At 44.1% G+C, this 67734-nt stretch overlaps 11 protein-coding genes across 12 annotated transcripts in view; 6 read left to right on the top strand and 5 right to left on the bottom strand.

The window, feature by feature from the left end:
* LOC306796805 (cytidine deaminase) overlaps positions 1-756 on the bottom strand; it is a gene marked incomplete at its 5' end in the record, with an annotated part of 1808 nt that extends 1052 nt beyond the window's left edge. The window contains 2 exon segments of the mRNA XM_079295873.1: positions 525-641; positions 750-756. Coding sequence (XP_079151999.1) covers positions 525-641; positions 750-756 — 124 coding nt within the window.
* An 861-nt stretch (positions 757-1617) lies between these two features.
* On the top strand, positions 1618-7701 carry tm4sf5 (transmembrane 4 L six family member 5; the record flags this gene model as incomplete). The annotated part of the gene is made up of 6 exons (XM_079295872.1): positions 1618-1654; positions 3043-3218; positions 4361-4441; positions 5159-5298; positions 6543-6735; positions 7566-7701. The coding sequence occupies 6 exons, from the start codon at positions 1618-1620 to the stop codon at positions 7581-7583; spliced, it is 645 nt and encodes a 214-aa protein (XP_079151998.1). The 3' UTR covers positions 7584-7701.
* Positions 7702-12928: 5227 nt separating this feature from the next.
* LOC306796694 (uncharacterized protein) lies at positions 12929-18737 on the top strand. Its single transcript, XM_079295758.1, has 3 exons — positions 12929-13090; positions 17053-17148; positions 17255-18737. The coding sequence occupies exons 2-3, from the start codon at positions 17064-17066 to the stop codon at positions 17425-17427; spliced, it is 258 nt and encodes an 85-aa protein (XP_079151884.1). The 5' UTR covers positions 12929-13090; positions 17053-17063; the 3' UTR covers positions 17428-18737.
* A 110-nt stretch (positions 18738-18847) lies between these two features.
* mettl3 (methyltransferase like 3) lies at positions 18848-23723 on the bottom strand. Its single transcript, XM_079295757.1, has 11 exons — positions 23554-23723; positions 22358-22545; positions 21818-22270; positions 21498-21673; positions 20485-20698; positions 20180-20367; positions 19844-19882; positions 19648-19756; positions 19421-19486; positions 19217-19329; positions 18848-19120 (listed from the first exon to the last, which is right to left on the bottom strand). The coding sequence occupies exons 1-11, from the start codon at positions 23654-23656 to the stop codon at positions 19018-19020; spliced, it is 1752 nt and encodes a 583-aa protein (XP_079151883.1). The 5' UTR covers positions 23657-23723; the 3' UTR covers positions 18848-19017.
* A 348-nt stretch (positions 23724-24071) lies between these two features.
* ttc5 (tetratricopeptide repeat domain 5) lies at positions 24072-27543 on the top strand. Its single transcript, XM_079295168.1, has 9 exons — positions 24072-24230; positions 25184-25316; positions 25414-25625; positions 25763-25913; positions 26029-26120; positions 26215-26418; positions 26603-26817; positions 26908-27052; positions 27134-27543. The coding sequence occupies exons 1-9, from the start codon at positions 24168-24170 to the stop codon at positions 27251-27253; spliced, it is 1335 nt and encodes a 444-aa protein (XP_079151294.1). The 5' UTR covers positions 24072-24167; the 3' UTR covers positions 27254-27543.
* A 718-nt stretch (positions 27544-28261) lies between these two features.
* On the bottom strand, positions 28262-29765 carry ccnb1ip1 (cyclin B1 interacting protein 1; the record flags this gene model as incomplete). Its single annotated transcript, XM_079295950.1, has 4 exons — positions 28262-28428; positions 28909-29083; positions 29210-29356; positions 29469-29765. The coding sequence occupies 4 exons, from the start codon at positions 29763-29765 to the stop codon at positions 28262-28264; spliced, it is 786 nt and encodes a 261-aa protein (XP_079152076.1).
* A 2479-nt stretch (positions 29766-32244) lies between these two features.
* LOC306796802 (uncharacterized protein) lies at positions 32245-37672 on the top strand (the record flags this gene model as incomplete). The annotated part of the gene is made up of 3 exons (XM_079295870.1): positions 32245-32320; positions 34072-37310; positions 37454-37672. 3 exons carry the CDS (start codon positions 32245-32247, stop codon positions 37670-37672), a joined length of 3534 nt encoding a protein of 1177 aa, XP_079151996.1.
* Positions 37673-40936: 3264 nt separating this feature from the next.
* slc7a7 (solute carrier family 7 member 7) lies at positions 40937-52013 on the top strand. Of its 2 annotated transcripts, XM_079296008.1 has the most exons (11): positions 40937-41077; positions 41661-41707; positions 42799-43442; positions 45612-45737; positions 45884-46028; positions 46513-46636; positions 49711-49814; positions 49916-50012; positions 50106-50255; positions 50377-50560; positions 51232-52013. In XM_079296008.1, exons 3-11 carry the CDS (start codon positions 42950-42952, stop codon positions 51297-51299), a joined length of 1491 nt encoding a protein of 496 aa, XP_079152134.1. In that variant the 5' UTR covers positions 40937-41077; positions 41661-41707; positions 42799-42949; the 3' UTR covers positions 51300-52013. The 2 variants fall into 2 exon arrangements, with proteins under 2 accessions (XP_079152134.1, XP_079152135.1); XM_079296009.1 differs by lacking the exon at positions 41661-41707 and having other exon boundaries at positions 40958-41077.
* A 33-nt stretch (positions 52014-52046) lies between these two features.
* oxa1l (OXA1L mitochondrial inner membrane protein) lies at positions 52047-57058 on the bottom strand. The gene is made up of 11 exons (XM_079296007.1): positions 56947-57058; positions 55731-55865; positions 54911-55018; positions 54526-54820; positions 54249-54392; positions 54060-54145; positions 53761-53925; positions 53436-53540; positions 52996-53158; positions 52808-52888; positions 52047-52286 (listed from the first exon to the last, which is right to left on the bottom strand). Exons 1-11 carry the CDS (start codon positions 57055-57057, stop codon positions 52165-52167), a joined length of 1515 nt encoding a protein of 504 aa, XP_079152133.1. The 5' UTR covers position 57058; the 3' UTR covers positions 52047-52164.
* A 1606-nt stretch (positions 57059-58664) lies between these two features.
* On the bottom strand, positions 58665-61928 carry LOC306796801 (uncharacterized protein; the record flags this gene model as incomplete). Its single annotated transcript, XM_079295869.1, has 9 exons — positions 61862-61928; positions 61654-61779; positions 61337-61432; positions 61069-61200; positions 60866-60994; positions 60705-60742; positions 60309-60349; positions 59098-60216; positions 58665-58693 (listed from the first exon to the last, which is right to left on the bottom strand). The coding sequence occupies exons 3-9, from the start codon at positions 61376-61378 to the stop codon at positions 58665-58667; spliced, it is 1530 nt and encodes a 509-aa protein (XP_079151995.1). The 5' UTR covers positions 61379-61432; positions 61654-61779; positions 61862-61928.
* A 3463-nt stretch (positions 61929-65391) lies between these two features.
* Positions 65392-67119, top strand: LOC306796960 (E3 ubiquitin-protein ligase). Its single transcript, XM_079296060.1, has 4 exons — positions 65392-65523; positions 65717-65817; positions 66109-66282; positions 66400-67119. The coding sequence occupies exons 1-4, from the start codon at positions 65439-65441 to the stop codon at positions 66850-66852; spliced, it is 813 nt and encodes a 270-aa protein (XP_079152186.1). The 5' UTR covers positions 65392-65438; the 3' UTR covers positions 66853-67119.
* Positions 67120-67734: the final 615 nt, after the last annotated feature.

The following is a 67734-nucleotide window of genomic DNA, read 5'->3' as shown; positions in this document are numbered from 1 at the left end:
TTTGTTTTTATATTTTGAACCTTTACTTTATCCCGCTCTTTCTTCTTCTTTTCTTGAAGTACTTTACAATTTATGTTGAGAATGTTTTATGAATAAATGAATATGCTTGATGTAAAAGTAAAAACAAATACTCATCATGCATCATACTCACTATGCATTGTTGTATGTTATGTTACTGCATTATTACTGATGCATTTGTGCACCTGCAGCATTTTTAATACAGAAGCTGGTTGAGGTATTTTCAACCATTCCATAAGCGTCGGGTTAATGTCTAATTTACTGAATGACAATGCATTGCAATTCACCTCAGAGTTGTAGGCTACTGTGAGATAAGATAAGGAGCAGAAGTACAACAACAAAAGCACCACAATTAAAAAAAATACAATATTCAATTAACTAGAAGTAAACATTGTATTTAAAACAGTATTAGAGTAAATGTGCATCGTATCTTCCACTGCTGGACTTCCGGTGAGTTAAATGGGAGCACTCTTAAGAGGAGAGAAGACACCTGTTGGGGTTGTTACCTGTGATTATAGCGCCATCTGCTGTCAATATGGCGGCACCGACGGGGAACCGGCTGTACGGACAGTATGCCATGTCCCGGGCCTGCAGACACTTTGACACGAGCTCGTTGACTTTATCTGAGCACAACAGTGACCACCGGGATTTAACAACACAAGGCGAGTTTGCATTTATGATGAGCCGAATAATGTTTTAAGTGTAAACGGCAAGCTTTGTTGAATACTTGCCTGTCATTGCAGATGAAGAGTGTTCTCAGTTTGTGGTCGGCAGTGCTGGACTAAAGTTAAGTCACCTTTTTACAGGTGGGGGGAAAAAAGCCAGTTCTGTTAATGATTTTAAATCTAATTTGATTGAACCCACCAGGTTTCGTCGACAGGGAGCAAGAACCGCTGCGCGCGCTTTGTTTACCTCCACGTTATTGGCTGGTGGAATAGCGCGTCATCGATCAGTTTGTCTACTGGACCATAGACTGGACTCTCATAGACGTGACCCACATGTGACACGGCGTTTGTCAGACTTTCTCGCGAGAAAAAAAGGAATTATCGAACTAACGGTTACTGTTTCCATACTCAATCCAAAAGTGAAAATGGGGGTGACAGTTTCTGCTGAAAATATCACACCATCTCATGATTTGTTGAAATCATGTTGGATGTTTTTTCTTTTTTTTTTTTTTTTTTAAATCAAAGCATTTACACAACTCTCTGTAAGTGAATGTAGGAAGTGTGCACAACTCATTGAAACCCAAGTACAGGCATATAACCCCGAGATGATTGAAATGCAGTGCAGATCAATATTGCTCAGAAGATAACCAATTCTTGAATAAAATACAACTTATGAAACATTTTGAAATCCCCTCATTTAAAGAGGCCATGCTTATTCTTAAAGTGATAGCACGCATTGCTAAAATGTACCACAGACACCTGGCATACCTGACACAGAATGCATTTACAGCCAGAGCATATTAAATGGATGCAATACAAGAACACACTTGCCTGCCATTGCAGGTGAAGAGGCTTTGTCTCCCTGAACGCTTCGTCAAATGGCTCAACTGGTGCACTGTACGCACTTACAGGAATAAGCTGATGCTTCTATACCATGGTCAGCACTGAACAGGACCAACCTGTTAGTACATGTGAGGAATGTCATGTCACGGAAGTGAAAATTAAATTATTCCTTTATTATTGATTCTGATGATGACTGACTGATGATCTAAAGCTGATAACATTTATAACAACTGATCAAATGTGTTCATAATCAGATTGTTAAGAGGCCCAATGCAACGCCTCCATCCTCTCACTGAGAAAACAGTGAAACGCCTCAATGGACTTTATTTCAGTGCGGCTCTGCTGGAAGATACCTGCCCAGTTTGGTTGTAGTGACTTGATTAAATAATTGTTTTTTGGAATATGCACCATGTAAGCAGCATATACCTGAAATAATAAAGGTATTAAAACATGACTGAAAGGGATAAAGATCGGCAATCATGGCCCTTATCCTTTTATGTTACACTTGAGTGGTGCAGAGGATCAGATAAAGGCGAGTCTTAAGCCTTTAGGGCCCCTGAGAGTTTGAGGCCCTATACTTTGCTCGGCTGGTAATCAAGTCTTGGTTCAGTCGTGTACCCGTAAATAACCCTGTGTGTTGCTGCTGTGTGAAGCATTAAAAAAATACAATAAATAACACAAAACAAAATAACTTGGAGAACTGGCTTCTAAATTCTCCAAAGGAGCGGACATCTAAAACATTCATTTGAGCTTTTATGTGCTCATATCTGTGATGTTTAAATGAACCACACACACACACACACACACACACACGCTTATTCATTTAAACCTCATACCAGTTGGTCAGCTGTTGTGTCTCTGGTTGGCATGGCTAGGCCAAGCCCGCTCTCTTGTTTGCTGGAGGCAAACAGAACAAACAGACTGATAACGTCACAAGCAGTGTACCAAAGGGCGCCGAGCCCCCTGAACACACACAGGTACCCCTCTCCTTCCTGTGCTCTTTAGTTTGTTTCGGTTTAATGTTTGGCCCGCGTTTCACCTGTTTGTAGACCTCAGCCATCATCATATGTTTTGCATGTAATGTAACTATATCTGACAAATAAATGTAGCAGGAAGTAGAAAATATAAACATAAAATGGGACATTTTTTATTGCAAATACCTTCAAATTGTACCTGAGTTCATGTAATTTGTTCTTTATCTGTTTGGACTTTGACATCTTGCTTGCATTTGACATTTGTCTGTTCTTCCTGAGACTCATGAGAAGATACACAGGTCTGAAATCAGATTGCACCGATGCCACACCAATACTTGGCCTTTGTTCCCTCTCTCCTTCCTGTTATAACTCTCACTGGCTGTGTTTGACTTTCACAGTGTGACAGTGGGGAGCTTCTCACATCGCCTCCCGTATTAGTTTCGCCCGCTTTCCCTCTGACTTTGGAGGAAAAAGAACACTTGAAGTGAGAGTAGGAAAAAGAGAGGGAGCGGACAGGAAAATTTAAAAAAGAAGGTAAAAAGCATGTGTTTGTACGGGGAAGTGTGCCCGCCTGGTGGGCCTGATCCTGCTGCCTTCAGCGTTCATCTGCATGATCGCCAACCTGCTGCTGTTCTTCCCCAACGGGGTGCGACTGGAAACTGATCAGATCTCCCTCCAGGTCTGGCTCATGGGGGGGCTCATCGGAGGAGGCCTCTTTGTGAGTAAAGGATTATGATCACGGTTATGTTTTATTGGATTTTATGGTCGTTAACTCGGCTCTGTGTAAACCTGTAAAGTCTCATGGCGGTTGTATGAGTATCATTGCTTTGAGGGGATCTTTTATTCGAAGTATACGTTTTGTCACTTTATTTCATAATTTATCGTTTTGCTTTTATTCGCCGTAATTTGATTTATTTTTGTTTGTTTCTTATTTTTCACAATTGCCTTACCTTTGACTCTCGTTGGACGATAATCAGTTGATCCCCAAATACTTCCCAGTAAATGTATAATACTGGTATATTGAAAAAGGCACCGTAAATATATTTAATTAAACCCAACATACGCCAGGTTTTACTTTTATAATCCTTAAAACAGATTAAGTAACAAAGTACATCAACTCAGGTACAATTCTAAGGTATTTGCACTTCAGTACATCCATTAATGTCACGTTATACTCCAATACTTCATTTATTTATCATATACGATTACTTTACACACAAAACATACGATGAATTGTCACGGATGAAATCACCCAACATGTATAAAGAATGATCTCCTCAAGATTAAAATGCTACATACACTTTACAAATACTGTCATACAAATATTGTCTGCATGGTGTACTTTTACTTGTAGTATATGTACACTCTGATGTACATGTTATACTAGAACTTTCAGGTAAACTTTGACACCATTTAGAGATGAAAACATCGTCGCCACTGAAACAAGCACACAGCAGATCTGATTACGCGACTTTCCACCAACATTATCTCCACGTTGACAAGGGCAATAAATGAATCATGAATATTTTATATCATCAATGGAAACCTTTGGGTCTTGTAGGAAGGACACGTCTTTATAGTCAGGATATTACTGTTGGGAACAAGGACCAGGAAGTTGGATTTGGTTCCTTAAAAAAAACTTGATTCAAGTTTTGCAAATATTAGCTTTAGGAGATAAGAGAACACACACAGACACACACACACACACACACACACACATATATAACTGTATTCATATATATATAGCTGTTAATGTGTAGCTCTACAGTATTATGCTTTTGAGAAACTCTTGCCTTTGAAATACTTGAATACTTGTGCCTGAATGTCTTGCTGGATGAATGTTTTCTGTGTTCTTTTTAGATGCTGTGCCCGAGCTGCTCAGCTATCAGGGCCGGGGGCAAAGGTTGCTGCGGAAATGGCTGCTGTGGCAATCGTTGCCGGGTGAGCATATATGCCACAATGAAAGATTTACATTTGATATGCCGGTGTGGGGACCGGACTGATAACGATGGGTGATGTCACATCAAATACTGATGTATTACCTGTACTTCATCAGTAATTCACCATATGGACAGCTCCATCATGTTATTGCACGATGAAATTCACTGCACTGTGAATTACCATTCAAAGTCAATACTTTTTTGGTAATTACGTTTGACAGAAGTAGGGCTGTAAACAGTATCAATTTATTAACTAGAATGCTTATTGTGGAGGCATTTTCAGTGAAAATAAATGGTGTAATCCAACTTAATTTGTGTATTTTAACTGTAATTTTGCACTCCCCATTGTTGTTTAAATCATTTTTACATTAGTTTTTGTTCAGTGTGAAAGTTCCTCTTCGACCTTAAAATCAGTAGTTTGATGAAAAACAAAATCCTCACTCAAGACCCACTGACTTGCTTTTCCAGAGGCCTTCAACCACATTCCACTGTCTTCCACTGTGGATGGGATTTGACTTAGTGATGATGGAGATAGCTCAATATATATCCGAGCCATCTCTGTGTTAACTGAGCTAAATCTGTGTATGATGAGGAAGACCACAAAATGCAGTCAAAAGCCCCGAACAAGACATTTCTAGACATTTTTAGCCTACTTTAGACAAGAAAACAAATGACAGACGAGAACATAAATCACAACATGTTCCTATCTCTCCTTTAGATGCTGAACTCTGTGTTCTCCTCTGCGTTTGGCCTGGTTGGAGCGATCTACTGCACCAGCGTGGCCTCTGCTGGTCTGGCTATCGGACCCAAGTGTTGTGTCGATGGCCAATGGAAATACCCCTTTGAAGACCTCGGCACGTGAGTGTTCCTCCCACCATCACACATTTAAATGTGCATTTTCTAGACACTGAATCTCTGCTTTCCATCAGTCATTATCTGTGTCAGTGCAGCAGAGGAGTTTCAGTTCTTCATTATAAATACAACAAACGCAATATTATTTAGAATCCAGCAGGTGGCAGACCGGACCATCGCTTTCTGTGCAACCGCTCCTCTTTCTTAGTCTTTTCATTGTCTTCTTGTCAAACGTGAAAAACAACAATGGAAAAAAATCTTGATCATGTTAAGCAAAATATTATGCTTCTTGGCTTTTACAGTTGAGGGACAGACAATGTAGAAGATAACACTGAAGATAACACGAGCATTAATATGCATTGTGGTTTCCCTCCCTTTAACCACCGGTGCCCTTTAAACTGCTGTCATCATGGCGAGCAATAGCCTACATATTAACAGCATGCTCATATTTGTTAGTGGTTGTTCCGATCACCCGATGAGGTGACTCAGTGTTACCTGACTAAGCTCGTAAAATGCTTCAATGCTTCGCCTCAGATTGTCCTTCCATCAGCAAAACCTCAATTTCCCTTTTTTTTTGCAGATTCTGGTTTTCTATGAGCTTCTGCTATGAAGTCCTTTTATCTGTCTGTTATTTAATATTTTAGATTAATCGATAATAGAAAATAGTTGGTTGGGCAGCAGCGTATCAGTTTGAATGATATTGGACTTCTTTCTTCTTAAAATATCCATAATCTGACAAAACAATCTCTATTTTAAACGTGTTATTGTAGAAGTTTGAAGCTTAGCTTAGCATAAAGACTGGAAACAGCTAGCCTTGTTCAGTCCAAAGTAACAAATGCCCGTCATAATACGTCCTCTTTACACTTTGGTTTTTGCATGAGTTAACTAGCATGTTAATCAGTGAGCTGATATGCAGATTCTGGACAGAGGAAAGCTGTTTCACCCCGTTTACAATCATTCTGTAACAAGTGAACGTCACTTTTCTCCCAACAAAACCACTCTTTATTTTCAACCAGAACTTCTCTCTTAATTCCTCGCCTTCCTATTTTTCCGTGTGCTTTCTTTCTCCACTCCTCACTTGTTCCATTCACCTTCTCACGGACACATTTTTCCTCAACTCAGTCATCACACCTTTTCCTCCTGCATCCCAAACTCGGCCTGCCTCACGCATTTTCCCATTAGTGCTGTGTGTGTGTGTGTGTGTGTGTCTTGGACAGTGCTTACGCTCTCCTGCTCTTCTCCCCTCGCAGTGGTAATGTCAGCTACCTCGTAAACCAGACCATGTGGGCAATCTGCGAGTATCCCCACAACGCAGTGATGTGGCACGTCGTTCTGTTCTCCATGCTGCTGGCCGTGGGGGTGGTGCAGCTGGTGCTCTGCGGCATCCAGGTGGTCAACGGCTGCTTGGGATGCATCTGCGGGGACTGTCGCGAAAGCAAAGATGTAGGTGAACAAGTCCTGAAACTCCAAACATGAAAGAAAGTGCACTGAGTCAGGAGAGGATGCATACAACGCTTTGTAATGACATCATGAGTGTTGAACAGTACTTCAGAGTCCAGGAGGTCATGAAAGCTACACAGAAGGATCTGCAGCGGCCACAATAGGGGGAAGCAATACAATGTGAAACAATTTGATCAAACCAGAGTGCTGCTCGGAGTTAGACAGCTCGCATAGCTTGCTGAATGAATAAGTGGTGTTTTGATCTCTATCAGGTCTGCCACTGATGGGAAACAGGAAAGAGAACATGTGATGTAGTTTAGATCCCGTGTTGATAAAGTGTGCGGTTCTTACACTTTTATATGCAGTGCAGAAGCTGTTTCCTCTCGTTTCCTGCGTTCGTGCTAAGCTAAGCGGCGGTTGGCTGTAGCTTATGTATCGTACAAACACAAGAGTGGTTTCAATCCTCTCATCTTGCTCTTAACGGGAAAGCGAGTAAACGTATTTCCCGAAATAGTGAACTTTTCTTTGAAAGGAATTGGATTTTTTCAAACAACAAAGTCGGGATAACTTTCCCCCCCAGTCTTTGTGCTAAGCTAACCTACTCATATGACTCTTGGCGAGACTGATTTAGCCCTTTCAAGATAAAACAGTTGAAAGGTTCACTAAAAATAAAGTATACGGTGACTGATCCAGGAATACGTAAACTGGCAGCTTGGCAGGAAAACTTGGAAACGTTGAATTTTGCACACGCTCATTTTCTACACAGGTTGAGCATTAAACAGGGTTGCACATTTAATGAGGACGCTAAAAAGATGTTTTCTGTCCCGTTGCAGGATGAAAGCGGACTGTGAACGTGAAGAAGACGGCCTGGTTGTAACCCACCGTCACAAGGGCCGGGACGCATTTAATACTTTGAGATGAAACAGGTTGGGCTTTTCTTTTGAGACTCTTCTGTCTCCCACCAAGGCTGCGTCTTATGGCTGTTATAATTAAATCAAAGCCGTACTCCATTTAGTTTGAATTGTATTCCAGCTGATGGTCTGACCTATTTTTGGTTGAATTGGTCATTAAAGTAATGACTGAATATAGAAGTAATTTCCAAACTGAAGACTCCACACTGAACATATATACCGTATGGATCAAAGCCGAATTGTAAATAACTATCTGCCTTTGTTTAAAGTGCCTCTACTTGGGTTTCACTGCATATCAGGTGACTGTGACACAGGATATATCAGTTCTCTGTGACTACCAACATTAAAAACTTGTTTTCCTCATCAGTTTTTATGTGAGCTTTGCTTCAGGTTTTTTTTTCATGCTGTGCTCCCCCCCCCCCCCCCTCTGATAAATACAGCAACCTGTGCACCAACTATGTAACTCTATAACTTCTGCAGAACCACAGTTAGTATCTCTGTCAATTACTCACCTCATGCTGTGCCCACGTCGCCAGACAGCCAGCTCGAACAGGATCACTGTGCTCTGAGACGATGTCAAAGGTCAGAATGCCCCTTGTGGACGTTGCGAACACTGCAGCTGCGTAAACGGTACACAGTCTGGACGGGCAAGCGGCTGTTAGTGCAGGTTAAGCTCATAATCTGTCGCTGTCATGGAGCTGCTTCGTGGTAATTGTTACCTAACTTTTAAGTTGAAAGCCTGTGGCAGAGCTGCACACTGGTAAATATAGACGCCAATCAACCCAAAGCTGAGGCCATGTCTCCTTGGCAGGGCAGATAAAAGAGATGAGATGTGCAGCCAGGTGATTAACAATTATGCCCGTCAGCTTTTCTGTGTACTTTGGCAACCAAACCGTACAATTTCTCGCAAATTTCAAGTTCCTGTGTGCACATACTTCCAGGACAGAGAGGGGGGGGGGGGGGGGATTGTGTAGCAGTGGAAATAAGGGCTATGCCCAACAATGAGACCATGTTAGCTCACTGATTGGCATGGTGTTGAGCAGCTCTCTTATATAATGCACAGCACAAAGCGAGGAAGGAGCATAAGCGAGAAGGATTTGGTATGAAAGAATGGCGGGACAAAGGGAGGAAAACGGGAAGGGGGGCCCCGTTCTCAGCCACTTCTCATGCAAACCGTGGCCACTCGAAGACTCCGGAGAGGAAAAGAAAGTGCTGCTTAATGACGCAGTGGACAAATACTGATGAAGGTCCATGCATGAGCTGAGGGAGACTTGAGAAACCAGAGAGAGGCTCCTCAAGAGGGAATAACAACCAAAAAAAATACGGTTATTCAAGCGCTAAATTCCGCCTTGTGCACTTGTTAGGACCCTGTGGTGAGGCCATTATTTAGAAATGTGCCCAAAATTGAGCTCCTCCTCTCTGTTTTTCAGGCTTGACTGACAAAACAAAAGAGGAGACAGACGGGGGGGGGAAAAAACAGGGGGCCATGAAGCAGAAGTGGCCGGTATGGGGCGGACTAGCGAGCAGGAAAACAGCACCAATCAGTCTGTGAAAGATACGAAAACAACTTTGAATTGAACACACAACCCTACAATGCCTTTTCACATCTGTGGAACTCACCTCAGCACAACAACAACAACCGCGGCCTCATTTAAAAGCAACAGTCATGGTGGCAAGACTCACACACTTAAGCGATAACTCAGCAGAGTCCACCACCCAATAATTATCCAGCCACAGTACGAATGACCGAAGCACAGCCACAAAGTACAGTCAGGCACACTCAGCAGGTTTTGCAAGCTTATTTACCCCTCTGTCCGAAATCAATCAATTTGAATCAAAAGCTACATTTTCATCTTTTACTTAACTTTCCGTTTATTCAATTTGACTTTAACGTCCCTGTAAAAGCATCTCGGTGTTGCTTTTACATGTCATGCATCAATACATTGACTTAATTTCTCATTAAAGAATAAAAAGGAGGCTGGAGCCAACCTCAGCCAGTCAGCCGTGGTCCCGGCTCCACAGAGGCATGCCAGCGTCAACAGAAAATAAACAACATCGGTGTGGGAATGTCCGGACCTCTGAGGGGGGGAGGGAGGGAGCAAGAACCAGGGAGCTGGGGACCAGTAAACACTCACACTGTGGGAGGAGCACACTGGTTTGAGCCTGCAATGACTTGATTTTTGTTTGTTTGCAATCGAATCACCTTATCTTGAAATACCATATCAGGGCAAAGGAGTTACTGGGTGGCTGGAGAGACTTGAGGCATCTTAGCATATGTCCTGCGTATATTGTTTTCAGCAAGATATGAACCATATAGATGAAAATGAATCGAATTAGCATGCACAGCATCTCATGAACTGCTGCGCACTGCACTCATAAATCTTTCTGACGTCCAGATCATTAAAAACTCTGATGATCTAAACCAGCGGGCTTTCAACCTGGGAGTCTGGACCCTGTAAGGGAAATGATTATGAAGATCATATCTGCCTTTATTTAACAGCCGACAATATGAAAGTGCCAGTAAATGAAGGTCGAGAAACCTTTGCACCCTGGGCTGCACTTTTTGAAGGAGACTCGTCATCACCCTCCTGTTTTTCGAAGTTGTGGCACTTTACGTGAATATCTCCATTTGTGAGACTTCACGACATGTTTGAATGGACGTCTTTCACCTCAGACTCATTTTAGGTCACGGTCGGGCGACCTTTGACCCTCGCGTGTCTCTCGTTGGATCCGTTTCTGTCTGCACGTCGGCAGTGCCGCTATTCCCGTCTCTCGGCTCCAGTGGAGCAATGGCAGCGAGGGATTCAATCGCCAAAACAAATTCACACAGGATGATGTCAGTATAACGACAATATCGCTCTCCACTCGCCATCCAGTTTGTCCCCCCGGATGACATCACGATGGCACTTGAGGCCAATGGGAGAGTCGGGAGTGGTTCGCTTCCTGATATCCTCCTCCACACAGGGAGTTACTGTGTTGCCTCATCATCATACTCCGCTGGCAGGCTATAGCGGGGGGGGCACTTGTCACCTTACAAGGAGAGGAACACCGCGGAGGCACCACTTCACTCTCTGTGACAGCAACCTCAGTGCAAGTTTGGAATCTGCCGCACATAAAAGAAAAAGGGCCGTCGATTCAACACGCTTTCCTAATCCCCAGTTTTCAGTTTACCAAATGCTCGTCTGGGACGTTAAAAGACATTTTAATCACTCTGAAGTCGGTCAAAAAACAAAATCCTAATTGTAACAGAATATTCATTCGTATATATATAATATTCAACAGTCAGAGCAAATGAATCTTGTTTTATGTTTAATTTAAAAGCTACAACTCTGCTTCAACTGCTTGAGTCCAAGTCTGCCGCTCTGCTGTCAATCATCCGCACAGAGTCGAGTTAAAATTAGAGACAACGTCCCACCAAACCACGTCTGTCCTTCACCCACATCCGCAGGTGTGAATGTGTGCACGTGAGCGAGCTCATGTGTCTCTGTCACCACGCGGGGTGAGATTTATTAGCTGCCGTGAAACACGCAACTTGCTTTTTGGCCTTCGGACATGAAACAAGCCACAATTAGAATGAATTATTACGCAATATAAATAATTGACTTGAACGACTGTTTGTGTCCTGTTGCACCGTCCAACAGGACACAATCTGTGCAGGCTTTCGGTCTGATCAGATTACATCCTTTGAATGTTCATCTACTAGGAAACAATGTGAAAAACGACTGTTCCACGTAGTCACAGAACAGAATCCGCTTCAGAAGTGTTCCTGCTGCTACACAGGCTGTTTCCAGGGTGATTTCTAGCCAGCCGGCGCAGACTCACTCAGAGCTCATCTGGGTAAATTTCCACTCTGACGAATACCGTCCAATCAGTGAGCTGCCCTCAGTAAGCCTTAAACCTTGAACCAGAAAGCCAACAAGCAGCAATAAACCATCCAATGGGCCAAGAACTCTCCTCTGACTATCAATCTGTCTTTACAGAGAGGGTTATGTGGGAATCTTCTTGTTCAGAACTGTTTTCCAAAGTCTGATTTTAATTTCATCTCCAGGTTTTGCCTCCTGTCAACATGAGAAGTTCTTTGGTTTCCAGCCAAAGAACATGGAGATCACTGCCAGGCCTGGCTCTGGGTGCGACTTCAGCATAGTCTCATTCTATTCAGAACATTTTAAGGCGAAGCCAATTGTGTTTGCACGTACTATGCATTGCACGTACAATCATATATCAGCCAGCATGACTCTGGTGTGCTGGGTAGTTGCTGGAGGAAGCTACACATGGCCCCAACTTTATTCTTAATAATTTACTTCGAACTAAAATGTTTTTTTTTACGCCTTTTGTTACTTTTTTTTTTCCGGGTCATGTTATGTCTCAAAACATTTAGCAGGTTTCCAGGAAATCTGATAAACACGAGCCATGTGACGACACCGACGTGTTGATTCAGATCTTAGATTTCGATTCCGTGCACCGCAGGTATACGTTTGCAGTGAGAGGGAAATATACATACATCTCACTCTAAAGGTAGAGGAAGGGATTTCCTCCACAGCTCAGGGTCTCACTTTCTTCAATGCTCAAACACCGCTGTCTCATAGCTGCATGTTTACAGAAATAAGCATAAAAATGACACATACAGACATGCATAACTTTGAGTTTAAGCCACTAATAACACAGTGTGGTGCAATAAGATTTGCTGATTTAAAAGTAGGCCCACACATAAATTGAATGGTATATGCCCATAATAATGGTGATCACAATAATTGTTAAAACTCTTATTCAACATCTTACAAAACTAAAAAAAAGAAAATGGCAGACTCCTTAAAAAGAGTTTGAATATGAAAATACATTTAAAAACAGCTGAGAAACACAGCTGATGATGACCTCTGACCTCATTCCATGGATGAGGTCAAATCCCCTTGATTCACGATCTAAGTGAGGGATTTTGACCTGTTGAAGGAGTGGCTATTCATACACCGAGCTATTTATGATCACATTTGGTGCGTTATCTGTATCAACAAATATGTGAACGAGGTTGAGGCAAAACACAGCAAGGCATGCAGGAGGAAGTGTGTGCAGCGTGTGTATGTGTGTGTGTGTGTGTGTGTGCGTTATGTGGGATGATGGGCGAGAGGCAGCAAACGAGGAAAGGAGAGTCAGAGGGAGGGAGAGCGGACGGGAGGAGGCGGAGGGAGGGTGAGAGAAAGTGGGCGTGTCCTCCTCGCCCTCGCCATGCTCCGGGGATTAGCTATTTAAAGTTCCGTTGCTCCGCGCCACGGAAGCCTTTTTCCATGCAGCCAACGGGGACGCAACAGTGTACCCGGGCAGCGCTCCGAGGACGTGCGTTTTAACGAGGGAGGCCACAGATGAAGTAAAGAGGAAGAAACCGTGTTGGGAATGATCTAAATCATCCGTCTTCCGCTGCCCGTCTTCACGTTTCTACTTGTTTATTTCACCAGGTGGGTCATTTTACTCATTTGAACCGCAAATGAAAAGGTATTCCTACGCTGGGTGCACATCCGCGCGTCTCGGGCAGGAGGTGTGTCAGCGGAGGACTCCTGTTCATGAAGAAGCCACTCTGGCACACACACACGCAGCATTCTGCGCACTTGTCGAACTTTATTCTGCACGCCTGAACACGCCATACTGTGCTCGTTAACGAGCCACTGTGACCGTTTAATTGGCATCTCTCATTTATACGCAAGTTAAAAAAGTATCGTATCTGCAGGTTTGACTTCACACTCGCATGATAGTTTCCACTTGTGTCCCTTCAACTGTTTACCCACCTTTTAATAGCTCGACGAGGGAGCCAGAGGTGAGATGAGCGGTGAATGCTAAGATTAGCCTGTCTCGCGCAGCTTTTCATTCAACCTTTCCAACCGCGCGCGCACACAGAGGCTTCCACCTCCTGCACGCGCATCTGAAATTGTAAACTGAAGGTGTGTGTTTGGGGGACGTATGGGAGGTGTGTTTACTCTTTTAAGCCTTCCTTTGTCTTCATAGTGAATAACAAATAATTACAACGAAACTTTACGTCAACAATACAGGCTACAGGCTTTGTGTCGGTCACATTAGTAGTTCCATGCAGATATTAAGGTTTAAATTGAGCTTGCCATACCAATTATTTTAAGAGGAATGTTAAAAGAAAATCATTAACTGTGGCAATAATTACAAATCTGCCCGTCTCACCACTGCAGCAACTTTCATACAGTCCCTAAAGGTTTTGCATTCAAAATTCTCCTTTTACAGTGTTGTACTATATTACTTAATAATGTGATTGATGCAGTAACCTGTAAACTGCATGTTATGTATTAAGTGCAGCTAATTTGAACTGCTGTATATTGTAATCGGTTTGATATCGAACAACAAATTCAAGCATGCGTTTCATCAGCAACAGTTTATCAGTAAAGGAACTAGAACTGTCAAATAAATGTAGTAGAGTAAAAAACAACATAACATTTGCCCCTAAAGTGTAGCAAAGTAATAGTAAGTAGCATAAAATGGAATTGGCCTACAAGTACGGTAACATTTTATTAAAGCACTATTTGAATAATTTCCTCTGAGCTCTATAGAAACACTTTAAAAGCGGCTTTATCCTCTGGCTGTGATGAATAGTAATGAAAGCGGATTGTATGCTGCTATTAATGGACACACACACACACTTATGCAAGTATACGTGCACAGAGTCTGTGCGTCATGCAGCCTGGCAGGCCTGTGTGAGGCTTTGTGTTGCAGGCCGTGACTTTAAAAAATATTTTTGGAGCAGTAGCACGATTGTTATCACATTACTGTAAGCATATGTGCTCTGCTGCTTTAACGTTGTTTACAGAGCCGATAAGAAGCTAAGTGGTTCAGTTTGCTTGAAGAGAGAAAAGTTAAAAAATGGAGAATACAGGGGATCATGCTCTGCAAAGTAGCTCGAGCCGTTTGCCTCTCCCTGCAAACACACGCATGCACTCAAAAATATGAACTTGCAAATGTTTTTTCTGGAAGGATTTCGCAATTTCCAGCACCATTACTGAGCCGCCACTGATTGAGCAACTACAAACCGCATTATTCAGGTTATGCACGCTGCTCACATCAACTGCCTGCAGGCTGGAGCCTCCAGAGGAACGCATGAAGAGAGAAAGAGGTCGAGGCACGACTTCATACTTCTCTTTCTCACTCAGATCTTCATTCTTGACCCACGTCCTTTCTATTTCTTCCACTTCCTCTTCTTTTCCTCTTCCTCTCCGTGGTCAATGTGTCTCTGTGGGTACTTGGGCGTGTATGCAGTAGTTTGCCATCTGAGGTTGTTTTTCTCCTCCAGGCTCCTAAGCTGCTGCCAGACACCCACAGCCAATCATGATCTGGGCCCAAAATTCCTCACCACTCACCAGGGCCTCAATATTGTGTGTGTGGAACTGCTTCCCACGCTTGCAATATTGTTGATTCTCAAAGAATCTATAGCATGGCTGTAGGAGGAAACTAGAATGATTAAACTCGGGGAAAACATCGTCGGCCAGTACTCTCCCTTTCTCTTCCCTTCACAATGTGAGCTGTTCTGTGAGGTCTCGTTTCACAGGCAGGACCTCTACATTGAGCTCAGCAGAATGGATTCACTGTGTCCGTAAAATGGGATAGGATTTCACAGCCACACCTGAGAGAAAATTAGACAGGAGGTGCATTAGCTGGTTAAGAAATGGGGGGGAAAAAAAGTAGCTTTTTCTGTGTGAATTTATCCAAAAGTGTGAAATAAGAGATGAGTTTTTCACTTATTTCCCAAAAGTCTCTCCTCTGCAGCCTGTCTGGCAGCCACAGCAGCTGTGTGACTATGTGTGAGCTGTCACGTCTCCACGAAGCCGGGGGGGGGGGGGGGGAGAAAGATGTTCTCCTGTATGTTGCAATCACTGTTTGACAACAGATATCCAAATCTTTCTGTCTGTGATCAATGAACAATGGGGCTAAATGCTTTGTCACACAAGTGGACTTTCTCATCAGACTGAAGTAGGCGTTTTTTTTCAGACTGAGTCTCTTTGTGGTAATTTTAAGCCGTTTTGTGGCCGTTCTGCATCTCTGTATGGTCGTCTTCATGTCTCTCACCGGTTGATTACGGTAGTCTCTTTGTAAGACTTTTGCTTCTCTTTGTGGTTGTTTCGCATCTCATCATTTATTTGTCTTTTTGTAAACCTTTTTGCCTCCATATGTGGTTGTTTTGCATATCTTTGTAATAGTCTGTCATAGTTTTGCGGTCATTTTGCGTCTTTTAATGTGTCTTGGTGGTTGATTAAAGTCCTTTTAGTAATCATTTTGTATCATGTATTTGGATGTTTTTATTCATTTTGCATCTCTTTATTTGTAAAAGACATTTTTGTAATAGTTTTGCATCTCTGTATGTTTTGCGTCTTTGTCGCTTTGCATCTCTCCGTGGTCATTTTGAGTCTTTGTGGTCATTTTAAGTCTGAGTTTTTGATTTGAGTCTTTTGTAACGATTTTACTTTGATCCTCTAAAGGTTATGAATAAGTTTAGGTCATTTGCAGCAGACTCATTAAAGCTACACAACTTTTAACCTAAAACACGATTACAATATAAACTTTCGGGATGAATCACCTCCCTACGCTCCATTTCACCTGACTCATTCCCTAACCCGATTAAGACCAAAATAAATACCTTTCCCCCCCTCGCTCTCAGTAAATACAGCTGAGTGCTGGCGTGTGGTCCCGGCTTTATCGCATCATTCAGAGGTGCCACAGATAAGAGGGACAATCCTCTGGGAAACTGAATTTGACTGATTTTGTTGCTCAATGAATCAGTTCTACCTGCGGCTTTAGATCAGCGATTGGGTCTATATTCAGACCAGGTCTAGGTCTCGTAACCCCTCATTGAAAGGCACACTTGCTGGGAGGGAAAAGTCCAGAAACAAAAGCTTTTAAAGTTCTTAAAATGAAAACAATAACTTGCACACATCACACGACCTCTATGTAATCCGTCTGGTTGTCAGGAGACGGCTTAATATGCGTCTGGCACATTGACGTCCTGTTCCGGGATTAGGCGGCGTTGACGAGGTAAACACTGACCGATTGGTTGCTGGGTCACGGTGCTGTTGCGTAACACCGGTCGGCTTGCGTTAGGAACATCATGTCGCTGAAGCGCAGGATCATAATTCCATTAAGCTGTGACCTGGTGATGAGACGAGGAGCTGTCAGCAGGCACTCAGACACGCTCTCCTTGTCATCAAGGCAGCTTGAATGGAAGCTATCGGAGACGTGAGCTTCCTGCAAAACAGTCTGTTTACCGGATTCTTCACTCCCAATTTGAGTTTTTCACTTGCATTGTAGGATGGGTTTACCTCTGTTCAAAAGCTTGTGCGTTGCCATACTTTTAGGTTTTTATGCTGCTTCTCTTAAACGTAAGTCTCTGTTCACTGCCCTCTCTCTACAGACATCGCTGCCATGGGTGTGAAGATGCTGCAGTGTTTTCCCTTCTACAGACGCTGTAAAGAGCGCTGCAAGAGCAGACAGTGCCCCCCAGCGGCAGGTGAGGAGCAGCTACACATTCAATTGTAGACCAATTTAAAAACAGCTGTTTCGTGACAGTACGTCCTCATAACGCCCCGACTCTCTGTCCATCTCCCGCCTCTCAGTTCCCATTGAGGAGATGAAGCCCCGCCTGTGCTCCACCACGTCCTGTGGTAGCGACAGCGAAGGAGCAGGAGGCCTGAGTCGCGGCTCCCAGATCTACTTCGCCACCAAGGCCAGGCTGTCGTTTAGACACCAGCTGGACAGCAACATCAACGCAGTGGACGCCACCTACTGAGGACGACGGGAGGGCCGCAGAGACGATAAACGGATTCCTGTACCTTCGATTTTCTGCCGCCCATTCGCTCTCGGACGCTGTGGCGCGAACCATAGCCGAGCAAGAGCACCTGTGGTCCCCTTTAGATGGGATCAACAGCAGTGTGCAATCAAACCCCTCATTGCTCGCTGCCCACAAAGAACTCTCGATGATTAAGACTCAACGAGGGACCGGGGAAAAAAGACTGAAACAGACGTGGTTTTCAATCTCTGTGCATTAAGGTTTTCTGTGGATCCGCTGCCCAAACAGTCACAATACTGACGGGCGGAAAGACAACTGACTTGTTTACAGCATTCACTACCAAAAAGTGCATCACTTTTTTTTCTATTTTCGTTGGCCAACTTTGTGGGAAAAATCCACTGTTGAGATAACTGTGTGTTTCACAAAGCGAGATGAGTTAACCTTTGAAGTATGTGGATGAATATCTGTAGCTGGACCGCATCATTAGCCACCATCATGAGTAGGGCTGGGTACTTTATACTAAACCATAATAACCCAATAACAAGTAGTATCGGAACTTCTCCAGTCAAACGATACCCGCATCAATTCCTTTTTGTACTGAAGAAAGCGCTCTTCGATTCAACACATGCAAGTGGAGCGCGGTGTGTTTCACCGAGTTGGCAGTTACGCGTGCTGAGATGCCGCCACAACTCTTCAAAGGAGGCTGAATCACACTGCCCAGATAATACTTCATTGTACAGTAATTTCTGATAAATATTTTGATATATACGTGTGAAAATCATTTGGATTTTGGTATCGTTATCACTTTAATGGTACCGGCGTGTTTTGAAGGACACCCAGCTGTAATCACGAGGGACATATTACGAAACCCATTGTTGACATTTCTTATAACCAGGAATGTACTCTGTTACGAAACCCCTGTACACTATCAGAGGAGGGAGCACAGCAGATGTGTTTGCCTCTAGGTAGTTCCTCTTTTGAAAGCATGACGCAAACTTTGCAAAAGTTATATTTCTATTGGGTTTTTTTGTCCGTTCTGTCTGGCTTCAGCTCACTCCGGCTAATTTCTTGTCTTTAATATTTTATAACAAAAAAAAAAACCTGGTTTCATTTGATATTAAAATGTTTTACTTTTTAACAGCTGAACTGGTTTCTGTATTTGCCTGAAACATGACTGTAAAGATCTGATCCCGAATGACTGTGAAAAACCTGCTGAAACAATCAATGTTTGCCCTTTGATGCAAAACCCCTGATAAGTTATTCAAATCTACAATACGTCAACACAAAAAGTCTCTTTATTCTTGACTAACAAAATAACTAAAAATGTACATAAAAACGTCTCCTGTGTTTGTTGATGAATGTGAAGTTTCTCAGAATTAGATTTGGGGATTACACACTAATGTACAGAAACGACAAACAATACTTCCTCACGCATTTATCATTTCTTCACCAAGACACAGACAATGTATCTTGTTCACAACATTTATTTAAGAAATGAGTTCACTGGTATAAAAAAAAAAAAAAGTCTATAGACAAACTTCTTCCAAACCTGTGACCAATGATTTAAGCCATCACTGCGTGTGTTTGGGGTCAGGGTTTGGAGATGACGCCATCTGGATAGCGGTTCTTAAATCGAGCCACGACATCAGGATCCAAGAGATGAATGCCATCAAGCTGGTTCCCAAGAGTTACCCTGGAAGTGGAAAAATAAAAAGGTCCATCAGCACATGTAACATATGCAGAAGAGCTTCTTGGCCTTTAAATTAAATGAAAGCCTGATGTGTGTTACCAGTTGGGCTGGACGTTGTGCGGTCGACCGAAAAGCTCGATCTTCCTGGTGCCGGGCGAGAGTCTCTCTATCATGCCGTAGATCTCATCTGGTTTGTGACTGGTGGAGCGGACCTGGACGAGAGTTTGAAATGTAATGAAGAGATGGAATCTTCTTCATGCTGTAGAAATCATAAATACACGACCAAATTTAAAAAAGAGTTACCTCGGCCACAATGACGTCGCAGTCCAAACCGCGGTTGAATCCCTGAGGGTTTCCCTTTACGCCCACCTGAGGAGAAACATGGTACGCGTTACATTTCAGGCAGTTTCAGACAATTTTGAAAGCCACATTTACAAAGAATGAGCAGTCATGTAAGGGCAGTTTCATGCCGGCTCACTCAGTATATAACAGACTGTTACGTACATACGTACATACATGGACAGACATACCAGACAGTGCTCCTTCCCGTGGTTCAGCCAATGGCCGGTCCTTCCCGTGCGGATGATTCTCTGCAGCTGGTTGGTTTTCACCCAAATGATTTCATCGGCTCGATCATAGCTGAAAATAAATACATAGATTAAAAAAAAAGGAGTCCTAACAAAGTGGTGGCTCGATGCTCGCGGATGCACAGAAGGAGAGACTCACCCCCAAAGACTGAGACACTCTCTGCCCAGCTCCATGGCCCTGCAAGAGAGGAAGAGAAGACACAACTATGTCTGGATGTGCAGAACTAGGTCCCTGCCTCCTCTTATCAATGTATCAACATGCAGGTTCAACCTGTAGAACAAGCGTGTGTGGACGAAGTGTTGTAAGTTATGAGAAATCTGACTCCTGCTATTTAATTTAACTTAGAAAGATTGAACTTTTTGGGGTGGAAACTTGAAGAATGGGAATAGAGTACAGGCAGGCTGTAACTGTAAAACAAAGAGAGAAAACTGTACGGCACATCCTCATGTTTAAAATGTCGGTTTGGATCGTTACCTGCCGGTGACCCAGAGGAAGAGGAAGCCGTCGTCTTGCAGGATGGGGATGTTGAGCTTTCTCATCTCGTCGTCAGTCAGCGTACCATAAGGCAGCTCCATGTGGATGTCCCACGGAGGGTCGGCCATCACCACAGCGAACTTACCGAGGATGGACACGTCCAGGAAGCGGATGTCGCAGCAGACCCACTGCAAAAAAAAATAAAAACACAGCCTCTGTTAATTTCATCGCCAAAAATATCAACGTCCATCTTTCTCGCGCGCTGGTACGACCGTCGGTCCTCCTCCGTCCTCTCTCAGCCTCACCTGTGAGGGGAACAGTTTGCCCACGTTGCTGTCGGCGTCCCCCGCGCAGAGGCCGAGCTCCGTGGTCCCGCCCTGGGGCCCCAGCAGGCTCCCCTCGGCCTCCGGGAGGCTGTCGATCTCGTAGTGGACGTACTTGCAGGTGTCCATGTGGAAACACGTGTTGAGGAAGGAGCAGTCGCCGAGGCTCTCGTCCGTGTGCTTGTTGATGATGCGACTGAAGGAGATATTATGCATCACGAATCCAATCAGCAGCATAAACATAGTCATGCAATGTCATCATTATATTTTAGCATCAGGTTTGATTTTTTTTTAAAACATCTTCTTTAGCACAAAGGTTTTACTGGAAGGCAAATACAAATGTAATAACCCTTCATGCACAAGTGTCAGTCAAGTTTATTAAATTTGAAATTGTATCCCCGAGGCACACATTCTTTTCCAAACTCAAGTCCACTTGAGACCCTTAAACACGCTTTCATCCCTTTCAGATTGTTCAATTTTAATAACTTGCCTGAAAGGCATTACATTATCAAACATTTCACAAGGAAATATCAATAATTACATTTTAAAAATTCAAAAACAAACTAATTTGTATGTTGGAGAATCTGTTTTTGATCCCACATCTGATTATACATTTGTATCGAGACGTCTTTGGGGTTTCCCGACCACCGTTTGGGAACCATTACCACAGAGCATCATTCAGAATGAGGAGAACCTCCACAAACTATATACTTTGAGATGAAAACAAGACGCATTCTCCTTTTCAATTTGATTCAAATGAAATCATAATGTAGCAGTAAGCTTTGTTGAAATTATTAGCATGAGGCGAGTCATTGTTTTGCAAGAACATTGTTCTGATAGGAGTAGTATGTTTTAAACTTTATTCATAGTGACCTCTTCAGGCCGACGGGGGTATTTATCTGAATTGATTAAAAATCTGTTGCCGCTGTGAAGAGTCTGATAGAAACATGTTATCGTGTTGGGTGATATAAAAACAGAGAAGAAGAGTTGCTGACCGGAAGTGTAACTTGGTGCACGGCTGCGGCGTGTCCCCGGAGCGCACACACTCCTCTTTGGTCCCGTGGTCGCAGAACTCCTGGACCTGAGCTCGGCCGCGAGAGCGGAACTTTAACACGATGGACTGCTCCTTGGCTGTGCTGGCGTTAAGCAGCTCAAGAATCTCTCTGCTCATCTGGACATAAATGACATTATACCCGTATCAGTTATCACACCTCCAGACTATCCTGCTTCACTTTCACGTCGTTGACAATGTAACTGTAATAGAATAACTCTCGGTGCTGTAAGAGACGAGGAGAGATCTCCTAAACCTTCCTACCTTCTTGCTCTGCTGCTCTTTAGTGGACTGTTGGTTCAGGAGACTCTCTATCTCCATGTCCATATGGGACGACTGGCTTTTGCTGCTCCTGCCCTTCTTATCGGCCCCGCTCCCTGAGGCCGAGGGCCCCGACAGCTGCAAGGAGGAAGCCGGCGTCACAGAGGTGAAGGAGGTGCGCGGAGGAGAAGCGGAGCTCTGAAGTGAGGGCGACTGGCCCGGAGCTCTTTTATGGTGGGTTTGATCTTCTGCTTTTCTCTTGACTCCGGTCCGTTGGGCTCCGGCCCCGGGGCCGATCATGGCCCATAGTTTTGTGTGGTCCACCGCTACCACGATTGAGGGGGGGGAAGTAGCAGAGGAAGAGGCCGCGGTGGGCTGCCGGACCTCGATGAGCTCCTGAGCAGAGAATTTAAGCAGCAGACTCTGGATGCTTCCGTGACTGACAGCTGATTCAGACTGTGAGCAAACAGGAAGGAAGAAAAAGAAAATATGACGTCGTTCATATAATGTGCTCAACACAACATTCCTGTGACATGGACTCACGCTGAGTTCATTTGTGATGGCAAGGGAGTCCGTTGGCATCGAGAGACTCAGATCAGAGAGATATCCCAGCAGCCTCTTCTCTAGCTCCGGGTCTGGTGGTTTTTCCGTCTCCTCCTGAGTGGGGAGCAGAGCTGTCGGAGCCGGGCTGTCACTCCTGGCTGTGGATCCCTCTGTGCTGCTTCCACCATCTGACAACAGAGGTTAACACCCTCCTTTAAAAAAAAGGTTCTTCCTGATCATTTATCAATTGTGACAATGTGAAATCAATTTCACAAAAACATTGAATTCCAGCGTGCTATTAGGCGTTTCACCTGGATGTGGGGAATTTGCTCAGAAGAATAAAAAGCATATTGATGAATTTTAGTGCAACAATTTTCCAACAAAGGGAAATTCCTTAATTTAAAAAAAGTTTTCACCTCTTGTTTCCTGGACATCTTGTAAAATATATATGTTGACGAATCTCTCTCTAATTATATTTTTAATAGAGAAACTTAACAGTAATGAAACACTGAACAGTCATTTGTCTTTCCACAGTTGATGTGACAACACACACAATGAGGCAACGTTACAGCATGTTATTGTAGCTGAGACTATTAGTCAAACAGGAAATTAACCAACAACATTTCCGATAATTGATTTCCTAATTTACCATTCATTTATCAAGCAATGGGGAAATAATAAGTTGAGTTTCTCAAATATAAGGATTTCTGCTTTTCTGTGTTAATGTCAGTGAATGTTGAACATCTTTAAATTTTAGACCTCTGGAAGAACAAAACGATTGGATAAGTCATTCATTAAGGAATGAATCCCTGGTTTCCACATTAATATTTGCTGCTTTTCTTTCCATTCTGTGAATCGGGTATTACGGTTTTGGACTATCAGTTACAACCAGGGCTCTGGGAAATACTGATGGACATGGGACTATTTTCTGACGTTTTATAGACCAAACAATTGCTCGATTAATCGAGAACACAATCGTCATTTTCATTAATGATGCAAATAATTCGTTAAAGCCCTTCACTATCAAACAATAAGAATAATAATGACAAAACATGGGCATTTGTCTTCATTCCTGACCATGTTCAGACTCAAAAACTACGTGATTAATCTGATAAATACTCCATTGATTACTTAACAATAAAAACAATGGTTCTTTGCCGCCCTGCTGGTAACCGCTCTCTCTGGCCTGACCGTACCGGAGGACAGTGTCGCCGGGTCTTTCCTCCGCCGCTGCAGCCTCTCCCGCAGCGAGTCCAGCTGCTTCTTGTGCGCCTGGATGCTGCCCCACGTGTCCGACATGACTGGATTTCGACAACGACGCCGCTGCACACTGAAGAGAATCTAAAACAAAAGTTGATCACTTGTCCGCCTTGTTGACGGCAGCGAATAAATGCATGGTCCGTCCCGAAATGGCGTCCGACGAGCATCTTGCGTGAGGAACGTTCCGGCTGTCTGGTGCTGCGTGAAGGAACCGTCCTTGAGGTCATGTTATCTGAAAATAAATAAATAAAAATACTTTTATCAGCCGGTCTGAAAGATACGTCTTAGCAACGACTGTTAATTCAATTAAAATATATATTTGTCGGATTCATTTTGGGTACGTACTGACTACCCTAACTCCCGGCTTGCGGTACAATTAAACGCCTATTTCCTCTCTGCTAAAAATATAATTTAACTCGCGCTCTTTCAGTAAATAAATGTTTTCTGTCATCATACTATAACTATAGCATTATATTTAATACTAGTCTCGTAAGTTGGCGTACTTTTACTGCTCGCGCTACGTTACTAGGCTGTTTTCTGCTGAGCAAAGATGGCGGAAGACGAGAAGAGTGGCGAGCCCGTGAAAGAGAAGAGCGAGCTGCAAATTCTGAAGGTATTTGCTCTCGGTTATTCACACGAACATTCACCATCTACGAAGTGTCCGAGCCCTCGTGTTTTTTTTACTTTTCGTGAGCTCAGCGTCGTGCGTGTCTACCTCTTGCTTAGTCACAACAGACAGAGAGGGTCCATGGTGATTTCTTTAAATGTCTTTATTTATTTAGGTCAGTGTTCCTGGCTTAATGCACAAAAGATTGACACTAGAGATGCACTGATATGTTCTTGTAAATCGGAAAAAGGTTTCATACCTTAAGCATCTCTTGTCGATAACATTTACATCATTAGTACAAATGCAGGTGCATTTGTAACAATGGACACCTTTTAGAAATGAAATGCCTATTGTTAAGATAAACCTGTATTTCGTGTTCTGTAACAACAATGGTACTCGTTATTCTCTCCAGTATTTTAGCATTGTGCTTCCATAGAGTCAAAGCAACAGAGGCTCAGACATCATGACTTTTAGACCCAATTATGGGTCAAGCAAGCATCCAGAACACTGGATCCTACAATTCCCATCATGCAACTGAATAGATTCTTTCGTGAGACCCTCTCTGTCTGGTTGATGCTCACCTTGATGCTTTAAACTCCACTGTTTGGCAACAACTGCAGATTAGATAATGTGGATCTTAATGCACTGTTAATGCTTTAGATTTTGAATATTAATTATCATTTTTATGAAAGATAATAATCCAAACCAAATATTGCCACGGTTTCAGATTTGACCGTTTTTAATGCGTGATTTACTCTTTTGAAAAACAATCACAAAAGTGGGTATCACACAATAACAGTGTTCTTATATTGGTGCATCATTAATGCACAATAGCCGCCCCAGTTTTATTCACCAACTCAATATTGTACTGTGAGAAATGTCCCTTTTGATCTATTTTTAACTGTTAATAATAACTGTTAATTCTCAACAAATACAACATCTCCCCTCCTCCATCACAGGAGCTCGTGGATGAACTGTATAACTTCAGAGATTGCTATTTTGAGACTCACAGCGTGGAGGAAGCTGGGAGGAAACAAAGCGATGTCGCGCAGGAGATCCAAAAGACCTTAAAGAAGGTGGAGGAGAAAGAAGGTGAGTGCTTCATTCTAACACGACAGCGCTTCAGTCTTTTAATCTTCAGAATATCGATCACACTTACCGTATTCTCTGCGTTTACGATTTTCCACAGATCATTTTAAACACAAAGCAGAGTTTCTGCTGCAGAAGGGCAGGTGTCTGAATGTAGCTCCAGACTTCAGTCCTGTAGCGGAGGAGTTCCTTTCCCGGGCTGTGAAGCTGGAGCCCGGCCTGGTCGAAGGTTGGAACACATTGGGAGAGCAGTACTGGAAAAAAGGAGACCTGATGGGTGCCAAGAACTGCTTCACCGGAGCGTTGCAGCAGGTACATTGACGACAGTAAAAGAGATGGGCATGTTTTAAACGCGGTGAAGCATTCTGACCACTCCTGTGGAACTTCTGTCTATGCTCGGTTTCCATTATTAACTCATCTGTCTTGTGCTTTATCCTCCACCGCTGCAGAGCAAAAACAAGGTGTCTCTACGCAACCTGTCCATGGTGCTGAGGCAGTCTCCGGCGGCAGACAGCGACGCAAATGGCAAGCAGGTGCTGAAGAGTGTGGACATGGCCCGACAAGCCGTCCAGCTGGATGTCACAGACGGGACGTCCTGGTGTGAGTAGAGCGTCTGGGTACTACCGGCGAGCAGAGGACAAGAGTTAGAGGAAAGTAATGATTGTGTAAATGATGCGCTGTCCTAAAATTGTCTTTCATGTTATTGTTTTTACAGACATCCTGGGAAACGCCTACGTGTCCCTGTTCTTCACCTGCGGACAGAACCCCCAGTTGTCTCAACAAGCTCTAAGTGCCTATGCGCAATCTGTGAGTGCTGACTGAGCATTAAACATGTTAAAAATCTATCGGCACTAACTGCACTATTGTAGTGTTTTCAACTCCTTCTCTTCCTCATTCGTAGGAGAAAGTAGACAGAGCGGCCTCGTCTTACCCGGAGCTGCATTTCAACCGCGCCACGCTGTTCCAGTACGAGGAGATGTTCGGGTCTGCGCTCGGCGGCTACAGCCGCGCCGCGGCGCTCGACCCGGGCTGGGAGGAGCCTCCAGAGAGAGAGAAGCAGCTGCTTGTGTACCTGGTGAAAGTCACAGAACTCATACAGAACAAGGTATGGAGACCCTACAGCCCATGGTGATTTATTCAGGTCAGCAGTCCAAAACCCAAAGATATTTAAATTGCTGTCATAGCAGATGTTGACATATTTTGATCACTTGCTCACCACAAGGTGGCAGCAGAGCACAGCCATATCTCTTTTCTTCCGCTCCTCACCTTCCGTCTCTCCGTCTCTTTAGGGGAAGGTGAAGGCGCGTCGGTTGAGGACGATGCTCTCTAACCTCAGCACGTCGGCCATGGGTCCCTGCTCCTCCCCTCAGTTTCGATCCCCGACCGGCCGCGTTGGCAGCCTGGAGCCTCGGACTCTTTCCTCCCTCACGCACGGTCACAACGTCGGGATGGCCGCCCTGGGCAAGGTGGTGTTCAGCCTGGCCTCAGAGGGTCGCATGGCCTTGTGAGTGCAGCTTATCTTTTATCATTCATAGTGCTCGTAATCCACGTTTAGATTTTTGGAGTGATGTTGTAAAAATCTTTCCCCCTCCAGTACGTTTGGCATGGTGGACAGCGAGGAGTCATGTATAGTGGTGATGGTGTACAACACAGCGGACAGCTGGGGCGTCCTGATAGGAGACACTGTCGTCATTCCTGAACCTCAGGTCAAACGGAACAGCATAACGCACAAAGATGAGGTCAGTGTTTCACGTGTGTGGTTCAAAATATGAAGACGTCTTCCTAATTAGTCTGACTTTTACATTTCTTCCCTCCGGCAGTCGTTTGACTTCAGAAGTATACGAGTGGACACTCCTCTGCTCCTCATCGTCAACGGCAAGAAACAAAATGCCCAAAGTCAGATCGCTGCCTCCGTCAGCTACAAGCCCCAGAGCGAATGAGCCGAGCGAGCAGAAAGTACAGCAAGAGGACCAATTGGTTTTTCCTGGATTTTGTTTCAAAGTTTCCAAAGTGTCTGCCTGTTTTCATGTGTTGCTTTGTATATAGGTCACCATGTTACTTTGTCTTTAGATGGACATTTTGTTTATATTTATAAATATTTCTTTTTTTGTATTCTGATGTATGAGGACAGTTTTTTTTTTTTTTTGTAAATGAATGTACCTGTGATGATAATTTGATGTCAGAATTGTGATTTAAGTTTACCTTGAACAAAAATCCTTTTTATCCTGAACATATTGTTTGTGTGGTGTCTTCAAACAGCAGGTTTCAAACATTTTTTTACTTTTCATATTGGAGAAGCACAGCTCTTACTAAATGAAAATAGGCTCTGTACAATTAAAATGTCCCAGTAAGTTGTTAAGTTGTGTGGAAATCCTCCCATCACACACAATCTTCAAGTCTAGACCTCAGTGGGTCTCCTTCTACCTTTATCAACAACCAATCAACTGCTCAGGTTTAACACAAATTGCCTAAATTGTTCACACTGTATGACGGAACACCTACTGCTATTCATTCAGTAACATGTAGTTCTTACTATAAAAGTAAATGTATGCAACGGTTAGGGTCAGACTTAACCCCTTTATCCTCTATATTTTATACTTTTAAGATAGTAATCACACAAATACTGAAAGGAATGAGGTAACGGTTACATTTTTAATCTCCTATTTTCACAATCTACATGAATGGAGAAGAATGTAAGGCAGTGCACTTTGTAAACAGAGTTCATGTTGTCTTGTCAAGTACTTTACACAAATGTTCGGTAGTGACCTGGACTTAAAGTTGAACATTAACTTTTCATGCCTAGTTTGGTTCACGATTACAATAAATACGACAAAAAATGAACTCGGGGCAAACACTGCCAGCTAAATGAATACCTAAACATTTGAACACTTTGTAAACAAACGTAGTTCGGTGACTACGCTCCGGCCGTGATGAAACCCGTTGCTGTGTCAGTGCTTCATCATGAAGGGCCGGCCTCTCTCCCTGCTAGGGGAGCTGAACTGGAAGAAGGTCTTTGCTCCGTCGGCCTCCAGGCAGGAGAAGAACCGGCTGTCCCCATCGTGGCCCACCGAGAGGAACTGAGGGCTTCTCTGGGGAGTCGCCGGCCGAGCCACCCCTGGGTGACACGCGGGGGGGGGGGTTGACGGATGTCTCTCATTGTTATACTGAGTAAAATGTCCTCACACAGATGATCAGCTCATTACTCCCACTGTTGGGTTCTTAATGACCACTTCTTGACAAAACACCTACAGCTGTGTCTTCCCTTGTGCTATTTAACATAATTCTCTGTTTGCTTCCTTCCTTTTCTCATGAATCAGTTGTGACACAAGTGATTTAATAAAAGCAGGACCGCTTACTTTCCTGCCAAACGTGCTGTTTTGGACTGCAGCTAAGAATATGTTTGATTTTCCATTAATCTGTGGCCTGATTAATCTGTGAATCTGAACTTTTAACATCCTTAGAAAGTCTGTATGTAATGTTTTCCCCATCTTCAAAGACCAATAATTGCAATCACTTTAAAATGATGTTTAATACTTCAAAACAAAAAGACCAAGTACCTCAGTTTCACGTACCTTTAAGTTGATATTGTTCTTACCTGTGTGAAAGTCGTGGTGTGCTGGTTGTAGCAGCGTGTCTCTTTCCCCCACATCCACCACCATGTTGCGCAGCCTCAGAGAGTCGTACAGCCCCTGTAGTTTCTGGTACTGCCTGTTCCGCTCCATCAGCCTCTCGGACACATCGCTGTACTTCCTTTTATACTCCTCCATCACCTGAAAGGAAAGAGGATCTCGTAAATTTGTATTGGACGTATATGTTTCTCTCAATGTTCTATTTCTTCATCGCGCACAGATAATGACCGAGGAGCACTGCCCTTGAGTTTAAGAATTGTGGCTTACTTTCTTCAGGGAGGCGACTTCCCCCCTCATGCCGGTGAGCTCCAGCTCTCTGCTCTGGTTCTGCTGAGTCAACACCTTCTCCATCTGCTTCAGCTGGGCCTCAGCCCGTGACAGACTGTACTCTTGATACATATGCTCCTGGTGGACCTGTTTACAAAGACAAGCTGGATGTTTTACAACCAGGCTGGGCACAAAAAAAGACATTTCAAGACCCGATTCACACGATATTCATATGCATACAAACAGAAAGGTATTTGACCTGATAGCTCCAGAAGGCCAGAGCACGGGCGCTGATGTCCAGAACTACGTCTGGTGGCAGACCGGCCAGCACCATGGCTTTGTACTGCTCAGAGGGAGACAGCTCCGTCCTCACGATGTCCAGCTTCCCGGACAGTGCAGAGGAGCAGGCCGGGCAGATGGCCGGGGAGCGGCTGAACGCATCGGACCCGTGCTGATCGCAGAAGACGTGTGAGCAAGCGGTGACCCAGGCGAAGCCGCTCAGCTTGGACCGACACTTTGGGAAGTTACACAGGAGTGTGTCATCGCAGAAAGACATGGCCGAGTCATTAACTCAAGGTTCTATGAGGCAATCAAACATTTTATGTTTAGAAGACAAATAAAGTAATCAATGTGGGAGCAACAGGTTATTCAATTAGACTTCTTAGCAGTGTGTGGGGTTTACACGTATTTCAAGACATAAAAGTCCTATTTGGTGAAATTTGGGAACTAGAAATCACAAGGCTTTTGGTAACAATTTCTAATGTATTGATGTGTGTGTGTTTGGATTGACTTGTGCTATTTAATGCATTGCTAGAGCTTTTCTTTTCCATTATTTTTCTTGAAGTAAAGCAGTATTTTCACTCCCAAAGCAACAAATGTTGGCGTTCACCTTACTGGGCTGCCATTCAGTCCTCTTTTATCATGTAAAACTTTACTTTTTTTTCTTTACATCTTAGCTCTTTATATAGTATAGACATGGAAATACCAAATGCCACAAATCATAACTTGGCTGCATGAAGAGGTAACTTAATGTTATGTAGTTGGGCTAAGTTTAGGTTACATAGCTAGCTTAATGCTACATCAACTGCTATTAAATATTAGCATTAGCGGTTAGCTGGTTAAACAGAGCTGTTAAATCCGCTCCAACTGCTGCTGTTGACAAAGGCATTGACGTGTAACACTACAACGTATACTTTAACGGTGACGTTATGATTCATTTCTCACTAATTTCGGGAGGTACCGACCTACCGGTTCAGTCTTTGCTCAGCAGGTGACGGAAGGTGACGCTAAATGAATACTGTCATCTGATTGGCTGATTGCAACTCAAACTCTCAACTGGAAAAAGCTGAAAACATTTACTTCAGATGTTTAAAAATGAACTTTCATTCAGTCTATGAATACTAAATTGGATGAGAAAAGATAAAATATGTGTAAATAAATAAAAAGTAACATATATAGTACTTTTACTGAACTGAAATTTTGACTTTAACTTAACGCAGTATTTTTAGTGTGGTATTGAGTAAATAATCTGACGATTTCTTCCACTTTTTTTTTACCACCACTTTTTTTTTAATGCTAAAAGCAACCTGTTGTTCGACTTTACATCACTATTTTCTGTTTGTTTCCAGGTGATGATTAAGCGAGATGAAGTGAGACACTTTATGTCCAAAACTCTAATCCTAGATAAACATGACAGTTATTTCCCCCCCCCCCTAAAGTCAAACAATGCCCTATTTTCTTACACAGCCTCTGAGTGGATATATGTATAATGTGAGACACCTACTTAAATATGGCCTCCCCTTCTCCTCCTCCTCCTCCTCTCCCACTTTTTTTTCTCTCTCTCTCTCTTTTATCCATTTCTCCACGTGGTACAGGAGTAAAGGCGGGGGGTGAAAGAGGGGCATTGTGCTGTGCTGCAGTGGATCCGGGGGTTCATAGTGAGAGAGGGGAGATGCTCACTCAACTGTGTCCAGCACGCCATTGTCAAAGATTCCCATCTATTCTCTGCCTTTTAAATAGAGCTCCAGTGTAAGATGGTTTTTTTTTGGGGGGGGGGGGGGTATTATACGCTTGGTGATAACACACAAAATACATCCATGTGGAATGGCTATGTGGCCCCGCTTGCACACAACTCACTGCACTGTTGTTGATAATTGGCCCTATGGAAATCAAATATTGCCGATTCATTCCTCATCTGGCACAGTAACACCGCTGGGAAGACGGATTTTTGACTTTGCAAGTCAATTATTATGGCTATGATTTCATTATTAATCCACTGAGAAGAAGTAAGTATAGCTTCAGTGCACCTGGGGCTCCTGAACAGATGTCACCTGATGGCTGAGCCACCTGTTAAGACTTATTTGAGACACATTGTTGCATCTTAATTTGACCATTAATTATGGTATATCTTTTAGGCATATCCTGAGCAAAAATAGCCGATTTGAACGCCCATTTCAATTTGTTTTTAAGCAATCCAACGGCTGTGACACCTAATTGTCATGTTTGATTGAAAGTTTATGGCTGCTGTGTGAGTGTGTAAAGAAAAATAAAGCTGGAGAGAAAGAGAGAACCGGGGAGGCTGTGTGTTACACGCCATTGAAATGCAAATATCATTGAAGAACAAGGAGTGGTTCTGTGTCTGTGTGTACGGCGTGTGTTTGTATGTGTGTGTGTGTGTGTCCCCTGTATGTGCATGCAGCGGGGTAGAGGAGGGGCGCAAATTGGACAAGTTTTTTGGGGGAGAAGAGACTTTAGAAAACAGCCACACACACGCATTCACAGCGGCTCCATGTGACACGGTGCGGACCTGCGGATTCCCAACACCTATTTATTTTTTGAAACTTTCGTTTCATTTCGAAGTGATCTTACACGAATTTAAATTGCCTTTTTTTTATCCCGGGACTGGCGTAACGTGCGCGTCTTTTGAACTTTAGACGCTTGGATGTTTTAAAGGAGCGCTCCCAAGTGCGCAAAAAACGTGCCTCCTGCCATTCAAGCGGCTGATGCCCCCCTCTCTGTCTGAGTCGCAGTGAATCATGTCACGCCGGAAGCAGAAGCGACCCCAGCATCTAGTTAACGCGGATCCGGGGGGCCCGAGGCTGCTATCTCACGGTGAGTAAACACATCTTTACGCGTGTGCATGCGGTTTTGTGTCTTAAATGTCTTGGAAGAGTGCAAACCGTCCTGCAACTTCACGGCGATCATCACAACACTGCAGGCACGGAATTCACTCTCGGCGTCTGACTATCGCCGGAGAGCTTAACAACAGCAAAAGTTTTGGTGTTCAGACGTAACCTGCAGGGATTTGTGTGCGCTATATATTGTGTGGTTTCCTGTCGATTGCGGCCATTTTCGCAAGTTTATTTACGCAGGGCCGCGTTCCACCGAACGCACCTGATTTTATTAGCAGACTTAACAAAAAAAAAGTTGAAGATCAGAGTTTGTCAACTGAAGAAACCCCTCCTGTTCAGCCATTCATTGTAATGGGCCCCACTAAATGGAAGCCTTTGGGCACTTTAGTCGGGGCCAATAAACGTGTCCCTGTGAAATGAATGGAGATTAACTAACATACATCTGTGGCCATTTTCATGTGCTGTTCGTCCCTGAAACCAACAGGCTGCTCAGCGCTGACTGCTGGAGGTCTTTGATTGGTATAGAGCACTCTCTTATTCGCTAACAATAAGGTGCATGGGTGGGGGGAGGGGAAGGGAAGGCAGTGTTTTTGGGAAAGATTAATCTTCCACCCTTCTATTCTCTTCTTTTGCTCTACGTCCATGCCTTTCTCTCTTATGCACCCCTCTTCCCCCATTTTCCACCTTCTCAATACTTTCCACCCCCATCTTTCTCCCTCTTTCTCACCCCCTCAGCCCTATTGACTGTATACTCCTACACAGTTGGGGGGGGGGGGCTCAGATGGATGAGAAGAAAAAGATTGCGAGGGGATCGAGAGATTGCTCTCTCGCACTTGTTCTTTGTTGCAGTAGGTCATATCTTCAAGTGCCTGCACCTAAGACTCCGAAGGTAAACTTCCACAAGAAATAAAGTTCAGCCGAGGAGATATTTTCGTGTTTGCTTCAGGTTTGTGATGAAGTCTCGCAGTGAAGGAATTTTACTGCGGTACAGTCTTTCATTCCATCACTATATCACTCCAGGAGGGAATAGTTAGTTTGTCTCTCCATTGTTGTTACCCTCCCCCCCCTTCTTTTTCTTTTACCCTTTCTCACTCTGTGCTCAAGATTCTGAAAGAATTTGACCCCCGAGCAGCAGAGGTGAGATTAGTTGACCAATCAGAGTGTCTGGACAGTGCCCAGAACCCTTAGCGTGGCCTGACCCTTGACCTCCACTGTGACGTAAGGGGGGAAGGGTGAATAGGGAGATGAAAGACGTAACTGCTGCGGGGAGGGGGGGGGGTGGGTTAAGAGGGGTTATGGGTTGTCTTGGTGATGCCCATTGTCCTCTAAAACGTGTTGCCATAGCAGCAAGGTGGTCTGTAAGCTTTTTTTTTGTGTGTGCAAGATGTTTGAGGAGTTTTGCTCCGGAGAGCACAGATTGAGACGAGACATTACAAAGACTCATAGACTGCAGAGTTTCCTCCACTTGTTTATTTGCTTGTTCAAGGCCATTTCCAAGCAGGCGTTTCCTTTGAAGTCGTTACAGGATCTTCTGGTACGCAAACTAAACTTGTAAACAATAATTGGAATCAATGAAATAAACTGTAACTGAAGTAGAGTGTTTTAATCAATTTACATACCTGGATGTGTGGGCTGATATTGGAGGCTGGGTTTTGCATAATAATGACCCTGCAAAGAAACAGAGTTTTTTATTTTGTTTTTTTTAATGTCCTTTTTTTTGTCAATCCTCAGATGATCATCTGGGCATGAAATCACCAGCCACATCTCTTGGCTCAGAAGTGACCTCGTCGGGTTCCTCCTCCTCATCCCCCACCTCTCTCCGAGACTGCCAGCCGCCTCTGGCCCCTCGCCCATCCCCTGGTGGGCTCCACGCGCCCTCCTTACCCAGCGAGAGCTCGCCTCCTCCCCACTGGCCCAGCCACATTGCCCCCTTCACCACCTCCCTCCCAAACACCCACTCTTCCCTCTCCCCAGACTTTCCTCACCCCTCACTGTCATCCCAGACTCACTCACCTCCTCCCCTGGGTCAAACCTCAGGTTCCCACAGCCTGTCCCACCAAGGGAACTCTCACTCCACCATGACGTCCCCACCGATGGGCAGCTCAGCCACCACCACTACCTCCTCCTCTTCCTCCTCCTCGTCTTCTCAGTTTGTGCCGCTGCACCGCGACAGCGCCAGTCCAGGTCATCAGCAGCCCTCCAGCTCCCCGGGGCACCAGGGACAGATCCATGTGTCGCCAACCCTGGCAGTACTCCTAGAGGAGCTGAGGGTTTTACAGCAGAGGCAAATCCACCAGATGCAGATAACAGAGGAGATCTGTAGGCACGTTTTGAGGCTCGGCGGCGCCGTCTTTGGCCAAGATAACACACAGGCCAGTGGGGACAGCAACCGGAAGTCTAAAGGAGCAGCATCTTCCTCACCAACACACCGCTCCACTGCCACACCAGTATCCACAGCCTCATTGCTTTTGACTGGGCTTCCATCTTCCCTCTTTCCCCAGCCCTCTGTCTCTAAATCAGGTGCTTCACATGTCAATGGCAGCAGAGCTCAGTCCTCCTCTACCTCATCTATTTCATCCAATATCAGCTCCTCTGTAGCCTCCCTGCACCCTCTGTCCTTGTCGCTGGGCCTACCGCCGCGCTACCTCCACGAGAAATCATCCAACACCTCCTCGTTTGGTCAAAGCAATGGTATCAGTTTCCAGACTCCTCCCCTTCCTACCACCAGCCACTCCCAGGATCTCCAGCCCAGCTCCTCTCTGGGCTCTGCCTCCTCTGCAGGACGTCCTCAACATATGTGCCGTTTTTGTGGGAAGGTGTTAAGCAGCGATTCATCACTCCAGATCCATCTGAGGTCGCATACAGGCGAAAGGCCCTATCAGTGTCCAGTCTGCTTGAGCCGTTTTACAACCAGGGGAAACCTGAAAGCCCATTTCTTGCGACACAGAGAGCAGAACCCAGAGCTGTCCCTCTCCCTGCTGCCACCAGCATTATCAGATCTACCACTGAGTGTTCCTGTCCCGACCCAGAGGAGAAGAAAACGGCGAGCCGACGATGACGAGTCATTTAATGGAGTGAAAGGAAGCGTTCCAGGGATGGCAGAGAACATGGCTTTAGGGTTCCTGTCGGGTGCATCCGCCCGGCCCTCGCCTTCCTCTCTACCTCTGCCGCCGTCGGTGGACATGGCGTTGTTATCCACCGCCCACTCACTGCTACAGCTGAACAGAGCCTCGGCTGCAGCTGCTGCCAACGCATCCAGCTCTGGACTGCCTTCTTCCTCCTCCTCCATGGGCAGCCAGTTCAAAGGAGCAAAGCAGCAGCAGCAGCGATTTGATGAAAACACACCACCTCACTCTGCCCTCCATACAGCCTCCCCGTACTCCCAACTGGCCCACCTCCCCAAGATTCTCTTCCCTGAAGGTACCTCCCCTCACCACCTTGCACTTCTCCGGCCCCCAGGCCATCCATCCGCCTCGCACCTCACTTCGCCTCATCAGCTTCCCTTCCCGTTTCCACCTTTCCCCAAACCATCAACCTCTTCATCCTCTCCCACCACCTCTACCCAGACTTCAGACACCTCCAAGTTGCAGCGCCTTGTCCAGAAGCTTGAAAAGGGGGCCTCTTCTTCCTTCAGCTCCGCACAAACCCTCGCTGAAGCACATGGCGACACACACGGCCACGACCTGTCCACCACTTCCAGCGCCTATCGCAGGGAAATGTTGGCTGCCCTCGGCCTGAGCCCAAGTACCAGCCAGGGAGTCTCAGGCACGACCATGACTACTCATTCTCTGCCTAGCGGCCAGGCTGCTAATCAGTGTGGAGTGTGTCTGCGAGTCCTCAGCTGCCCCAGAGCGCTGCGCTTGCACCAAGCCACGCATCTGGGAGAGCGCCCGTTCCCTTGTAAGCTGTGTGGTCGTTCCTTCTCCACGAAGGGAAGCCTCAGAGCCCACCTGGCCACTCACCGCGCAAGACCGGCTAACTCCCGCGCCTTGAACTCCTGCCCGTTGTGCCCACGCAAATTCACCAACGCCTTGGTTCTTCAGCACCATATCCGCCTGCACCTGGGAGGGCAAATCCCTCCTGATGGAGACATGCCAGCTGAAGACGCAGAAGAAACGGAGAACGCTGTCTTCAATGAGCGTGAGAATAACTCCCCTTCTAAAACGCAACAACTCCTTCCTCTGGCCTTAACAACACGCTCCAAGTCTCCAATTGATGCTCTGAACTCAGGGTCCACTTCTAAGAAGTCCACAGCTGCTGATGCCACTTCTGTGAAGACAGAGGAATCAGAGGGCTCAACACCCAGTGTTAGCCCACCCCTGACCCGTAATCCCCCCCCAGTGGGAGCCGAGGACCCCCTGCGTCTGAGAAACAACACCCTCGCTGATGGTAGCCCCATGAACTCTGAGGAGACCCACGCTGACCCGGGCAGCACCAGCCCTTTAAAAGCACCCGTAGCTAGTTCTCATCCAGCTGCAGTGAATGGAGACGCGGAGGCAGATGACACTCCTCTATCGCTCTGTGTTTCAAAGCCTCGAGTAGACAGTGAGACGCTGGATACGGGGGTTAATAACGATGAAGCCTGCTCCGCAGACAAACCTATCACGAGTCCGGATTCTAGCCCCAAACCGCCAGCTGCAAATGCTTCTCCTGCACTCACCCCCCCTGCCAGCCCCAAAGCTACCCCCGACGCAGAAGAGGCCTGTGGCAGTGTACCACAGGAGGCACAAGAGACAGATGCTGCCCAGAGCAATGGCAAGAGTGAGACCGCCACACCCGGAGAGCCTTTGCCAGTCCCGGAGCCGGAGCCGGAGAAGGACGCTCCAATGGAGGAGGGTAGTAGCGTGCAAGAAAAGCCTGCAGAGGACCCAGAGCCCTCTGTCCCAGCACCAGCTCCGCCTCCTCGCTCTGACAAACCCTACAGCTGCTCCCAGTGTGGAAAGGCATACGCCAGCCGTAGCGGACTTAAGGTAAGGGTTAAGGATATTGTGGATTTGTATGTTGTAATATGATTTTTTTTTTTGAAGTGGAAATACATTTTTATGTCAATTAAAGATGTCATCCTTCTGGACTTGTGAATAACTGGCTATTGTGTCGTTTCTCTCGTCAACAGGGCCACATGAAAACTCACCCTGGAGCATTGACCAACACCCCTTCCAAGGCTCAAACCAATGACACAGACATTGTGGAGGATCGCAGCTCACATGCAACCAATAAGAATCGGGTAACGAAGGAAGAAGAGCAGGGATTGGCTAAATCCCCCGAGAAAGGTGACGGCACAGATCCTCCACCAATCAGTGTGGCGGGCGAGCCTATGGACACGACTATGTAGAGTTAGTTTCGTTAAGTGGCTGCAGTCAGTCTTTAAGAAGGGTCCTGACAAGGGAATGTATTTTTTTTTTTGATAGAATGAGAATCGTTTTCTAGCGTTATTGATTCTAATTCATGTTTACCTTTTGTATTCGGTAGATCGGTCTAGTTTGTGTTGTGGTCCCATTGCAAGAGATTTGTGAATGTGGTGTCTTAGCGATGTATTTTTGTATTTCAAAGACCACAGTGAGGCCTTATCTTACACACTTCACAGAATTGTCACAATGAGAATTAATTGTTTGCTCTTTTGTTTTTCTTTTTTTTTTGCTGACTCCTATTTTCAGCACATACTGTATAAGCTGATTTGAATAAGAGGGACGGGCCAGCATTTCACGAGGTTAACTCCATACCAAAACAGGCCAAAAATTTGTACGGGCCAATGTTTGTAAATTTGTGCTTCCTTTTCCATTTAATGCCTTTTTATTGTTACTTTCTTCTTTCCTTTTTGTTTCATGCCATGCTGCTCAAAGCATGTTTCTGATGTGCTGACTTGCACTGTGTCCTGTGCTGACGAAACATCTTAAACACGTTAGCAATGATGATAACCACGATGACGATAATGATGATGGCGATGATTGTGTTACTACTTTTGTGAACAGTCCTGGTACTTCTAGCTGTAAAATTTGCTGATACTGATGATTGTAAAAGTTTTTTTTCTTGTTGACGCTATCTGGAGTGTCAAACTGCCAATAAGGATGAGCCCTGTCCGTTATAGTCTCTTCCTTTATCCCCCCCCCCCCTCTAGCCCCTGCTCTCCTCTCTCAAAGCACTTGAGAGTTTTCTGCTCCTGCAGAAATTGTCTGCACTCACTGCAGTCCTGCTTTGCCCAGTTTAGTATTTGTATGCTTTGTAAACCCTTTTCTTGTAGCAATGACAACATATGTTCCCATCCCACCCATGTGATGTACAAAAGATAAATAAAACAACGGTGAGGAGAAGTTTGTTGCTCGTCTGTGGGGTTTTTTTTGGGGTTCAGTTTCAGCCTGCTTCTTTGTGAATTCATGCATCTGTTTAAGTATTCTGTTTGCATGACTCCTATTCTGTGTGTGCCTGCATGTACGCTGTTGGTCAGCTTGCTTGTTTGTTCCAGCCCTTGGCGTGTCTGGATCGGGGGTCCCTTTGTCTGGGGCGCTGGGCTAGCTGTCGCCTAATTCTGCCTTTTTTTGCCTTCAGTGTCTTTTAATATGTTTCAGTTCCCCGTGTGTGTGTGTGTGTGTGTGTGAAAAGGATAATCAGAGCCTGTATGAGTGTGATTGAGGGTGCAGCTGTAGAGGCCACCACCTCCCCCCCACCCCCCCCCCCCCCCTGCCTTTCCCTCCCCTCTCTGTGTGTCATACGCTCTTTCATACGCACTCGCTTTCATTTTCTCTTTCATTTCTCTCCCTCACTCTTTTTGCTCACCCCTGTACTCCCCCCACACCCCCCCCCTCCTCCCACCCCATGTAATGAGCTGACACACAGGAAGCTCTAATCCTCACACAATGCCACCCCTCTTCCCCCCCCCCCTCCCCTCCCAAGTGACTGGGAGCGGGACAGGGGGCAACAGGGACCAACCTGGCCCAGCTGTCCCCAAAATGGCTGCCTTTAATCCCTCCAGTTTTTTTTTTTTTTGCCTACAGGGCCTTCTGAAACCATGACAACTGGTAACCAAGGAAAAGAATGCTCAGGGCAGGGAGCGGGACAAAAGGAGTGAAAGGAGCCATGTGTGAGAAGTTTGTCCACATGCGTTCGTGGGCGACAAGAGACGTGTCTCAATCAAAAAACTAGAAAAAGGACAGAAAGGAGTCATTTTAATAGTTTTCTTTATAAGAAGGGAGGCGGTGGAGATGGAGGTGGATGCAAAAGTCCACAGGTGTGAAAGAGATGGCTGATCACACTTCACATTAATCAACTCTGTAGACATTTTGTCCTCCCTACTGCAGATGATTGATGTAATCATCTGCAGGAGGGAGGACTAAATGTTTTGGAGGTGTTAAATGTCATGCAATATGCATATTTAGTCTACAATTATAAGAAGAATCAACACCATTTGGAAGACAAAGACGTTGTTCATTCACACTTTGGCCATTGATGAAGGTGATTTTGGTAATTACAGCTGCCGCTCAACTAATGTGAAGGATTCACAGAGTCAGGGAGTTTTTGCTTAAAGTGTGTTTGACACCAATTTTAACACTTAACAAGTTACGGCATTGATGAGCAGAATATAAACATTTAGTAATTATGAGTGTGTTTATTCATGCATTTGTCAACTCCTCCAAGTGGAGGCTGCTGTACGAACAGAAAATGAATGAGAGTAAAGTAAAACTTCATTTGATTTATGACAAATACTGTACATTAAAACACTTGAAAACATGCCGGTAACTACAATATAAACCAGCTATTAAGTTTAAAAAAATAATAATTTAAATCCACAAGAGGGCGCTATGGCCCAAAGGTCATCCATCAAACAAGGGAAATCATTTGACAGCACCACTCAAAACTGTTTGATTTGCATTATTTTCCTCTGACATGATGATTCCATCATTATTACTTTTATCCTGCACAGCATATGAACATCATTGTGTTCTTTGTTGTTTTTTTTCCATTTATTTTATTGGTGGAAGAAGTAAAGATCATTGAGCTTGTCAAAGCAGGAATAAACTACCTGACAGCAATGTGATAATGGCTGAGAATAGTTTTTAAAAATCAGCAAGTGTTACTTTGTATACTGCTGTGTAGCTTAATCTACAATAATATGTCATATTTTATTTGTTGAATGTAGTGAGTAACAAGTATATTTCCTTCTGAAATGTAGCTGAGTATAAAGTAATAAAATGAGTAAAAGTACCTCAAAAAGAATACTTATGTAGCCTACAGTTCTTCAATAGGTTATACTGTGAGTGAGTTTACAACTCATCTCATTGTTTCATAATCATAACAACATGATATCTCTAAACGCATTACCTCGCTGTTATATTCATTCCAACATTAATCAAAAGAATACCAGCGATCGTTCACGTCCTCTACCGATGATTAAACTTGATGCGCGCGATAATCTAATTAAAACCCCTTTAATTCTGATCACTCACTTAGAATGCAATGCAATTAACCTCCCCCCCCTCCCCCCCCCCGTATGACTCGTACATAAATCCACAAGCACATCAGCTGAGAAACACAGAGGTGCGCTGCAGAGCAAAGTCAAAACCAGAGGAAGCAGCTGCGTAAAGACGGAGGAGGAAGACGCACGGAGCAGATCATTTCGACTGTAACAGAGAGGAACAACAACGAGAGAGGGAGTTGGCGAGGAAGAGGTGAACGCGATTAGACTATTCCACATTATTTGGGATCGAGCCGGACACACCAGGAGAGTGAAACGCGTCTGGAGAAGGTGAGTCCCCCCCCCCCCCTCCCCAAAAAAAGCAGCTGCTTCTATTTGACAGTACAGCAACAGGGCTTTTTCCTGGTATGTGCACTGATACGAGATAAATACACTCAAGTTTACAACGCAGTCTATTTGTCATTCATCAACATGTGATGTCAGCCCACGTGTGCCTTGCCATTTCAATCCAAAGTCAAACTCGTAAAGTGACTAAAGATGCTCTTAGATTTAGCCGATGAAATTATTATTTTAAAGGGTAGAAAGGGAACTCTTTGACAGCCAGTGCAACAAGTTACAGACATCCTGCACCCTGATTTACCACTGTCATCTTTTAGATATAATTAAAAAAAAACCCTCATGATAATAAAAAGGTTCGTTTCAATGATCCCTGAAAAGAAAAGCAGCTGAATCCTTTAAACCCAACCGTGAGAGGATTTGTTTTTTGAGCCAGGATGTAACCTTGAGTAACTCAAGAAGAACTACTTATCAGCAGCTCGTGGACCTTGCACTGTCTATAAGAGCCTTGCCTCTCGCTGTCTGTGGCACGCGTTTGATCACATGCGGCTCAATCGGCTGTCCTCCTTCTCTGCAGTCACTCCTCTGCGAACCCACGTGTTGTTGATCTGCTGCGGCCTCAAGGTATCTGAACTTTTCAGTCGCTTATCTCTATATTTAGTCTTTAATTCTCACACTTTCCAGTTAAATCGGCAGTAAATCTCACCCGTTTAATCATTTACTTACTTAGCATCCTCTGCCGACTCATGATCATATTTACTTTACATCTACACGCACACACTGTATCTCAGAGGTATTCCCGTGTTTCTAAGCTCTGTTTGTTTGATCGATCTCTGCTCTCAAGAAAACGCTAGAAGACATATTTGGGGATTTGAAGGTGAAAGGTCACCTGGGTTTAAACTTTGATATGTTTGATTGAAAAGAGACAGTTTTTAGAAGGTCGGAAAACGTACAGTTGAAACAGTTTTAAATGAAAACATAAATTCATAGACGCCAATTTGTCCTGAAGATCTTAACGTAATATCACCGCAATCTTGGCCTCGATGCAGCACTCCCTTTCTCATTCAAAGCTCCATCAACAGATTGTTCAATTTAAGTCAGCTAATATGTCATTTTTTGTTTGTGCTTGTACATTAGAGGCACATTAGGTTATTAAAAAGACAGTCATGCAGAAAGGTGAATGAGCTGTCCTTCATGTTTCTCTCTCATCATCAAACTCCATACACGCTGAGGCGGATGAACTTTGGAAAACATGTGACCGGCCACTGTGCTGACACTCTCAAACTCGGCACGTGTGTGTGTGCGTGCGTGTGTGTGTGTGTGTGTGTGTGTCGGCGGTTTGGTGGGCATGCTAGGAGTCTAAATGTTTGTGCGTCTCAGTCGGTCATTCTTTCTCGGCTAGTGTGGTTACTAATGATGAGCCGGTGTTTTCAGGCATGTGGCGTGTTTGCTCCCCTCTGTCAATACACTCAACCTTAAAAGGCCATTTGCTGTGCGGCCTAATGGCTCTCCAATCCACAAAACTGCCCTCAAATCCAACAGTGTCCGCAGCAGTTTGGTGATTCTTTTTTTGCCATGTTTGTTCCCACATTAGCGCCCTTTGCATGTAAATATGTTTTCGTCTGACTAGATTTGGGACAGGATTGAAACGCAAGTATTTGCTGTGTGTTGCCATGGTAACAGCATCACTGATATGACCCGTGTTCCTTCCACAGATGGCAGGAGATGATCACAGATAACTGGGGCGAAAAAGTTAAGTCTTCTGTCGCACGTCAAGGCGAGAATCTCTTTCAATTGTTGACTGAAATCTCAGAAAAGAGTTCCTCGTTTTGCTAAATCAAGCGATAAAGCACCGAAACACGAACAATGGCGTCCAACAGCCCCGCCCCAACGCAAGAGGAGAACAACGGCGGCCCCTCATCTGCGAAGTCTGAGTGCCCGGACGAGTCCATGAAGCTGAAGAAGGAGATCACCCTCCTGAACGGCGTCTGCCTGATCGTGGGGAACATGATCGGCTCGGGGATCTTCGTCTCGCCCAAGGGCGTCCTCATCCACAGCGCGTCCTACGGCCTCTCTCTGGTGGTGTGGACCGTCGGAGGGATCTTCTCCGTGTTCGGGGCCCTGTGCTACGCCGAGCTGGGGACCACCATCACCAAGTCGGGGGCCTCCTACGCCTACATCCTGGAGGCCTTCGGGGGTTTCATGGCCTTCATTCGCCTATGGACGTCGCTGCTGATCATCGAGCCGACCAGCCAGGCCATCATAGCCATCACGTTCTCCAACTACATGGTGCAGCCCATCTTCCCCACCTGTATAGCTCCATACTCGGCCAACAGGCTTCTGGCTGCTGGATGCATATGTAAGTACACATCTGGAGTGTATGTGTGTGTGTGTGTGTGTGAATGAGTGAGAAAAAAATATAAGCTGAGTATGGGTTCGAGTGACATAGAGACAATGACGATGTGTGCCAGAGTCAGCTTCCCCATCTAAAAGAGAGCATGTGAGCTTTATAGACTAGAGAAGTGAAAGATGGTGACACCACTGCTGCAGTCAGCAGGTCTGTGGCAGAAAGAAGAGGAACTGAGCGAACCCTAAAACTTGTGCACCACATTATGGAAGAGTAAGGGGAAAAGCCATTTTACTCAATCTCAGATTTAGAAACCCCGGCATGATGTCTCGCACGTGACGACCTGAGGCACGACTTTTTTTGGCGTGGTTATGGGAACAGTAACAAAGTGTTCTTAGAAGGCGAGATAAACGCAGCACAGATTGCCGAGGTAACTAGAACACAATGGTACCGGGAAAGAGCAACGCTGACAAACTGAATTAATCAAACCAATAAGAAATTCACGAAACCGCTCACCGAGGCAACCGAGCACAAAGAGATGAATACCAACGCTCAGGCAACCGGACAACTGAGACAAGAAGGTTATCTCATACAGACAAGCCTTGATGTTCAAGATAAACAAATGCACACTGTGCTACGTTTGCAATTAATAGCATTCATTCGTCCACCCACTCGTGCATGCATGAGCACACTTGTGCCATGCACTGATAAGCAGAGCTCAAGATGAGAGGCTGATAGCAGTGAGGTAAAGTCCTGCAGGGAGACTCTGACCTCAACACCAATAAAAATATGATAGCATCGTCAAAGGTTCAACAAAACGAAGTAAAAATGTTGATTCAAATCAACTTTTTACAATCTCATTTTAAATCAAATATCTAGACTCGCATATTTTGAAATGGTAACTCCAGATGTTTACGTCACATCTTTGGACCCTCTTGCTTCGCTATGTAACGTAGTCACTGCAAAGGACCATAATGCATTGCAACGTATCAGAAAAGCAGATTTGGCTCAACTTTGACAAAAACGTGAGTTCACAGTTAATGAGCAACTGAGCGAGTTTTTAAAAGATCTCCATTTCACTTCACATCTGGACCATATTTGACCGCCGCTACCAGTCAGCCGGCATTCCCAAACCCGATCTCACACCTCCCACCCTTCTAACCTTTCACTGTCAACACACCACGCCTCCACCTCTGTGTGGCGAGGCCTCCGTCTCCATCGCTCACCACCGGTCGCCGCTGTCCGGGGCCGTGTGTGTTTTGCTGTGCTTGACCGGGCCTCCTGTTGGGAAACGGACCTGTTATGATCCTCCACCTGTCAAAGTGGTGGAAGGCGATAGTTGTTATGATTCGTCCCCTCACTGCGGATGACGGCGGTCAACGTGGAGGAGACGGCGGTGACGTAATCCCGCTTCGGTCTCTTCTTTAAACATCTGGTGGATGGAGGGTCACTGTGGAGCGATAAGAGAGCGGGGAGCGCTTTGACGCTGTGAACTTGGAGATAAAAAAAAATGCGTCCACTCAGCAGGTTTGCAGGTGAGTTTGTTTTATCAGTGCTTTCGAGACTTGTGGAGTCAGGAGGAGGATTTACACAAGAGGAAATGCGTTTATGTCAAGGTGGGCCTTCATTCAAAAAAGAGCAAACGTGCCACATTTATGGCCCTGAAGGGCTCGTTTGCTGATAAGAGGCCAAAGAGAGATAAGTCACGGAAAGAAGCACGAAAACATGTTTCCCAAAAACGTCAACGCTGCTCTAAGTGAAGGAGGGCAATAAGGAAAAAGTCACAGTTGGGAGCACTTTTTTTTTAAATAAGTCACTGGTCAATAAGTAGAAACCGTCACAAATCACCAACCTTGAACAGACATATACAACGTCGTCAGATAAATCCTTTGAAGCTTTGCAAACTGTACTAAGACTGTACACTTGTGCAGTAGTGTGTGTGTGTGTGTGTGTGCTGCACTCAGCTGTTTCCTCAACTGAAAAATAACAGGCCAGTCTGCTTGAGTCAGCAGCAGCGTTTCCTTAAATCAGCCATACTCTCACATGCTGGCACACACTCAGTGTACAGAGCAAATGTCCCCCACTGACACTGTTAAAGGATTTGTTTGTGTGTGTGAGTAACATATATATATATATATATATATATATATTTATGCTTTGGTTTGCTTCCACTTACCTCAGGTTTGCTGACCTTCGTGAACTGTGCCTATGTAAAGTGGGGCACCAGGGTGCAGGACTTCTTCACCTACGCCAAAGTCATCGCTCTCATCGCCGTCATCATCACTGGCCTGGTGAAGATGGGACAAGGTCACTAACCAGAACACCCAAAATATCTTAAAGATTTAACAATACCAAAGCTAATGCTTAGAAGCAAAAAAAAAAAAGCAGACTTTTATACACAACATACAAGGTATGAATGAGTCAAATTAAATGGTTACGTTGGTGTTTTCCAGGTCACACACAGAACTTTGACGGGATGTTTGAAGGCTCGTCTCAGGATCCGGGACACATTGCTCTGGCTCTGTACTCTGCTCTGTTCTCCTACTCGGGATGGGACACCCTCAATTTTGTCACAGAGGAGATCAAGAACCCAGAGAGGTGAGGATAATACACTTGTTGCAGTTAATCTCGTGTGATTTATTCACGATGAATTCCAAAAGGAAATGCTTTCTTTCCGGTGCAATCATAAAACATAACGCTGCAGGGCACGGGTTGCCAGTTCTGCTGTGATTTGATCAACACTCGTGGCATTTACTTCCTGAAATGTCAGTCAATTAGAAACAATCCCATCCTAATTGAGAGTACGTCTGAGCCTCTTGGTGTGATTCCCACAGCATTGATCAAATGGAGCAAGACTACTACACATGTGATTGGATCACAAGCCTCTCCCGGAGTTCCCAGGCAGATTAAGTGACAAACACCCCCCAATTTATCACAATCCCCATCCTCCCCCTTCCTCCCCTCGACCACGGGGTCAATCTGCTCTCGACCCCACAGACTGAATCTCACACGCTTCATGCATTAAAGCCTTCGCATCTCATCTCTTTTGCTTCCCTCTGCCGTTTGCTCGCGTGAACTACAGGAATCTGCCACTGGCCATCGCCATCTCCATGCCCATCGTCACCGTGATCTACATCCTGACCAACGTGGCCTACTACGCCATCCTCCCCATGAACGCAATCTTGTACAGCGATGCTGTGGCTGTGGTAGGTGCATATGTTATCCTCAATAACCGACTTCACTTTGGGTCTTCATTCATCAAGCCTCACACATCCTCTCTCTCTCTCTCTCTCTCTCTCTCTCTCTCTCTCTCTCTCTCTCTCTCTCTCTCTCTCTCTCTAAGAAAGCTTTAACCACATTAAACTTAGCTTGATTAAATGTCAGGTCTCTGTCAGGAAAAACATTTTTAATCAATGATTTTATTGTTGGGCACAAACTGGAGTTGCTGTTTTATTTAATGATTATCTTCAATGCAAGCAGATGTCCTTTGGTCATTTTAGTTCTTTTGAATATGTGGCTCTGAATTCCACTCGAGCTTTATTCCTAAACATTTACAGACCGCCTAAATACTGTGCAACCTTCTTTGATGAGTTTACTGAACTGCTGTCTGTAATCTGTGTTGATTTTGACTGTGTTGTTATTGTTGGTGACTTTAATATCCATGTTGATAATCCCCAGGACAGAGAGTCCATAGAACTATGTGGTGTCCTTGATAACTATGATCTGACTCAGCATGTGACAGGACCCACCCACAACAGGGGGCTCTCTGGACCTAATCATCACCAAAGGCGTAAACATTTCCAAGGTTGCTGTGACTGATGTTGCACTCTCTGATCATTTCTGTGTTTTCTTTGAGAGTGCAATCTCCTTGCACACAAATGTCCAAACCAAGGTTGTGACAAAGCGTTACATCTCTGAAAACACCAGTGAACTATTTATTCAGAAGTTCTCCTCCACACCAGCCCTCTCTTGCCTCTCAGTCAATGAGCTTGTAGATGGCTTCAATTTTAAAGTTAAAAATATTATTGATGCCATTGCACCCACTAAAGTGAAGGTTGTCTCGGGTAAGCAAAGATCTCCTTGGAGAAATGCTACGCTGGTCAGAATAGAGAAACGAGAGTGTCGGAAAGCTGAGCGCAGGTGGCGAAAAACTAATCTCCAGGTTCACTGTGACATCTATAAAGAGAGACTTCGCAATTATAATTTGGAACTTAGAAATGCAAAGTAGTCATTCTTCTCTGACATCATAACCAAAAACAAGAACAATACACGCGCCTTATTTGCTACCGTCGACAGGCTAACAAACCCTCCAGTGTCGGTAGCTGCTGAGCTCCAATCCACCTGGGCATGCAATCAATTTGCCTCCTTTTTTACTGACAAAATTCAGAAAATTAGACAAGCAGTCAGTGCCTCCACACCAACCACAGGATATGTGTTGTCCCGATCTCTGAATAACATCCATTCAAATATCATGACACAATTTCATTCAATCGACCGTAGAAGCCTAGAAGACATTATACAACATCTGAAGTCATCCTCCTGCTGCTTGGATATTCTACCAACACACTTTTTCAAAAATATTTCAAACTGCATGACCACTGATCTCTTACATATTGTAAACACATCCCTTCTCTCAGGTGTCTTCCCACAAGCCCTAAAAACTGCAGTTATTAAACCACTCCTAAAGAAGGCTAGTTTAGACTCCGCAACGATGAAAAATTATAGGCCAATATCAAACCTCCCATTTTTAAGTAAAATAATTGAAAAAGCGGTTTTCCAACAGCTGACCAACTTCTTGGCCGTAAATAACTGCTTTGATGTTTTCCAGTCAGGCTTTCGACAGCACCACAGTACTGAAACTGCTCTTGTTAAGGTTTTCAACGACATCCACTTGAACATAGACAATGGCAGAAGTTCAGTCTTAGTGTTAATGGATCTCAGTGCTGCATTCGACACGGTCGACCATGCCATACTCCTAGAAAGACTAAAAATCTGGGTGGGACTCTCTGGCACAGCACTTAACTGGTTTGAATCCTACTTGAAGGGCCGAGAATACTCTGTCTGTCGCTGATTACACATCAGAGCTGACTAAAATGACATGTGGTGTTCCCCAAGGTTCAATACTGGGGCCTCTTCTGTTCAACATCTACATGCTTCCACTAGCTCAGATTATGGAAAACAACAAAGTGTGTTATCATAATTATGCAGACGACACACAAATCTACATAACTATGTCACCAGGGGACTATAATCCCATACAAGGGCTGGGTAACTGCATTGAACAAATAAACAACTGGATGTGCCAGAATTTTCTTCAATTAAACAAAGATAAAACAGAAGTAATTGTTTTTGGTACCAAGGACGAACAATTGAAAATCACCGCTCAGCTTCAATCACTGATGTTAAAACCCACAAACCAAGCCAGAAATCTAGGTGTAGTTATGGATTCAGACCTCAACCTGTACAGCCATATCAAGACAATTACAAAATCAGCCTACTATCACCTGAAGAATATATCAAGGATTAGAGGACTTATGTCTCAACAGGATTTGGAAAATCTTGTCCATGCATTTATCTTCAGCAGACTGGACTACTGTAACGGTGTGTTTACAGGTCTCTGTAAAAAATCCGTCAGAAAGCTGCAGCTGATTCAGAACGCTGCAGCTCGAGTCCTCACTAAGACCAGGAGGGTGGATCACATCACTCCAGTTCTGAGGTCTTTGCACTGGCTTCCTGTCCAACAAAGAATTGACTTTAAAATCCTGCTGTTGGTTTACAAAGCACTGAATGGTTTAGGGCCAAAATACATCTCTGATCTGCTGCTACCTTATGAACCATCCCGACCCCTCAGGTCGTCTGGGACCGGTCTACTTTCTGTTCCCAGAGTCAGAACTAAACATGGAGAAGCAGCGTTCAGTTTTTCTGCTCCACATATCTGGAACAAAGTGCCAGAAAGCTGCAGGTCTGCTGAGACCCTCAGCTCATTTAAATCAAGATTGAAGACTTTTCTGTTTGCTGCTGCCTTCAATTGAACCACATTCAATTCATATATTCATCAATTTCCTGCATTTCTGCATTTTACTACTGTATTTTATTTCTTACACTGTTTTTAAATTTTTTTAAAAATGTTTTAATGCAATGAATGTTCTTAATTGTTTTTAAATCTCCTTTTCTTTTGCCTTATGTTTTGATGCTTTTAATGGTTTTATGTGAAGCCCTTTGAATTACCTTGTTGTTGAAATGTGCTATACAAATAAACTTGCCTTGCCTCTCTCTCCAGACGTTTGCAGACCAGGTGTTTGGTGTCATGAACTGGACCATTCCCTTGGCTGTGGCTCTTTCCTGCTTCGGAGGACTCAACGCCTCCATCCTGGCTTCCTCCAGGTCAGTGACTATTTTAACTTTTTTACTTCATCCCTGCGTTATGAGCACCCTGCCCATCACTCATCACCCCTTCTGTTGCATATTTCTGTGTCTCTTAAAAGGCTGTTCTTCGTGGGCTCCAGAGAGGGCCACCTGCCCGACTCCCTGTGCATGATCCACGTCCACCGCTACACTCCCGTACCCGCCCTGCTCTTCAACGTCAGTTTCATTTAATCCCACTGTTGCATCTTTCAGAGAGCCTTCCCCACATTTTGCAGTCTGACTTACAATGTTTCTTGTCTGCCTCTGCAGGGCCTCATGGCTCTGATATACCTGTGTGTAGAGGACGTCTTCAGGCTGATCAACTACTACAGCTTCAGCTACTGGTTCTTTGTGGGTCTGTCCATTTTGGGGCAACTGTATCTGCGCTGGAAGCAGCCGGACAGAAAGAGGCCACTCAAGGTAAGAAGCAGAACCAGAGATAGCTTTTGAAAGGGGCTATGAATACAACGTTTACAGACGTGCACACTCATGTTTCCTTGCTTACAGTATTTGACCGTCATCTCACCTCTTCCTTCCTCAGCTCAGCCTCTTCTTCCCCATCGTTTTCTGTGTGCTCTCGGTCTTCCTGGTGGTGGTGCCGCTCTACAGTGACACCGTCAACTCCCTGATCGGCATCGGCATCGCCCTGTCGGGAGTGCCCGTCTACTTCCTCTGCGTCTACACTCCGGCCAATAAGAGGCCACAGCGGCTACGGCGCCTCATTGGTAAGATGAAGCTGCAGGATTCTCTCGTCGCTTTTAAATATTACAACATATCTCAAACTCAAATAACCTAAATATTTAAATAAAGCATTTTTTTGTAGTGGGGTGAGAGGGTAAAGGGCAGTGCAAAAAATCGATCATTTGATTGAGGGTTGAAGATGAGGGTTAATGCAGATTATGAACCTGAGGCAGGAGAAAAGGAAACGAGACTTATCTTAACTTGTGTCGGTCCAACAAAGAAGAGGAAGTCCACAGTCTCATCCGAGGTCTCAGAGACAGTTGAACAAGATTCAACCAAACCTGCTCCGGGTATCAGCGCTCACAGGAGTCCAGAAAATCCAGCCGGTTCTGGGAACAACTGCCACTCCGTTTACTTTAATACGCAACACTGTTTGTCTTTAAGCTTTGTTATCTCCTCCTTCAGTCACTCTCACTCCTCTGTTCTCCTCCATGCTGTCTTCGTTAGTCTCCCCTTCCCCCAGCTCACAGGTGTGTCTCATCTGTCTCCTCACGTTTCCGTCAAGGTTGGAAAAGGGCTATTCTGTACTTTTTCCTCAACCAGATATCACAGCTGCAAAGTACTTTGCATCACGCATGACGTCAACTGCAATTCAAGTAGGTTTCAGTCTAACAATAGATGAATTTAACCCGTCTCCCGTCTCCATCTCTTTCAGCTCAAGCCGGCGTGCTGATTCAGAAGGTGTGCTACTCTGTTGTGACTGAAATGGACAAGTCAGAGTAGATGTTTGGTTTCAGCACCGTGCACCTGCACTCGTCGCGGCCAGCCGCCTCAGCGAGGCCTCGCTGGTCGAAACACTTGGGCTTGAGCTGGACCCCGCTCTCTGACAGTGATCATGTCAATGAATGTATGAATGATGGCGCCCGGGTGCTTGTTGGCGAGACTTCACTCTAGCCAACTGAGACTTCGGAGGACATTTTTAATGCACTCCTGAAGAAGTCGACACCTCTTTCCATCACAGAACTGTACGTATTAGTCGAGAAATTATTTAATTGACATATCAAGACAAGTATTTTGTGTGAGATTACATGCGTGTAACACCTTTTTTGATTTTACTGGAAGGTTGTAAATTATTATTCTGGTTAAATTGTTTAAGTGCAGCTTCGAAACTGAAAGAATTGCTAAGCATAGAAAGAGCCGTATTATTATTTTCACAAAAAAAATCAAGCAGTATCAGAGATTAGAATATAATAAACTATTTTATGATATGTTCCCACATTCACTAATGTGGAGGGAAGGGTTCATAAAACGTTTTATACAGTCTAGTGAAGGGCTATTTTTACACTAATTGACTCAAACACGGGCTGTGAAATGTGAAAGACTGTTGGATGGTTGAGCTGAAAACATGTATTTATCATAAAATTACTTATTGACAACTTGAATGTACTCAATTATTTCTTTCTGCTTGAAGGACGTTTACTGGGAAGTGAATCAATATGTTGTGTACTCAGAAATCACAACACCAAAGCGGTAATTTTGATGTAGATTTGACATTTTAATTAGAACAATACATAATGACAATCCCTGTCCTCTCTTCCATCCATAAATATGTACATAAATCATTATATTGTCACGCTATCAGTCGGATTTATCCAATCGTGTCCTTCCATGGCCTCGCCTTGCCACTAGCCTGCTTGTCTTTAGATGATGCTGCAGCCATGGGTGAGTTCTGCTGGAGGGGATTGTGGGTAAAAGTCTGCCTCAGTGGACCTGCAGAGGGAAATAAAGAGAAGACATATAAACACGTTCAGTTCCAGAGGGTCAAAGCCGGGACAGCGCAGAGACAATCATGCTAACGGGAACGAAAAATGACTAATTGATTAATTGACTAATTATTATGAGGTCTAGTCTGAAGATGAAAAGCAAAAACAAGTGTGACAATTGTCTCCCGAGTTGTCTTCAGTGTCCACACCTTAACTTCAGTACAAACCAAAATTGCAGCAAGAAATATTTTTCATTTCTTACTATTGCAATACCTGGCTGTGTCCACAAGGGGGAGCCCCAACACCATTTTACATCAAGACATCACCAAGCACACCATCCTTCTGTGTTCCTTAACTTTCTTCAGTCAATAATAACCTTTTGAATAAGTAGGACATTTGTTTGCTGTAGCTTCTAATCAAACAGGTTGTTTTTTTAAAATTCCAGTAGCTCAGTATCAATGAGAAACCTTTGAATACATACATATAGTTAATATCAGATGACGCTGGTGAAGCAGTGGTGGGACTGACCTTTAGCAGCGAGGTCCAGATGATTTTTGATTCTTCGTTCCCTCTCGTCCAGCTGTTGGGCCAGCTGAGCGTTTTTCCAGCCTGGAGACCAAACCACAGTCGCAACGTGTACAAAGACAGAAGTGGTTTAATATTTCTGCACAATCCATCAAATGTCCTGTCTATTCAATACAAGTTTGGACACCAACCCTTCTTCATGCTTTCGATTAGGCCGTCATTTTGGGGCAGGTCGGAGGTCGGGTGTTTGATCCTCTCGGGGATCTTCAACATATCTCTGACCAAGGGGTGTCTGAGCAGGGCGACTTGAGCCAAGGAGAAGCAGTTGGAGGTCAGCCAGTAGGTAAACACCGCCTAAAACAAAAATAAAAAGAGAAATGCACCCCTCACTGCGGTGCTCCTGAGCTATTTCCACGTATTTAAATGAGGTAATATGCAGACGTTTGCTGCAAAATTGGCCCTTTCTATGCAAACGAGTCTCATTCCAAAAAGAGTCAAATTCACAAAGAGTCTAAGAGCCACAATGATGCGCAATTCACGGTGCCATCAGCGGCTGCAATCCGTTCTTTGTGAATTGAGGTGAGTTAAACTCACTAGAAGAGAAAGTGTGGTGGGTGAGTGACAGACTGACCGTGGGGAAGTTGATGGTGAGGGGGAGGATGATGAAAGGCATTATCCTGAACACAGTCTTCATGGCTCGCAGGTTGGGGTTGTCGATACCAGACTCTGCACCCAACTACAAAGAGACGGAGCGACAACGTGGTGATTAATCAGAAAAAATACATTAAACAGTTTAAAACACGATCATAACACCATCAAAAACTCAGTGAAGTGATAGTCCTGTTACGATAAGTCTGTTATTCTGGCTGGCGTTGAAAGAGCAATGAAACATATGTAGATTAACAGGGTTGATTCTACAGCTACTGTGATCACAAGTCGGGTGAAAGCTGGCCCACCTCCAGGATGAAGAACATGGTTCCAGTGACGACCAAAGGAAGGATATAAAAAGGATCCGCTGCCGTCAGGTCTGTGAACCAGAGCAGGCCTCCTGTCTGCAGGCTGGGCACCGGCAGATACGCCATCTTCCTCAGCGCGATGAAGAAAGAGATGAAGACTGGTGCCTGGAGGAACAGACGGATAGAGAAGACACAAACTGTGAAAAACTAGCACTACTTAGGAGACACATATTTGTATTGGGTACATTTGTAATGTGGTACAACATAACAGGGAAACCAGAATAAAGAAATAAACTGACCTGCACCACAGGAATTAGGAAGCCACGGAGAGGATTTACATCATGCTTCTTCTGGAACAGGTTCAGGTCAGAGTAGGCTTTGGCAACTGTAACATGCAAACAGCAGCTCATGACAAGTTGATGCAACACACAAATCTAAATTTTGACGGAAAAGACAAATGCAATTAAGAAAGAAGAGAGAAGTTTTACAATCAAATTTGTTTCCACTCTGTTTGGCCTCGTTCATCCTGGAAGTGAGTTTGGTTATCTCGGGCAGAACATTGTTCAGCTTGGCGGCCTCCCTCTGGCCCTTCACTATGACCGGAAACACAGCCATACGAGCCAACACCGTTCCTTTATGCGAGATGAATGGAAACAGGTAGAAAAGGATCAGAGAGGACACTGATACAGAAGACAGGGATATAACCTGCCTTGACTACTTCCCCCAGAATGCCTGAATGATTGATTCATCGTCAGTGTTGCTTACCGACAACAATGGCGCCCCACCAGGGCAAACCAAGATCCACGTGCATGAACTCTAACATGTTCTGGATCAGCCCCACTGGTGTGTAGGCGCCCAGTCCCAGCTCCGCTAAACTGGTTTCTGTAGCCGCGGCCTGAAAGACCTCCATAGCAGTCGGTGCCGCGTCAGCCACCTGCTCAGAGAACGGCTGCGATAAAACAGCGGCGGGGTCAGCGGACAAAAGCTCCGGGGAGGAATTGAAGACGGGAGGAGAGATGTCCACTAAGGGTGCTGCCATGGAAAGGGTTTCAACTGTGATCTGAAAATATCGATGAAAATGGAAACATTCAAGTTAGACGGTAATTAAAAGGTCTTAGATCGATGCTTTTACTTCAGGTGAGGGCTCCACCTGTTCAGTGATGGGTTGTGCAATGACGGGGGTAGTAAGGTCAGCGGGCAGAGAGACGGGGGAGGAGTCCAGGACCGGAGCCGCCCTGGTTCCATCCTCAGGTGGGATCTGGTAACAGTAAATGTTTAACGATTTATTCAAACAGTTGTTCAACGGCAAAGATTCAACGCATGAAAACATCTCACATTCTGACCAGAACACATAATTCAATTTGATAGATTTTAATATAAAAACACAGAAAAATTGCAACAACTATACAAACTATAGAACTAACTGAAGGCCCTAGGGCAAGAAAAACAAAAAAAACATTTTCAAAATAAAACGTAACCCTACAAAAAAAAAAAAGACCACAGAAACTGTTACAAATATCAAGAAACATCACAAAACACTTTTGAGTCATTTACTACATATAAATAAAAGATGTGCAATTATGATACTCGTCATATCGTCAACATTTCATTCCAAAATGTGTTGGAGCCACATTTTTCTCACCATCACTAGCTCTGTTAGAACTCTAGTGTTTAATGTGAGAGGCAGCTGTCCAATTGAAGAAGCAGCTGTGCTCAAGAGCAGTACTGATGAATAAAAAAAAAAACACACAAAATGTTTTGACAAATGAGGTGAGGCAGGTTTCATGGTCGCCGAAACCATGATCAATCTAGAGATTTGTTTTTATTTTTGGCAGTTTGATGCTCAAAAGGGAAAACTCTTTCGCAACATAAAAACCGTTCACCAATTCACATGATCTTAGAGAAGTGCGGTTCACTGATGCTTCTCAACAGCAGCTTTTGTCAGACTATTCACCGGTGTTCCAACTGACCTGTGAGCTGTTGTGTCTGACTGCCAGAGCGGTCACCCAGAGGAACTTCCCATGCTGTCTGCGGCCCAGCAGAGTCCTGGTGGCAGGACTGCGACACTCAAAAGCTGTGTGCAGATGGGACTTCTGGAGCAACCGCTGTGTGTGTGAACCAGAGGGACAGAGTGTCAACACAGCCAGATATACAAACAGAATAAACTACAATCTGATGACACGCGTCACAGCCCTAAACCTGTTTGAGCTGTCAAAATTATCAAATCAAACAATAATAACGCCATGTGTTTATTGTAAACGGTAAATGATTTCAGATGTTCCACTTCAGCCAACAAAATGAGAACTGCTGGGAGGAGAATTAAGAAACCTGAACAATATACAGTATGTGTTTTATCATCTATGGGCTGGTTGCAATTTTGTCTGTCATAAAACAAGATTTTAATTTCACAATACTTTAAATGCAGACGTAAATCATATTGTGCAACATTTGGCCCTGACAATAATAACAGCATCAATAACTACAGCTTTAGCATCTTTACAGTGAGACCTCTGTGACTCATAACCTCAGATAATTAAACAATTCACAGGTGATTCACCTGCCTAAATTACTGTCAAAACTACCACACTTAAATTATCTGAGCTGGAGAAATCTACCATTTACCTGAACTTTCTAACCTAGACATCAGAAAAAAACAGGTGTGCAGCAGGTCTAACATAGCTAAACATTCACCTCTGGTGGCATTTAGGGGATTCCTACAGGACACAGCAGCTAGGTTTAGACTAAAGAACAGCATAGCAGGTGTAGCTTTAAACCCTTAACCACAGCTAAGCTAATAGTAGAGCAACAGCCCCAGTATCTTTACTTTTGGATACATGTTGTGGTAGTTGTTGAGAAAGCTAGCAGCTGCTAACAGAGCCCTGCTAGGCTGCACAACCACACACATGCACACTTTATTTAAGGCAATAAACTCCTGGTGGTCTTGAGCACGTATTCCTGGGATTCTAGCTATGCTGCCCATGCTGTTATTGTTTTAAAACCTGGCGATTTAACAGTTACATTAGACCCAAGGACTCGGTCTTGACCAGAGAGCCTGACACTGTCAAAGTCACACAGAAGGCATGCAGTGACGATGCTAGCCGGCTAGCGAGTTAGCCGTTGAAAGTCGTAGTTTGTGTCTTTGTTCCAGAAGCAGGGATAAAGTGAACAGATGTGAATAAGACATACGTGGTTCCAAATGTCTGAAAGTGGATGGCTGCCTCGGCTCGGTTTTCCAGTTTGTCTCAGGAAACATCTTGTTAGGCAACCCGGAGTCACTCCGCTCCTGATGGCAGCCATCTTTGAGAGGAAAAAGCATTCTACGGGAAGCGTGAAGAGTCAATTCTCCTGGCCGTTCGCAACGCGCTTCGCTCATGTTTGGTGTACATGTTTGTTTCTGATTATTAAGATACTGTGCAGTGTAACTCTGGTCAACTATCATACAAATGCTCAAATTGTAAATGTTGTTCTTCATCCTGCCCTTTTACAATTAAATGAGAAGCAACTTAAGGGGAAAACCAAACCTGTCTGTCCACATGTCATTTGAATTCTTGTAAACAGACTGAAAGTGAAACTCAAATGTCAGTGACTAACAGTCTATTTTTGTTTTCATGACTGCTTCATTTAGGGCAGGGCGGAGGCTTGTTGCTCGATCCTTTCAGATATTCTCAAAGATATATTTCCTGGTACAAAGTGTTCTTTAAACATGAACATGATATGAACTCAGGGGAGGTTAAACCAAAGAAACAACATGAACAAAGATGATAGTGAGGGGAGGATGACTATTAATCCTGAACACAGTCTCACAGTAACATATTATATTAACATATGATCCAATGCAATATCCACCATATTGAAAGCATACACACTTCTTCTAATTTGACTACTGTTACTTTACTTCGGCGTCTGTTGTAGGACTTTCCACAAAAACAGTGTGTGTGCATGTATTTCATTTTCTCTGTTTTATTTTTATTGGACATATAGTTTCTTTAAATCACCATCAGAATCCAACAAATGACAACAATAGTTTGGTTCAAAGTAATAAACATCAAATCTAAAGCATCGATGACATTAGTCAGTGCTAATTAATTAAAAATAGTATTTAACAGTAAAATCAGGAAATACATACATAAAATAACACAAACAAAATATCTATACAAAGACTTCCATTTGACTTCATACTTACACAATTTCGTGTGAGATTCAAATTAGATGTTGCACTCAGTACCATATATTTATATCTCTCACAACAACTTAAGAGGAAGATTTTCAAAATAAAATGTAAAAGGTCAATAGTGTAGCAACAAACGACAAAGAAAGGTTTGATCATTCAATCCGTGAATGTGATTTCAGATGATTCGAACACAAGTGATCTTGTTTTTCCTTGAATTTAAATAATTTTTAAGTCAATTTCCAAAGCATTACTTTCTATTGATGCAATACATCTTTAACACTTTATTTTACACAGAAACAATCTTGCAGCAAACAGGAAGTGATGCATTTCACATTACCCAAAACCAGCAGTGCTGATCTGTACTCACTCAATGCAATACTACCAAGTATCAATAAGCATCAATGAAAAAAAAACATGAATTCACCACAATGACGTCCAGTCTTTCAAAATTATAATTTGCATTTTCCTGGACAAAGCACGTATTTCCTTTTAATCTGACTCTGAAGTCTGGTCTGCAGTTTTCCGGCTTTTACAAAAAAAAGGAAAACACCCACGAGTCTTATTGCGTTTCTTTTTGTCCTTTCTGCTTTGCTTCAGAGGAGAAGAGCGACGCCACAAGCGTCTTTTCTTCTCACCTCTTTCCTTCACTGCATGTTTTTTCCCAACAGCGTGTTCATGTTCATCAGACACATTTTGCATTTTTCTGGCATTTGAATGAACTGTGCTCTTTGTCTCATTCTGCTCTTTTCTGCATTTCTTTGCCTTCAGCAAAGGGTCATCCAGGCGTAAATTGTGAACACCCTTTGACAATGTGACCTTTGCATCTGTTTTTGGATCAGATTCTATTTCAGCCTTTCCTTCATCATATTCGACCAAACTCTTAAGGCTGCCTTGAGAGCTTCCTTCTGTAGTTATTATTCTTATTTCCTTTGTCACGGTGCTTGTTTGAACACCACTACGGGTTATAATTTCTTCCTCAATTATCTTTCCGCGGTATGTTTTTGACTTTGAACTACCTCTTCCTTCCTCACAAAATCCAGTTCTTGCTCTTGATGGTTGAGACTTTTCAACACTGCCATCTCCCCTGTTCTCCGTCACTCTGCTGCTTCCTGCCAATCCTGCTTGTCTAAGAGAAGAGTCCGCTCTTCTTTGAAGATGTTCATTACCTGCTTTGGCTCTTTTCGCTGCACCAACATCGCTCTGCGTTGTAACGCGCTCTGATCTTCTATTCTGATCCTGTTCTTGTCTCTCTGATGCTCCTTTCCTTTGTGCATGCTCATCATCTCCTCTCTTCTGTTGCTTGTCTCCCTTCACATCCCTCTCCTCCACTCTCGGTTGCTCAGGGCTTTGATAAAACCTGCTTACACTTCCCCGCTTCACTTTATCTTTAGGCGTGTTCTGTTTCTTCTTACCAACTCCACTGCCTTGACTGCCATCATTGCAGAGGTCATATATTGTCAAGAGCTTTACTTTCCCTGCTTTCCTTTCCTCATCATCTGTTTCCATCCCCTCCCCATCTTCCTGTTTGTCCACACGAACAGGTTTGAAGTCATCTTGACTCACTTCCTGTGTACCTTCCTGATCTTCATACATGTTCTGTTTGACATGATCTAATCCTTCCTCGTCCCGACGCTCTGCATCCCTGTCTAGGTATTTTGTTGACACTATTCCTCTCCTCTCCTTCCTTCCACCCTCGTCTCTATTTACACCCATTACCATTTTTTCCTCGTCTTTCTGCATGTCAACACAAACCTGCTGAGGTTGCATGTTGCTGACTTCCTGTTTTCGCTTTGTGTTGCGCATTCCTTCACCCTCCTGTGGTCTCCTGACACTGACATTGACATAAACCGGATCATCAACACTCTCTTCTAGAGTTTCTCCAGATAAGCTTGCTCTCCTTTCTGTCTGCTTGTCAGTCTGTGCATTTCCTCTCTTGTCTTCCTCATCAACCATCATTATTTCATCCTTGTCTCTTTGTTTTTCTGCATGATAATTCAAGTCATTCCTGTCCTCTTCACAGACCTGATGATTGCTCTGCCTGGAATAAACTCCATTGTCCTGATCCTCATTGAAGAGGTCAGATGATAGCCCCACTCCTCGAGACCCAACAGTGACTCTGTCTTTAATTTCTGTTTCTTCATTTCTGAGTATGGAAAAATCTACTGCAGGTTCATTCTTTGCAGCATCTTGACACTGGTCATTGTAAATACCACTGGTAGCAGGCGGGAAGCCTCCAGGAGACGACATCTCTCCGGTGTCCTGAGTACAAGTATCAGCAGCATGCACTGGAAAATAGGGAGAAAGTAAATTCAGGCACAGTACCAAGCAATCTGAACACTGAACATGATTAACACAATGAAAATGTCTGCCATCTTACCTTTCTTTTTCCTGTAGAAAAGAAGATAAGCACTGCTGGATCTAGCGGGAGAAATGTGCAAAAGAGAGCGAGGTCAACTTCAAATACAGCTGGATGTATGGCTTGTGTTAGGTGACTGTCTGTTGTGCACGCTCACATGCACCAATATGTAGGTATGCATGCATGTGAGCGTGCAGAAAGGGTCATTTGTCATTTTCTTTTCTGCAGCACCGTAGTCAGTGGAGGTTGTGGGGTAAGTGGGAGCGTTTTAGAGATTGGGGTTTAGAACCCAATGCCACAGCATGATGTAATATAGTACAATGTGCGTATGTGGTGTATTCAATCCAAATGAAAATAATAAATTCATAATAAATCAAGAAATAATGGCAAAAGATGTATGGTGGGAATGAAACTTACTTCTCAAAGTGATCCACCTGGAATGGCTGGTAACCAAGCTGTTGATGAAAATAATAAACAAACATAACGTGATGAATCTGTTTGGTTTGTTTTTGCAATTCAACATGTAACTGTCAACACAATATGTATTTGTCAATAACACAACGAATGATCAGTCTTACCGGTGTGACTCTGTCATCATTGAAGTCATACCATCTCTCATCGTCCTGAGATTTGATATTTGCAGTGTAATGTCCACATCTCAGATCTCCAAAATGGTCCACAGCCGCGTACAGTTCATACGTCTGATTCTGATCACCGGAGGAAAATATGATCAGAAATGAAAAAGAAATGTTTCATGATAACATAGTAATATATGTCATACCTCTGGTATCTGAAGGGTGCAGGGAACATTTACAGTGCAGTTGTTTTTGACATACGCCATGTAACGGTAGTCAAACTCAAACCTCTTCAGCAGCAGCATCAACACCTCTGGATGATGCTTTATGACACATTTCTGAAAGAAACGGGTCCCCAACACTGATTAACATCGTATATTATAATACTCTTATAACGTAATCAACTTTTGATACTGTTGTTGCAAAATCACAGAGTCAGTACACAAATGCAAAACATGCTTTCACATTACTCACCATAGTAGCATCAGATTTGGCATCACACTCGTCACAGTACATCTGGTTTTCTCCGCTGAAATATGAAGCTCCGAAATACTCCTCAATGCCATCCACCTGACGAAAAGCACTCATGTCACTTGCGTGTGAAATTAGCGACAAGGCAAAATGATCAGCCCTATTTAATGTGTGCGCCGTGTTCACAAATGTCTTCTCAAGAGAGTTTTTGATATCTCGTTACTGAGCAACATGCTCTCCTGCAACTGGCATATTTACTTTACTCGATATCGCCTGAAAAAAAAAATGCTTTAAAAGTTGAGAGGTTGTGAGTTGCTTACCACGCTATAGTCTCCCCTGTAGGAATTCAGCAATGCAAGAGTAAGATACCAAAACGGCTCGTCGTTGTCAGTCTCAACAGAACATGTGGAACATGTGGTCTTTTGTGTCAACTGTCCGTGGAAGATCTGAAAGCACACAACTGGTAAACAAAGTCTTTTTTTCATTTGAAGTACAGAATCCCTTCGATGTTGATGATGTCATCTTTACCTGTGATGCCTCGCTACTGGTCAGACCTAAAATCTTCTCAAAGTACTCAGCGGCATCACGTTGTTCACGCACTGAGGGGGGAAGACCAGAAATCAATGTGTATTTCTTCAACAAGATAAAGGGTTAAGTTAAGTTAAAATAATTAAAGGAAGTGTTAACACTTCTAGTGCACAGGATGCAGATACTGAGATTATTTTCTGACACTAGTCCATGTGACCTTTATGTCATCTATTGCTCTGACATACTGTACCGTTATCGATGCATAGCTTCTTTGTGATTTTATAGGTGAATGTGTCATATCGTTGTAAATCATCAAACAAGGATTTCAGGTGACGATCAATGAACTCTGTGCCAGGATTATCACAGGTGTGCCTACACAAAATAAAGACACAATAAAAAGGTGCGCTGTTGCCTCGATACGTTTTAAATGCTTTACATGGGATGGAGTTGGACAAACCTTTTCACAGCTTCTCGGAAGTCTTCGGTCATGAACAGCACCTGCAGCACACTGTTCAGGTAACAAGTTGCCCCTTGGTTCATCAAGCCATGGTACGTTTTGGCTGCAGGGAGGAAATTGTTAATAATGCATGTAAACATAACTGTCTTCACACCATTATAGAGCTCGTACAGTACATCTTACCTGGAGAGGGAAACCTTTTGTAGATAAATTGTAGACCATTGTCCAAATAATCCATTTTGATTCCTTTTAAACGACGGTATCAGTCCGCTGCTTCACTGTCGACTGCAGAGGAGTTGACAATTACTTGTTGACAATAAATCCGTCGCAGCTGTTTTGGAAACAAACACACAAATGCAGAAACACTTTGAGCTCACCTTCAGTTTTAAAACTCACACTTTCAAGACATTCCCGATCGTAGGTCAACTTTGCTGTTCGTTGACTCGAACGCGCAGTGTCTCTGTTTCCAGTAACCCTCGGTGTATACTTTCTCTTTCGTCAGTCAGAAACCTATGAAATGCTGCATTCAGGGTGTGTCGGAAATACATTTGTATTTAAGGAGACGGTTCACATAACTGACAAGGAAATGAAACAATGTTGCACAAAAGGCTCTTTGTGGAAATGAATGTAAAATAAATCGAAAGCTACGCAAAAGCTTGTCCTCTGTCTTCTCTCTCTGCTTTACTGGAGGCCTTGAACGCAGCATATGCTCTGTCTGATGCACCTTTACTATTTGTGGATCATCTATCCATAGAGATGTTTGTATATTAAGGAATCCTTAAAGGCACACCACGTGTGTGTAGTGAATTTTGATATTTGTTAAATGTGTTTAGATACCGCCATAAATATGTGCAGCCTATTGCTAATATAGTATTGAATTATTCAATTTACCGATGAGACAATTTAAAGAACTGATTTTATGCTCGGGGGTATTTATGTCTCTTCTTCTCTTGTAAACCACTCTAGTCCTTGCATGGTCCCATGGTGGACCCTGTTCATCAGGTGAGACTTCCTGCCTGTCTGATGTTGATGTGGCCTCAGTGTGGGCTTTAATATCTGCACTTAATCACAGACGAGGCTGAAGCAGAACTTTTCTTTATTTGGTAGAACAGCAGCAGCAGCAGCATTTGTTTTTTTTAAACATGGCAGTATTAAAAAGGAGTATTGCAATAAAACAGTGATGCTTTTAAAATGTGTAAACAGCAGCAGGGGGGAGTTGGTCTCGGTCAAGCGGTCAGTCCTCCAGGAACCCTCACCACCATGTGGATGACGGACATGTGCTGGATCCCAAATTCAGACAGCAGCACCTCGTTCCCATCCAGCATCTTGTCTGTAAAGATCAGCCGCAGAGCCTCCTCTCCTACACACACACACACACACACACACACACACACACACACACACACACACACACACACACACACACACACACACACACACACACACACACACACACACACACACACACACACACACACACACACAGACAGAGAGAGAGAGAGACAGAATTAAACATAAAGAACCACATTCAAAGAGATATATCATTTAAATACAAGTTTCCTTTCTAGGTAAACTTCAAAGATACATTCTTGGCCTCATAACTAACACTATGAATCTGTTTCTTCTCAGAAGAATCCCAGTTTTAATCTGGACGACTTTATCAAATCACCAGTACTATGTAACTTACTCAAGTATTATATTTAAATACAACTTTGAGGTATTTTGAGTGGTTTTGGTACTACTTTGTACTATATGGTGTATAGCCAGTATAGGCTATAGCACATTTCTCACAAAATTGAACATTACAATCTGCTCATATGTAAATGTATAATGATGCAATTACTTTAATTAGGCTAAATCTTGCTGTCAATGAAAAATGTTGAATGCAGGATTTCTGTACTACTTTTCCTCTAGTAAACAAGAGTACTTTGTACTTTCACCACTGCGAACTCAGTCTTTGCTTTGTACGACGAAGAACCCCGACTCCCCAAAAAAAGACATTAACTCCTTAAGATCTCCTGACCAAAAAACAACAACACGAAAGCATAATTCAAAAGCTCCTTCGTCGACGAAACGTTTGTCTAACTTCACAGCGTGTCCGGTGGACTGAAGTTACCTGCGGTGTCGGGAAGTCTCTCGGCGATCTTTCCCTTCAGCTGCAGCACCGTCATGCTCTTAAACTGCTCATCCGTGTTGCACAGGTCGATCGTCATCCTCTCCCCCCTCAGCCCGTGAACAACGACCTGGTAGATTTTTCCCATTTTTGTGAGGGTTTTTGTGTGTGTTGTTGAGTTGCTGTCGGATCCGCTGCTCAGATGAAATGACTCTTCGGGGCGTTGATCTCAGGGATCAGACGTGAGAGGAGCCGAGGATACTTTCACTTTCGTCCCAACAGTGCAACAATACGATACAACAGTAGCAGACAGAATACATAAAAACAATGAACCGTGCCAGATATGAAGGATTACTTGCAACCAATAATACTAATTATCAGCATTAACAATAATGCCAACTTATTCAGTGGCAGCTGCTGAGGTGTTGTTGTGTGACAGGTTGTGCACGTGACTTTTGAACCCAACATTTCCTCTATAGCTGTCTGTGCTTTCCTGACTGCACTCAAACGCTTCAGCATCCACACAAAAACTAAACTCCCCACTTGAGAGCGTGTCTCCATCATTAAAGACTGAGCAGCATTTCCATTCTACAGCCTAAACAAAACTACATTTCAATGCAGCTCTTCATTCAGTTTCGCTATCTGGTGTTAAAAACTGGGAATCACCTGATACTCCAGCTGCATCTGCCCAAAGTAGTGCTTGTAAAGTGATACATCATGTACAGAAAGGCCATAAACCAAAGGCTGTGCACAGTGTGCTTACATACAATGTCATTCAAATGGAATGCAAGTAATAGAAGGGGAATCCAGAGCTGCCATCCTGCAGTCACGTGACTTCTTGTAACTTGCCGAAAGGGGGAAAGTGAAAGTAAAAAGAAGAAAATAAATCTTCGGTGGAGTCAGTGAATGTGACACAGCAGTCGACCTCCTTCACCTCCTCTTACTGCGCCACCAGAGCAGACAGAGAAGCAGTTTGGTCGACGGGGAGCAGAGGAGCTGAAACAAAAATGACTACTCAGGAGGAGAAAAGATACGACCCCAAAGACACCACTCTGAAGTTTGTGAACAGACCAGATGATCTGGATCCATACCGTAAGCACCAATTAATAAATAAATGATATTGTCGAACATGTGCAAGAATATCACGTGTTATATTCTACTTTGTTTGTATGTAAACATAGATCCGGATGCGAAGCTTTAATTCTTATCTTCATTTGTTTCCCTCCGCGTTGGATGCGACTGTTATGGTGAGTTCAATGTCTGCTCTTGTTGTTGTGCTCCTCAGCACCAGAGGAGGGAGACAAGTGTCTCCGAGCAGAGATGTCCTGCGGTCATGCCGTCACCCCGGAGTCTCTCACCGCGTGGTGCCGCAGCCTGCTGGATCAGGTACTTTCCACCATCTCATTGACAGCACAGAGGTGCGTTTTCACTCCGTGTCAGAGGAGTTTTCAAACGGTCTCCTAAGAATGACATTTATTCTGCTACATTTCAATGTATAGCAATAAAATAGAGCCCATTTTGACAACTTATCGCTTTTTGACACATATTCCCTTCAAATTGTCCAGACTGGATGTGGTCGGCTTATTACACTGAATTACTACATTCTTAAGTTGCACTCCCAGACAGTTTTTACCACATCTTTGACTGACAACATAACATGTGTCCTTTAAATTTCAGGGCCAGTACAAATTTAAGTGCCCTGCTTTAAAGAAAGGCACATTACAGAAGTGTGAAGCAGAGTGGTCTTATCAAGAGGTGCGCAGACTGGCAGTGCTGACCCACGAAGAGATGCAGTACTTTGAGGAGAACATCGCACGTCTGGCTGCCACAGAGTACTGTGAATTTAAAACAGTAAGTGTCACCGGTGTCGTCTCCACCTTCAGCAAATTACAGACTGATTTACTGATGAGTTCAGCAAATAAGTGAATTCCACTTTTCCATTCCTGTCTCTCACGTCCTTTCCCACAGTGTCCTGGGTGTAAAACCTATGTGGAGCGAGAGGACCAGAGTAACCTCAACGTGCAGTGCACAGTCTGCACATCGGACAAGCAGAAAGTTTACCACTTCTGCTGGCAGTGTCTGAAGAAATGGAAGGGCGCAGCTCCGCGCTCCGACCGCTGCGACAACGACGGCTGCGTCAACCACGACCTCGAGCTCCTCAGGACCTGCAGGACCACCACCCTCTCTCAGGTGCAGGGGGTCGCGTGCCCCTCCATCCGGGCCTGTCCCACCTGCGGTCAGAAGGTGGAGCACGATAACACGGGCTGCAAGAACATCATCTGCCCTCGCTGCCTGGTTGAGTTCTGCTTCGTGTGTCTGAAGCTCACTCCCGAGTGCCTGAAGACGAGCTCCTACTTCATCGCCTGCAGCGATGGCGTAGCTCCCAGACAAACCTCCATACCTGTGTGGCGCAGAAACTAAGAGCGAACGTGCACACGGTCGCTGCTCATGATGTGTCTTACTGCCTTCTTCTGTCACACTATATGCTGTTCTCCCACTGTTGGATTTTATTCTAAGATTCTATTTGCAACTGAAGCTCAAAGTCTAGACGTCGCTTATTTGTGTCTATAACATTGTGAGCATTAAACAGAGACTGTAATTTCTCGCGATGTCGTAAAAGGCTTGTTTGTGACGCTGCCGCTGAGAGTTAATACTGATCTCTGTTCATGGTTCATCATTGATAACTGCATCACGTAATAAAGTTGACCCTTTAAATAATGCAGAGCGTCTATTTGATGTCAAACAGGTGGATGCATGTGGATACATTTCCTCTCCGTTGTACAAAGTTAAACAGCAGCTTAACAGTAACTTGATCATCAGGACACGTTTGTGATGGAGAAGATTACACATATTTTAGGGATGCGAGGAGCCCAATTCGAACCAAAATGGGAAAAATGGCAGATCCGAAAGAAACGACACCAAGAGCGAAAGTGTAAGAGGATAGATAAGATCATGACTGGAGAGATTATTTGAATTTCACCCTGTTTTAATGTTTCACGTTCATGAAGGTTTAACAGATTAAAATGGTGAAAAAGTCAAATTTCCAGTATTTTTGGTGGCAATTTACAGTAAACTACTGGCTACTTAGTTCCGTCACTTGTTAAGTTTGTATTGTGATTCTACAACAGCATATTGCTCCATCACAGTAACCCGACGGGCATTTTACTGTAACATCACACGAGGAACAAAAGCTCCTCCCGTCTCCTCGTCATCTGAATGTGGACAAGGATGTTTATTAATAGACAAAGATGTTGACGCTCACTGAACCGGTAAAACATATCCTCAAGTTCTAACACTGTTATC

Source organism: Melanostigma gelatinosum, assembly GCF_949748355.1.
Source record: "Melanostigma gelatinosum genome assembly, chromosome: 23".
Lineage (NCBI taxonomy): Eukaryota > Metazoa > Chordata > Actinopteri > Perciformes > Zoarcidae > Melanostigma > Melanostigma gelatinosum.
This window is presented reverse-complemented; position numbering and strand designations above follow the sequence as displayed.

What these genes read in the sequence shown, in the direction of transcription:
- LOC306796694 (XM_079295758.1), top strand. Translation starts at nt 17,064, where the DNA reads ATGGGTGTGAAGATGCTGCAGTGTTTTCCCTTCTACAGACGCTGTAAA. An exon ending in ACAGTGCCCCCCAGCGGCAG is followed by an intron (nt 17,149 to 17,254) that starts GTGAGGAGCAGC and finishes CCCGCCTCTCAG; the next exon opens with TTCCCATTGAGGAGATGAAG.
- mettl3 (XM_079295757.1), bottom strand. Translation starts at nt 23,656, where the DNA reads ATGTCGGACACGTGGGGCAGCATCCAGGCGCACAAGAAGCAGCTGGAC. An exon ending in CCATCACAAATGAACTCAGC is followed by an intron (nt 22,271 to 22,357) that starts GTGAGTCCATGT and finishes GTTTGCTCACAG; the next exon opens with TCTGAATCAGCTGTCAGTCA. An exon ending in TGCACCAAGTTACACTTCCG is followed by an intron (nt 20,699 to 21,497) that starts GTCAGCAACTCT and finishes TATCTCCTTCAG; the next exon opens with TCGCATCATCAACAAGCACA.
- ttc5 (XM_079295168.1), top strand. Translation starts at nt 24,168, where the DNA reads ATGGCGGAAGACGAGAAGAGTGGCGAGCCCGTGAAAGAGAAGAGCGAG. An exon ending in GAAGGTGGAGGAGAAAGAAG is followed by an intron (nt 25,317 to 25,413) that starts GTGAGTGCTTCA and finishes GATTTTCCACAG; the next exon opens with ATCATTTTAAACACAAAGCA. An exon ending in GCATAACGCACAAAGATGAG is followed by an intron (nt 27,053 to 27,133) that starts GTCAGTGTTTCA and finishes TCCCTCCGGCAG; the next exon opens with TCGTTTGACTTCAGAAGTAT.
- slc7a7 (XM_079296008.1), top strand. Translation starts at nt 42,950, where the DNA reads ATGGCGTCCAACAGCCCCGCCCCAACGCAAGAGGAGAACAACGGCGGC. An exon ending in CCTGGTGAAGATGGGACAAG is followed by an intron (nt 45,738 to 45,883) that starts GTCACTAACCAG and finishes GGTGTTTTCCAG; the next exon opens with GTCACACACAGAACTTTGAC. An exon ending in ACAGCGATGCTGTGGCTGTG is followed by an intron (nt 46,637 to 49,710) that starts GTAGGTGCATAT and finishes CTCTCTCTCCAG; the next exon opens with ACGTTTGCAGACCAGGTGTT.
- oxa1l (XM_079296007.1), bottom strand. Translation starts at nt 57,057, where the DNA reads ATGGCTGCCATCAGGAGCGGAGTGACTCCGGGTTGCCTAACAAGATGT. An exon ending in TTTCAGACATTTGGAACCAC is followed by an intron (nt 55,866 to 56,946) that starts GTATGTCTTATT and finishes TCACACACACAG; the next exon opens with CGGTTGCTCCAGAAGTCCCA. An exon ending in CACAACCCATCACTGAACAG is followed by an intron (nt 54,821 to 54,910) that starts GTGGAGCCCTCA and finishes CGATATTTTCAG; the next exon opens with ATCACAGTTGAAACCCTTTC.
- LOC306796960 (XM_079296060.1), top strand. Translation starts at nt 65,439, where the DNA reads ATGACTACTCAGGAGGAGAAAAGATACGACCCCAAAGACACCACTCTG. An exon ending in GCCGCAGCCTGCTGGATCAG is followed by an intron (nt 65,818 to 66,108) that starts GTACTTTCCACC and finishes TTTAAATTTCAG; the next exon opens with GGCCAGTACAAATTTAAGTG. An exon ending in AGTACTGTGAATTTAAAACA is followed by an intron (nt 66,283 to 66,399) that starts GTAAGTGTCACC and finishes CCTTTCCCACAG; the next exon opens with TGTCCTGGGTGTAAAACCTA.